Genomic DNA, 70737 nt, shown 5'->3' with positions numbered 1-70737 from the left:
AGACACACCCACTCAGCAGACACGCAACTCTGTGGTGCTTCTGCAGCTTAATAACAATGCAGAAAACAAGTGAGCTAAAAATGCATTTAGAGTCTTCGCTGAACAGGATATTTCAGGCCACCGTGGATGACATCCTGGACTCGGTGGAGCGGACCCTCTCTGAGTACCAGGGGGCGATCCAGACGATCCAGACGGAGAATGAAGGTCTGAGGCTGCTGCTGCTGCAGAGGAGCCCAGAGTCCGACCACAGAGGTCTGCGGTCTCCAGGTTGGGACAGTTTGTTTAATACCTGTGTAATAGCTGGTGCCCTGTTCTCTGTTCATTCTGCACACCATCTAATGAGCCCCTGCAGGCTGGCCAACAGGAGGAGGGTATGTCGGTATCATGCCCAGGTGGTTTTCCCTAACAGACCCCGGCGAAGCTCTTCTTCGCTCCGGAAACTTCTTCTTTGCTCCGGGCACACTGCGGTCGGAGAAAGCCTCTCCAACATTTCAACTGCACTCGTACTATAGAACACGGAGAGAGAAAACGGCCACAGTTTACGATTTCCTGTTTCCAAAATAAAAGTATTGGATTTTGAAGCCGATGAGCTATAAAGCTAGAATATTGATATTTATCCTATATACAAAATGATAAATATTGAGAGATTTCATGTGCAACACTAAAAGGCATATCTGATTAAACCAGTGCAATACCATCATCCCTTATAGATAAATAAAGAAGTCTTTTATGTTAATCAATTACAAAACCTGGAACTATTAAGCAAAACTGCTAATATTTACGCATAAATATTATTTAAAAACTATTAAGAGACTTAAAATGCAGAAATAAAAAAGGCTTTAAGAGTTACGACTTTTATTTTCATATCTTTAATATCTGTTTTTATAATTATTTATATGAAAATCTTAACAATTTTGTTCAGTAATTACCAGGTCATGCGATGAATTTACTTAAAACGAGTGTTGAATATTAGTTTTCCATTGGCTTCAAGAGTAAGGCCTTTTTTATTTTTGCATTTCAAGTCCCTTTATATGTAAATTTTTGCAAGTTTGCTTAATATTTCCCAGGTTTTATATATATATATATATATATATATATATATATATATATATATATATATATATATATATATATATATATATACACACATAATTGACACAAATAATATTTCATGAGATATACCTTTTACTTTTGCATATTACATCTCTACATGTTTATTTATTTTATTTATTTATTTTTTCTTGTATATAGCAGGGCTCCATGTTAACCATTGCCCGATCGCCCGGGGCAAGTAGTTTTTATTATCAGGAGAGTACAAATTTCATTGCATTTGCCCACCGGGCTAAAAAACAAGAAAGCAAAAAAATGTAAGTACAGTAACACAACCACCACCTATTTTACCCTCCACCCATTTCACCCACCACCCACCTAGCATCCATTTCACCTTCTACTACTACCTTCATCCATTTCTCTCATCACCTACCACCCATCCTCCACCTAAAATCCATTTCACCCACCCTCCAGCAGTAACCCACATTTCTGATATTATATAACATAATTTTAACAAATTTTATTCACAAAAAAATGTATCCCTTACTAAGGCATCATTGCATTGAAATGAATAAATTTAATTGAACATTATTATTTTAATCTGGTCATATTAATTCATTTCTATTTAGCCATTGGGGAGAGAATTCTGCAGAGCAGCAGCTGGATGATGAATTTAATCTATACTATAATACAAGCTAGATTAAAAATGATCTGTCAGGGATTAGGAAAAATAATAATAATAATTGTATGCGCACAGTGTGAATATTTCTATCATATGGCAGTCTTCTATACAGTGGTCATACATTAAAAAATGTTCATTACATTTCTTTTCTCTTAGACATTGGAGTGGTGCATTTAAAGGTCATAGAGCTAAACATGTTAAATTGGTGAGTAGTAGTAGTGTAAGTTTTTAACCTGTCAAGTTTTTTTTAGGTTTTTAACATTACAATTTATATTTTTCCAAGCACACAACAGTTTAAAGCAAAGTTTAGTTTGAAAAAAATGTGAAGGAAGGATTGAAAAGCATGTTAACACGGTAATGTAGGCTTGAGTTCATTATCTGACGCATGCATATACACACCAGGAACCTGTAAACTTACTGAATTACAAAAAAACATTTAAAAAACATGTTTCATTGATATATATACAAAAATGAATATTAGCAACTATATTTATCAAACATTATACTGGGCAAGTAAAAAATTTTTCTGTGCAAATGAAATGTGAAAGCCACTTGACCGAAGGGCAAGTGGTAAAAATCCTTAAGGTCCACCCCTGTATAGGGATAAATACGGTATCAATATTCAAGCTTGATCGCTTCTCAACTTCAAAAGCTAGGCTTACACTTTTATTTTGAAAACAGGAAGTGGGTATACACTGTAGCTGTTTTCTCTCGCCGTCTTTCTACTGTAAGGTCTCTAATACGGGTGCACATTAAATGGCTTTCTGTGATTGCAGTGTACCCGGACAGAAGACAGTTTTAACATGAGCAAATGTCGATAGCAATCAGAGGCTACTCCCTCCGCCATTAAATACTCACTATGCTGAACTAAGGCCCCCTTTAAAGAATGTCGACAAAGCAGACCTTCAAAAATCTTAACCGTTTTTTTGGGCAAGTGACCACTTTGATCACTTGCCTCACAAATGGAGCCCCCCCCCGTCCCTCAGTGAGGTCTAGAAGCACAAGATCTATATCCAGCCATTCAGCATAGATCCTGCTACATGGCTGTACATCTTATTTTGGTATTTGACCAATTAGATGAGCCCTTGAATGATATATTACCTACTGCTAATAAAGTTGGAGAAAGAATGAAACAAGTCAAGAAAAAAGTTAATTGAAGAGTTAATAAGCCTAGTTAACAATTATAATTAGGTTTATAAACTAAAAGATATAAGTGCCAGTACCTGCGTTAATGCCTCTAAAGTTATGTTGTACCAAAAAAAATAAAAAAATTGTTAATTTCTCTCTCAGAGTGTTTTTCATGAATTTCTTATAGAAGCACTATTGTTTTTTTTTTTTTTCTTAATATATTCGGGCAAGTTGGCGTTTCATTTTTGCCATCAAAATATTCGTATTCTTTTATGTTACATAGGTAATAAGGTCTTGTTCTGGATTCCAATAACACTATTAGCTTGAAATTTGGATTTGGGTTAAATCTTTCATGAATTGCTTCAATTTTCAGTTTTTTCCAACAGTTGTTAGGTTTTTTTTATACGATTGAACCCTGATGATGTTGGGCATAATTATCAGACATTGGATCCTGTTCAATTAGACCAAATATACAAAACAAAGATGCTTTGTTTAGAAAAATACAATAACTCCATAATAATGTGGGTTTTTACAATAGAGTTAAACTGATCTTTTGCTCCTTAAGTAGCTGACTTGTGCTTTCCCCACCAACAGCAGGTATTGTTCTGAACACATTACATCCTTTTGCTCTACATCTTATGGGGCATAAAAATCTAATAATTTACCTACATTAGCATATTTTCTGATTTAATAAATTGGATCTATTACCTTGAATCATTCAATATGCCTAGGTAACTGAAAAAAGAAAAGGTCTTTACAATTGTATCTAAAATCAATTATATATATTATATCATTCAGAACATGTCGTGTTGCTGGTTTTGTTTGTCTTCATTGCAACAATTGACTGCCTTAATTGTATTTTTTTTTAGGGAGTGTAAGCAGGTTTTTTGCTGTTGATCACGTTAATGCACGTCTCCTATGTGGAATAAGATTTTTTTTCTTTCACATTCTACATAGTGCTGATTTCCAGATATGAAACAGATTAATAATCTGGAATATATCAAACCTTTAGCTCAGGAATTCCATTTAAGAGCTTTGACAGTTCAGTGTTTTGGTTACAGCTGCCCCCTAATGGAGAAAATTACAAAAAATACACTTACAACTCTTCAATTGAATTAAAACAAAATGAGATTTTTACTCATTTCATGTGAAATGTGAAAATAATTATTTGTCTACATCAATCTGCTTCTTGTTTCCTTTTATCTTTCAGAAGGATGTGAGGAGGAGGATGCTGAACACTTGTCTGCCTTTAACTGGAAGAGTAATTTGTTCGGCTCCACGTCGAACATGTTAAAGGTGTCAATATGCAGCAGTGACAACAAATGTTTGAGGCAGAGGAATGAGGGAGAGCTGATGGAGAGCGCATCCTCCACTTCATTTTTTTTGCAGACAGAAGAAAGAGAAGAACAGCCATGTGTGAACGACTGCAGTGGAATCTCAGTTCCTAGGAAAACAGAGCCTGACCCGGAGGAAAGTTGCGCCCTCACTCAGTCACCTCTGAATCAGATGGAGGAGCTAGTTAAGAATGAGAGCTCGGAGATTACTGGTGATGCATTCACAGTTGAGCATGAGCTGCATCCTCCAAGCCCTGAACATGAATGCAGCGAGAGTGAGAGCTACAAAAAGGAGGGACATCTCTTCCAAATCAAGGGAGAGGTCGAAAAGCTGCCAGAGGGAGAAGGTTTTAGTTTCACTCAGCCAGTGTTAAAATGTGATCCTAAATATCAGGGTGCTGAGCAGGATCAAAGACGGATGGTAGGAGCAAGCACAACAGAAAAGGAGCAGGAACAAGTAATGCTGGAGCAAAATGATTCACTCGCTGTTGCTGAAGGGGCCCAGGTAACGAGCACCAACATTTTGGACTTAAACGGAGCAGATCTAAGTATTCTCAACCAAACTCACAGCAAAGACAAAGATCACAGCTGCAGCATTTATGGAAAACTTTTCCGGCCGGTCAGCAACACGAGTTTACGTAAGCGTAAGCACAAGGGAGAAAGACAGCACTGCTGCAACATCTGTAGCAAAGCTTTCAGCACTTCATACAGACTCAAGGTGCACATGCGCAGCCACACTGGAGAAAAGCCTTATGCCTGCCCTTTCTGCGAGAAGTGTTTCGGGTACAGGCCTGGGTTTAGGCAACACCTGCAGGTGCACACCGGGGAGAAGTCATACAGTTGCCAACTGTGCGGAAGAACATTTGGAACCATACAAAACCTGCGGCAGCATGACAGGCTCCATACGGACAAGCGGCCCTTTTGCTGCGCTCAGTGCGGCAAGACGTTTCACTACCGGAACGACCTCAAAAAACATAACCGGATCCACACGGGCGAGAAGCCGTATGTCTGCGACGTGTGCAAGAAGTCTTTTACCCAGATAGGGGGCCTCAAAATCCACATGCGGACGCACACCGGAGAACGGCCGTACAGCTGCGACGAGTGCGGCAAGAGATTCACGGTGGGCAGCAGTCTTAGGCTGCACCTCACCACTCACTCGGAGGAGAAGGCGTACGGCTGCACTCACTGCGGAAAAAGATTCAAGAGGTTTAGTCACCTGCAGAGACATGAGATGTTGCACACCGGGGTAAAGAACTTTTCCTGCAGTCAGTGTGGGAAGCATTTCGCTGATGATCAGTATTTGAAAAGACATCTCAAGATCCATGAGTCACGGGAGCAAAAGCTGAAGACCAAAGCTTCAAGAAAACCGACTGGAGTTTGAAATGTGGCAGCGATAGGGATTAACGCTATTGATACAGAATAGAATTGATTTATTTGTTGAATTGATTGATTAATTGACTTTATTGATCTCACGTTGCAGAAATTTAATCGTTTCATCAACTCAGATAGTCAAAAGAGAAGAAGAAGGTGCCAAAGGAAGGAAAAGGTGCATGGGATATATACAGTACGTATATATGGTGCGTCCACATATGCCATTTTTTATTTTTTTTTTGGTTTGTTTTTAGAATAGAACTTTCTTGATTCCACAATGGAGAAATACGCTACCTTATTTAATTGTCTTATGTTCATTAATCTGTTTGAGAAAAGACATCTTGTTTTGTTTTTTTTACTTCATTTTCTGTTGTATCAAAATGATCTTTCAGTAGCTTAAGGCTCCGTGCTGGAAGAGGCTTTGTTCTGCTAGCATCACCTTTAAAAAGGTGATTAAATGGGCCCTATTTAGGTGGTAACTTAAGGAGTTGATGGGGTGTTTATATTTACTAACAGAACCACGTAAATAACATTTTGCATCCTTGCCACCGTGAAGCATAACACTGGACCAAACTCTGAATCGATTCATGTTTCTACTCTGTCCAGAGACTATGCATACGTAGATCCCTCAGGGACTGAAGCAGCTAACTAGAGCCGCCATCTTGGGTGGGGCTTTCACTCCCCCCCATCCCAGTACATTCATTTATACTAAGGAAGCTGTTTGCTCAAATAAAATCACAACTTTTTTACCAATTTTTTTGTGATTTGTTTTGCTATAAAGTGGTGTGGTTATGATGCAGGGCACTGTAAACCTTAGAATTACATGTGTGAGTTAATGTGTGCTGGAGAACTTTTTTTGTCTTCTTTAGCATAGACAAAAGTTATGCTGTGGCAGTGTATATAATATTGATTTAATAAATTTTATAGAATACAAATTTTATCTGAAAAGAGTGACAGAAAATGGTCTTTAACACGAGTCTACCTCAGCCTCAATGCGTTTAGAAAACATTAAAAAGCAATGTAGAAATACACCAAAAATGCATTTAAAAAAACACATATTGATAAAAAAACAAAAATCAATTGCTTCTTATGTTTTTCTAATAATTTTGCCAGCCTGATTCGTTATACGTGAATTTTATTTTGTTTACTGCTGATGAAGTTTTACCAGGATGTTTTACCTAATGGACATTAGTACCCGGGTCCTCACCTAAACAACTAACTGTACTGGACTCACAACAATGAGGCTTTCTACAAGAAGGGTCAGAGCAGACTCTTCCTGCTGAGGAGACTGAGGGCTTTTGAAGTGCAGGAGGTGCTCCTAAAGACCTTCTTTGACTTTGTTGTGGCATCAGCCATCTTCTATGAGAGACAGCGGCTTAATAAGTTGCTCAGGAAAGGCAGCTCTGTGATTGGATGCCCTCCAGTGTCATTGTATAAGGTGGGAAACAAATGGACTAACTAAATAAACATCTCTGTTGGATAATGTCTCCCACCCCATCCATGAAGCTGTTGCAGAACTGGAGAGCTCCATCGGTGACTGATGCTGCATCCTAAATGCACCAGGGAGCGTTATCACAGATCCTTTCTCACAGGAGCTGTAAGATTCGTTAACCATCACTGTTCCCAACAACCTCAATAAGTTGTTGCAAACATGCTGGTTTTTGCACAGTTTATGTTCAAAAACTTAGGTCAATGTAAATTCATAATTCAGGAATATTACATTGTCATACAGAATAACAATAACCAGTTTTGATCAAATCAGAATTCGAACTTCAGTCAAAATGATCAATCAGCCAGCGACAGACTGGCAACCTGTTCATGGTGTACCCTGCCTTTCAATCATGAAGGCACACACCGGCTCCAACGCCACCCTGATGGAATAAGCAGGAGAAAATGGATGATAACACAGCTGTAACAAATTCAAATTTTTTTCAATATAAAATGAAGCAAATGAAAACTCTGATTGTATATTAGTGCGTCTGAAGCCACCACCTTAATTTCAAAATCATAATTAAAATAGAATAAAAATAAGTAGTTGAAACTATCTATTTTCATTCTATTTTAATTCTCTTCAAGGAAATATTATCATTAGTATCTTATTTTAATTTATTTTAGCATTGTGTGTTCAATACAGGTGTTAGGACCAGTTCTACAGGGGAACTGCTTATATCTCCAGTGGCAAATTCCCACAACCGGGATAGAGGAACAAACAGGAAACCTTTAAGGTTATAGTATAATACTGTATCAATATTAAAACATCAATTTGTTTCAAGTTTCTATTTTTTAATAAATGCTTCTCTTCAGTGCTAACTTTTGGCTGCAGACATAAAGAGATTCTAACAATATTTGTAAAAATGTGAATGTCATGGTCTTGGTTCTGCTGTTCTTTACTTTGCACCTTGTTTTCTAGATTTATTGGCCTAATTCCAGTTTTGTTGTATTTCTAGATTTATATTAGTTCTCATGTTTTTCTGTTGTCCTCTTTTGCCCTCTTGTGTGTGTATGTTCCTTTCCCCTTGGCTCCCTCGTTGTCTCCTCTCACACCTGTTCCTTGTCTGCTCGTTAGCCCTCCCTCTGTCTCTCTCTGCTATATATGCTCTCCCTCTGCTCTCACTCTTTGTTGGTTCCCTGTCTTTGCTGTCTTCCCATGCTGTTGCCTATGTTCCTCGTCTCTTCCTGGCTCCTCGTGTTTGGTTTTCCCCAGATGTCTCCTCTGTTCTGGTTTGCCTTTTTATTATTAGTTGCATTTTTGGATCTCTGCCTTTGTTTACTGTTTTGCCCCATTAAAACTCCCAAGAAATCTCCTCAGCCTCTCTGCCTCTGCATTTGGGTCCTCAAAACCACAACCAAACCCTGACAGTGAACAGTATGTTATCTGTTACCATTGTGAAGAGTAGTTATCAGGGTTCAATCCAGTCTTAAAAACCATAAACTTTGCTCTGATTATTTTTAAGGTTTAATGAGAAAATTGTTTGATTATCTCAGCCTAGTATCTACTTTTATATTCTGCAAGAAAAACAATCAAACTTAAAAATGTTCCTTATAGTTATATTGACTCAATGTTGAGTTCTTAATGCTGACCCAGAACTGGTCCATGTTAGACCATTTATTAAACTAGTGACTATTTAAGCTGCTCCCAGGTAGAACAATTGTAAAGCAGTTTAAGAAAGCCATAAATAAAAAAATATAAACTTATTTATTAACTTATTTATTATTTTTATTTTCAAGAAAGACAGCTTTTTATTTTGGCAAACCGTCCGGCGTTTCCATTCCAGACAGGAAAGCAGGGATTTGTTATCACTGTTTTCAGTGGGAGTGAGGAACTGGTGAGGCTGAAAGAGGACGTATTTGGATGGTTGAATGAATACTCTGCAGATCTCCCTTGATCCAGCTGACATGCCCTCTGCGGTGGAAAGTCTGAATAGAGCAAGAGATGGGTTGCTCGGGGCTCTTTTCGTTCATCACTCGGGCTGAATTTACAGAGTTGGTTAAAAAGCCTTCGGGGCATCGTTGGTGGATGAGATGTTGGACGAGCTGTCCGGTTGTTAGAATTAATTATACTGATGACTGTTAACCCTGATTTTACCTGCCTGTTATGTGTCTAAACTTATGTCTTGAGCAGTTATTCTAATTAGGACTGTTATTCTGTCATGATATACAATTATCATGCTCATTATGTAGATAACAGAGATTTGAAAATGAACTGAGAGCATACAGAGAGAGTGGATGACTCTTAAAGGTGAGTTACTATCTCTCACAGGGCATTCGGAATGGCCTTGATCTAACAACATGGTATTATATTGATATGGCTGGAGTGAGGGATGTCTCCACATTTGCAAAGTTGCATAATCTCTGCTTTTTACGTATGACGTGGTTCTGCTGGGTCCTCCCTGCCAAGACCTATAGCATGCACTGTGGAGGTCCACAGCCGAGTGGGTAGCAGCGGGGGGAGAATAAGCTCCTCCAAGTCTGAGGCCATGGTTCTTTAGGGGAAAAATGTCCCCTTCAGGTCGGAGGAGAATTCCTCCAAGTTTAAATGGAGCAGGAGAGTGATAGACGGATCGGTTTGCTGCTGCTATAATGCAGACGCTGCATTAGTCTGTCGTGGTGAAGATAGAGCTGGGAAAAAACGCAAAGCTCTCCATTTATCGGTCAGTCTACGTTCCTACGCTCACCTTTGGTCAGGAAATCTGGATCACGACAGAAAGGGTGAGATTCTGGATACAAGTGGCTGAAATTAACTTTCTCTGCAGGGTGGCTTAGTGAGGAGCTTGGTCATTTGGGAGAGGATCGGAGAAGAGCCGCATCCCCTCTGCATCCAAAGGAGTCAGCTGAGGTGGCTCAGACATCTTTATCTGTTGCCCCCTGGATGCCTCCCTCGGTAGGTGTTCCAGGAATGTCCCATCGGGAGGAGGCCCAGGGGACAACCCAGGAAATGTTGGAGGGATTATGAATCTCGGCTGGCCCTGCAGTGCCCCTGGCTTCCCCCAGCAGAGTTGGAGGAGGTCTGGGAGTCTACTGAGACTGCTGCTCCCAGGACCAACTTCCAGATGAAGTGGGAGAACGACGAGTACTTGTGCTAATTTTTATTTCTAATGGTTTTTAATCTCTCTGCACATGCAGTACTGCACAACATCTCTGTGCTTTTTCCTTTGTGTTTAACTAAATATTTAAAAATACATTACTCTAAGATTTTTTGTTGGCATTATAAGTTAGCATTCTGTTATCGCACATTTAGCAAATGGAGCTTGTTTTAGATTTGCACAAAGAATATATGCAAGATTTTAGCTGGTTATCATTGGCAGTTATACATTCTGATTTTCAAGGTAAATTGACTCTTAAAATATTTTAAAAAGAACTAAAGTGAATTTAAACATAAAATCACTAATTACTTGACCTCACAAAGCATCGGTTGCTTTCATTTATCCAAGTAAAGGGAGCTGAATAAAAAAAATATCTAACGATCCTTTTGAACCATTAAGATTCATTTATCCTTATCATTTAACTGGCAGAGAAAACAGACAAGTACTGTGCCACTGATCCAGCTGATGGAGCATATGGGCTCTGTAATGCAAAAAGTGATCAAACTGGATGTTGCATCCGAGAAAAAAACTCTTCTTAGCATCCAAAACATATTACATAAGCAGTAACCAAGAAATTAAAAATCACAGCTTAAATATCAAGCAGCTAACCATTTTAAAACCTAATTTAGTGATCTGCTTTGGCACGATCTCTGTTGTAGTACTCTCCCTCCAAATATGCAAGATTTTTTTTCCTTCTTTTAATAAGTGTTTTGAAAAATAATTTCAAAAGCAAACATCATAGCTCTAACAAAAATTCTTATCACCAACACGTCACTGTTTGTGATTCCTTGGGTCTTAAAAAAAGTTGAAACAAATAATTCCAATTTTTCCAAACACATAACAAAAAGATTGAGTAATTTCAAAAAGCAACTAGCCTAATTGCTGCTTTTCTAATGTGCTTCCTGAACAAGCTGTCAGCAGAAAAACCGAGTTCTAGCTACAGCATCTTCGTTAGCAGCTTTGCTGAGGAGGAACATAAAATTTTTTCAATGGTGTTTATTACATTTGATCTAAAACAAAAAGGAATATTAAAGGTTTAATGGATGATTTTTGCGAAAATTTGAAAAGACCTGCCCTCTCCACTTAAAAAAAAAAAAAATGCACATGCACAACCCTGTACCTGCTCCCGAGAGGGACCGCCTATTAAACTTGTGCGAGAGCATGCAGGAGCCCATTTCATCTCGTGCACGCTCTGTTTAAAAGTTGCTGTTTGCATCGCTAATACAAGCTTACTTTCAAAAAGAAGATATGCAATTGTTCCACTATGTCAGACTCTCGTAATCTTACGTAAACATATCACCAGAATGAAGAGCACTTATTTTGATGATCCACCCGGAAAAAGAACATCCTATACCTTTAAATGTTTTCTTTCATGCTTTTCAAGTTTTCTGTGTATTTTCATAAAAACAAGACAATAGAAACCACTGAACATTTTTAAGACACGGCATATTGCGCTTCATAAAAAGTTTAGTAATAGTTTTTTGTATTCTTTCAGTAAGAAGGATTTTCTTGATCAGTAGTTTTGGAGGCTTTTTCTTTGGGCTTTGGTTGCTTTTTCAAAAGTTTTCTTAAGGAAAATAAACAAGGGACAAACAAAATCTGAACATAATGTAATTTACAAAATCAGCAAAGTCTAGAAACAGTAACTGAGAGTGGTTATATTTTAGATGATTATTGACTATATCAAATACATTAAGCAGATTTATTGTGTCTATGGTGGACATTTTGTTCATTTTTATAGATTTGGCACAAGAAATAGCAAACAAAATCTGTCTTAGTGATAATTAAAAGAAGCTTAGAGTATGATTTCGGATTATACTAGATTATTAGTTATATTTAAATGTAAAACTGTTTTCTTCAGTTAGTTTAAATGCTTTATTATACCATAATGGTTTATAGAATAAAGTTGGAGTTTTAACTACCGGTATATGTTAAATTCCAAAGAAAAACTCAGGAAATTCAAAAGGGCTGTTAGTTAGACAAACTCTAGGAGTCTCTACGATAAAATATGAAGCAATCATTTACGACTCAAGATGTTTGCAATAGTACAGTAAACTGTCTAGAGATGCATGCTCTCCGTGTGTTCTGCAAGTTTTTGGTGTCCTGTAATGTTCTTCACAATGATTCCATTCTGTGATGGCAGCGGTATACTCCAAACCGTCTGTGAGTCTGAACTGGAAAAAGAAACAAAAAACACATTTATCAAAATTTTTGACCACCGCAAAAAAGCATGAGAAATATTAATATGATACCGTACTTGTTTTGTGTCATGTTTGTCTCGGCTTTGCAGCAGTTGAGTTTCCATATCAACTTTTCCTTGGATAAATAGAGCAGTGGCTGGATGGTGCTGCTAAAATCCATCAATCCAAATGCCACATAGTGTATATAACATTGAAACACGTCGGGAGAGAAGTATTCTTTGAATGGGAACAGTGCGACAGGAGGTAAGTAGTTAAAGACAATAATGGCCAGGATTATCAGAACCGTCTTGAAGGCTCTCTTCTTCACCGGATGCATCTCATCTCGGCCAGGCCCAGACCGCCGCAACGCACAGAGAATGGCTATGTTGCAAAACACCATGAAAACAAAAGCTGTGAGGATCATCACGGTAAAAACCTTGTCAAACTGCACAATGTTGCCCACGCATTTAGCCGAAGCATAGGCCAGGATGATAAGCCAAACCAGAACAGCCAGTGCTGCTCTGTGCTGCCGGTCCTTGAGCTTGGTGAAGGTGATGGGGTGGATCACAGCCATGTACCGGTCCAGGCAGATGCAAGACAGAAAGAGAGGCGAGAAGTCTTTTATGCCATAGAAGAAGCGCAGGACGTACCAGATGCTGCTGCAGTTGATGAAGACGATGCAAGCCAGCTCCAGGGGAGGGATAAGACAGAACAGCACATCTAGAACTGCCAGGTGAATTATGAAGATATCTGAGGTAGAGGAGTCCCCCTTGTTCTTGTGGATGAGCCAAAGCACCATGAGGTTTGTGGGGATGCCCAGGAACATGTTGGTGAACTGCAGACTGAGATACCAGATGAGAACTCCTGGCATATCTTTGCAGCTCTCATAGATGGTTTTTTCACCGCTGAAATTTGTTGACCTGTGAGAGATGTAGAGGGCTGAGATGTTGAAGTCAAAAATCTCCATGTTTGCTGGGAGGATCAGGCAGAAGGACAAAGTTCAGTTAAACAACAAATCAGTCAACATTTTAAAATCAGCACACAACACAACTGCATTAAAGAAGATGAGGAAGAACTAAGATTGGTGTCACATATAAAAAACATGTTAATCTATTTTAACTTTAAAAAGTCCACCTTGGGTAGATGGTTATGCAGGAAGCAAGAAAACTATCTTACACTTTCATTGACTTCACAAAATTTTATAAAAGGAGTCAAATATTTCAATTGTTCTTAGTGCTTTATGCAACATTTCAGGTTTAAATCTCTGACCTACACTGCATGTTTCCATTTTAGTCCATTTGCAGTCATTTTACTAAAGGTCACTACTGCTACAAGAATTAAGAGCAGCAATATTTGTATTTTTCTAAAATCGAATGAAATACAAAATAGTTAAACTTTTTATTCAGTAATTTTAACTTTTTTTAATATACAATTAAAGCATCAGTTACAGTATGGTTCTTCCTGTGAAACAGTCATTCAAAATGAACAGAACCTCAGCATTAATGAACAGCTGTATGCTGATGCTTATTTAGAGTACATGTAAAATAATATAACCCGTGTGAAACTAATGATGAGGTGAAATAACTTCAGGAAATTCATGAATTTAGTAATAAACAAAAGGCCAGCGGAAGAACCACTATATAAAGGGTTTCTATCAATGCAAATTTGGTTCAAATGTGTGATTTCTATGCATCTCGATGCATTAGCTAACACAAAGCATTTTCATAACTTTGGAATAAAATCTAATGACTAAGAATATCAAAAACCTTAGTTTGATTTAAATAGCTCACCACAGTAATTTAATTCACCTGTGATTTTCAATTAATTCAGTTTATTTATATTGCGCCAATTCACAACACATCATTTCAAGGCACTTTATAATTCAACCAGATCATACAGTCAAATTGATTCAATGTTTTTTATGTAAGGAAAACCAGCTGATTACATCGACTCATTGATTTGAAGGCAATCCCTCACACCAAGCATGCTTAAAGTGACAGTGGAGAGGAAAAACTCAAATTTAACAGATAGAAACATAACAAACCAATATTTTAAGTATTTCAGATTTTTTTCAGACAAATGTTTAGCAAACTGGAAGAATGAACTATACATTTTGATTAAATCAGACTAGAAATATATATCTTTGTCTATGTTTCTCAATCTTTAAAAAAGAAAAGGCTCATATAAATGGTGGCGAAATTTTGAGACATTTAAAAAATTTGAAATCCCGGTGTTGTTCAGAACCAGGTTATCTAACCGAGGTGCTTCACGGTTAACCTCACCTACAGACCCACATTCCAACTGGTTCCTCATTTATGAATTTCCTTAAATCCTTCCAAGATTGTCTCAGCCTGTCAATCTCTTTTATTGTTTTTTTCACTTAATGGTCATTTTTATTGCAACAGGAGGAACAGGTTATTAATAGACCACAAAACAAAATTGGAGCAGTTTGTTTTGAATGTGTTCCTCTGTGCCAACATGGGGGCTCAAAGCTTTAATTTGCTTGTATGCAAATATTGCTGTCATCTGTTGGGCTTGCTTGCATTTGCAGTTCTTTGGAATTGGAAGCTATTCCCAGAGTCCTCATAAAGCCTACTGGTACGGTAAGTAAATGTGGTGGAAACATAGAGAACCTTTTGCAAAATCCAAAAACAAATAGAAACTATCGGTGTACTGTACCTGTTACAGTTAATGAAAAGCAAATTGTACATTAATGTATTTTTTCAGCCTTTAATACAAATTTATTTTAATCCTTTTTATAAATGGAATCTTTCTTTTAGTTTTAATACCATTCAGGTCTGTTTGCTGCTTTAGTAATAATGTAAAAAAAAAGGTTGTCATGCAGAATTAATTTAGAGTTATTATCTTTGAAACTGTGTGCCCTTACTTTTACAATATATCTGATATGAGTTTTTTTTCCATGTGACTTTTATATGCTAGTCACGCAGAGCACATAAAATGTTGTAATGAAATTGATCCATTATAGCCTTGTTGTCTCTTTTAATAAGTAAGAAATATATTTTCTCCTTCTGCCTTAATGGTTTATAGAATATCAAACAATATTTTGTAGATGGTTGCTAATTAAATCAAATCTGTTTTTTTTTTCTTGCCTTCATCCTAAACACTTATTAAAGTATTTTTGTTCTAGTCCTGTGAAAGAGTGTGACAAGATTAAAAATAAACACTAGAAAATAGAAGGTTTAAATGAAAACGCACTGAGCTAAAAGCTTGCACCTTTCCTCTTTATGTGCTGGAAGTATATTTTAGGACTTGTAGGTGTTAGAATGACTTGTGAAACCTATTTATATTTTTGAAACTAACACTTCCCTTAAACATCAATGGTTAAAATAATACTTTATTTAGCTTAAAAATATACTTATGCAATGTTTTTTAGAATATAAAATATTTGTTCTAACATTTAAATACAAATTTGGAGATTAAACAATATATGTTACAAATAACTAACATTTTTAGCTATAGCCTCTAATTTTAAAACAAAGCCTCGTACCTCTTTCAATGTGACCCCAGTGTCAACTAATCTTTTTCATAGAGATCAGTTTGATTACAGCTCAGGCGGCCAGCAGAAACAGAAAACTGTTGCAAACAAGCAAATACGTGCCTCAAAACACTATCTCTGTTTCTATGGGCGACATATAAATAAGGAACCTAAAAATACTAGACAGGTAACCTTTTCATGGCAAAGCTAAACTATCACACAGGACACAGATATAATCCAAAACTCACTGACGTCTGATCAAGATTAAAGGTCATGAGTTACGGGTTAAAGCTGAGAGGACTCACTTGTTAATCCAGAGGTGACATATCCATCCACTCTTCACTCTGTCCTTTTTGCTCCTGCATGAGCAAACACTGAGCCCTCACGTCAAAATGAACAGATTACATCTTTTGGAGTGTGAGCAAACACTTCAGGGACGTTTAAGATCATCCAATCAGGGTGTGGGGATGGGGGTGTGTAAGCTGAGGACCTTCCCTAAGGATGCCATGATTGTCTTTGTTTGGCCCCTCCACATTCAACAATTTAGAAGAAACATAAAATAAATCATATAAAATTATTCAGAATAGGTTTAGGGGGAAATTTCTTACAGCTAAAGTTAAAAAGGCCGCCGTTAGCATTCTAAAGACACATGGTCCATTTTCACACCGATTGACACTGATGCAACAAACTGATGGAGGTCGACGGAAAATCGGCGGTAAACAACTGATGCAACAAGCCTGGAAATCATATCTGATTAAAGTTACCGTAAGATGGTGTAATATGTTACAGCATCTTGCAAAAGTATCCACACATTTGATATGGGTTTTTTTTCAGTTTCTTTTTTTTTTTTTGGTACATTATGATCTCCAACCTCAGCGTATTCTGTCAGGATCTTCAATCAATTAAATTCCGTTTATTTATACAGCAATACAATTCAACCAGATCATACTGTCAAATTGATTCAGGATCTTAAAGGTTAGACCAACAGAAAGTATGATGTGAAAGGAACTAATAGGGTTTTTTTTTCTTATTAATTTTACTAATTAAAATCTTTACAACCATGGGTTGAGAAATCATATAATCTGTCATTTAGACTCAGCAATTGAAACCAGACTCAGAACAGAGGGACCCAGTATTCAGGCAAGACAGACAGTAAGATAAATAGATTAATTAAAACATTAAGTAGCATTGGCTAGGGCGTCGGAAACTGTGGAGAGAGGAAACACAGATTAGTGACCACGAAACCTGATGAAGGACCTGGGTTAAAGTACAGTCTGTGCTCAGAGAACAAGGTTGATACCAGCCAGTCAGCTGACAAGAAGCAGTGGTTGCTGCACAGAGAGTTCCAGATGCCAAAGCCTTGAAGGACACAGAACTGACAGGAGATCAGATCCAAGCAGATGACAGAGGAAGGCAGGATGATCCAGAGGGTGAAGTCAGTAGGACAGATCCTGGTACAGTCCACCAGTAGAATCCAGCAAGAATCCGAAGACAGGTCAGGCAAAGATCAGAACCATGACAGGCAGGCTTGAAGGTCTGAAGACAGGCAATCAGAATACAGCAAATAAAGCTAGAATAATTCTCACACCAAAGGCTCAAGAATAAGCAGTTTAAATAGAAGCTGGAACAGGTGGATATGATGAGTGGTAGAGAGAAACTGGGGCGGAATTGGACAGGTGAATGAAATTAATAATTAAGCCAGTCATCAGCGCAAAGATCATGACAGAGGCAGCTACAAAAGTCATGAAAGCCAAGCAACACAGACTGTTTATTAGTATAAATAAGGATTAAAGAGGTTAGGATTTAAGTTATGAGTCAAGCTTTGAAGCTTGACCTACCAAAATGTGGCTCTCTATGCGATCTAAATGGCAACGGGATTATGAATAAGAGAAGCCAACATACATGAGTTATTAAACTCTATTACCTTACTTACCTTTCTCAGCTACATACACAATAACTAAAACTGCACAACTTCCTAAACACACCACACCCACAGCGAAGCATGGTGGTGGCAACATTATACTGCCATGAAGCACTTGTTTTTAGTTCTCACAGCAAAGCTGGTTAAAGTAGAGAGAAAGATTGGGGGCGACCACAGGGTGGTCCGTTAAAAAAGCCTGAGCTAGAAATTCATCAGGTTGACACTTCACTATAACGTATTGCTTGGCTGTAACTTCCCATCAGCTGGTGTGACCTCTAACCTTTTTACTCCTAATTGCCCTAAATCTGAGCCAGCTGTGTGAAGCAGCGACTCCGTAAAGTTAATTAACTTTTAACTCTTTCTTCTGTCAGTATCTATTTTTCTCTCCTGCCACTTGTTCTGTATTTGCAGTGTTTAAATATTAAGGTTGTTTGAACTGTTTTATTGCTCGAGTCTGACTGTGATTTGTTTACCTCTGTGTGCCCTTTGCCTCAACTTGTTTGCGATGGTGTTACGTTAAACACATGATCCCCTCGTCCTCCCACAGGGCAGAAAATTTCCACTGGTTTGGTAAATTCTGCAGAAGTGTGAAAACACACTCCAGTTACTGCAGCAACATCTGTCTAAAGTGGGTTTTTCTGATATCCTATTTAAGATATAAAACATTGTTTTGGCAAAATTGTTTGACAAATCTGTATAGTTGATGTGAGATTTCAACTTTTTAAAGATAAAGTAAATTCCTTTTACGAAGCTACAGAGAAATGCTAATTAAAGTTTAATTATCGGAAAGATAAAACAAATGCATGGGAAAAAATACTTTTTACCTAAATCTGTCAGAAGCAACAGAAGTTATGCAACCTTTTGTGCAGTTTATCACCTCCTAAAAAAACAACTAGAACAGTATAGAAACATATTTTGGGATAGTTAATCTTATTCCTTTAATATTCATCCAGAAAAAAACACTAAATAAGTCCTTTGTGATTTTCTTGCATACCTTTATTTTGTTTTGAAAGGGGAGATTCCTGTAGAAAATAAAAGTAAAATGTTTTGCACATAAACACACAGACACAGCTGCTTTAAGTATAAACTTTTATTTATTCTATCACCTCCTCTGGGGTTTGGTACCCTCAGTGGTAGGAAAAGAGAGTTCACGCATATCGTAGGGTGAGCAGCAAAACCCCTAAACAAGTGGGAAACGTCCTTATCCCAGCAGTACCATTAAAAACTTTACTGCCAGCCACCAACTGAATCCTCCCGTTAACTTGTGGATGGCTTTATGTTTTCATAACATCTATGAGCATCAATTTCCGGATAGATTCTTAGAAAAGGGAACTCATACAGATAACAGAGTTTTTTTTTTTTTCAATGCTAACCTTTTATTCCCACATTTCAAACTAAAATCTCTCTGCGGGAAATATTTCACTTTTTTTTAACAAGATCCAAGCAAAAGAAATATCTGTAATATTATACAGACTAATTTTAGTAATTGCTAAAATGGCTGTATTTAAAAATAAAAACATTTTTTTACATCAGAATTGTTTTGCAACACATGTACCATCTATGTGACTCCACCTCACAGCTTTCTTCCACATTTCTCCAACTCTTCTGCCCTTAAACATCTCAAGGGTTTATAAGATTTCCTTGAGTTATTTCCACACGTTCACAACTGCAAGTAAAGTTTATTACTTAAGCAACCAATGTTATCCTATTCTAAAAAAACAAAAACAAATATGTAGCAGCTTATAGCTGCCCCTCAACAAGGTGGCAATACAGGGAGGTTATGAGGCATCAGAAAACATTTCAAGACAATTCCCTTGTGCTTGTAGTAAACAACACCTTGGATGTGAACTATAACACATTTATATTTTAAACAAACTGATCAGGGAGTGGAGTATTACATTTGCATTATTACTAAAAGCCTGGTTTATGCAAAACTAAGGGGTTAAAACTAAGGTTTCAAAAAGTTGATGATATTTTGTTTATTTTGGAAAACCAGAAAGCTCCTAAATTCTTAGTAATAAATGCTGGTTGTGTCAAGCTCATAACTTAAATCATGTTTTATATAATTGGATGTGGAAGTCTAACCTTCACTCATTGTCGTCTGGTGTGTTAAATGTGAAGCAGTTAGTCCATTTTGTTTGGTTCAGGCTCAAAGTGAAACTTGATACTTGTTTTTGGCTCCTGATCACTTTTAGGTTTTATAGGTTGTGTTGGTTTTAAATGAATGAATCCTGTAGAGCGTACAGAAATGTTCTTGTGGTTACTTTTGGCATTTATATGCTCCCCGTTTACGTTACTGGTTAAATTAGGAGTTATTGATGTCATCCTGACATCCATAACCTCAATCATTTAAGAAAAAGATGAGACTCTGAATCCTGCTGCACCTTTGATCCATCCAGGCGTAATTCTGGAACATTTTGGGTTATAAATACATTTGGGGGGAGATGCTACAAATGGTGAAATGTACTGCCATGGCTTTCTTTAAAATAACATCCCATGTGTTGAAGAAGATTCATGTAACTTTGAACACACTGTTATAAAATACATGTTTTAGGGGGAAAAATACACTGCAAAAAATCATATAGAAATATAATTTGACATCAAAAGGAAGAAAATACCAAAAGCAAAAATTTCTCTCCTATATTGATTTTTTTTTTTATATGAAACTAAAAAGGTATAACTAAGGTCACAGCAATGGGTTGCAGCTTATATCATCCACTGCAATATGGCGTTTTATTCCTAAAATATCCCCACTGTCCAAACAATCTTCTGTACCATTTTATTTGAGCTTTGCTCACAGTTAGGTTCATGTTTTGTTCCTTGTGAAGCTGAGCAGCAGAAACATAAATAGGTCTTTAAGGAGAGGGAGTGCTGATCTTCCAGATGCTGATCTTTGGATAACTGGAGTGACTGAGATCATGAGACATGTCTGGTTTGAAGAGTGCTCTGTTTTTGTTTTGTTTTTTCTGTAGTGTAATAAACGTTAACCATCTAATCCCCAGGTCAGGAGTGCTTACATTCAGGTAGCGTTTGCTTTGATTTGTAGTGGATTGGTCTCATGTTGTAGTCGGGGATGTTTTGTGTCCCTAAAAAGGTGCATTACTGCCATTAATGTTCAATCAGGTAAACTAAAATCTCTCAGCTCTCCTTCAGATGTTCTGACTGAATCACACGATGAAGCTAATCAAATAAAGGTGGAATCCATGGTGCTGGTGTCCTGCGCACTGCGAGCTCGCGCCTCAAAAAGCTGCTTTATCAGAGCCGACTTTTCCTGTTCGAGCTGAGCAATCCGCTCACTCTTCTCCGTCACCTCCTGGAAGAGCAGAGGGAAGAGACAGTCAGTGGGGAGAGGATTTAGGTGGGAGATTTGCTAGATAACAGCTGAAGCAGGTTGGGTTGAACCTGGGTTAGAAGCCTGTTCTGGTCCTTTAGTCTCTGAATGGCTTGTGGAGGAGCTGGGGCTGGCGGCTGAGAGCCTGCTGAGAGCACTGCTGTCTGAGCACCGCCGTTGGGAAATGGTGGCTAGGAAACAAACAGGAAGCAGAGGAAAGACAAATCTCAACATACTTTTGCATAAAACATAAATTACTCACAATCAGCTTACCTATTCTTTACCTAAGCACACATGATTGCATTATTACCAACATTATTTCTTCTCTGTCTAAGCCAGCTTTACGTGTCCTGAATGATGAATTGGAAATCTAACTAGATGGAAATAAAAAAGTCTGATTTGCATCTTAAACTACATATGTAGGTTAACAACCACAAAGCTTCATCACTGTAGAGTGGTAAATGCATCACAAGTAAAATGATGACTAAATATGTGTACAAAAATACTTTCAGCTGCTTTTATCAACTACTGCTGAGTTGAATCATTACAAAGAGGATATTTTAGTTATTGAATTTTTATAAATCCTGATACAATAATAAACTAATTTAGTTACATTGGGCTTTTTCTTCTCCTTAAATGTTATGCATTGATGCAGTTAGTTTGCCATTTTGTTAATAACCTCTCTCTCTGTGGACTGTCACCAGTGCCTTTGGCTAAAGTATTTGATGTGTTTTGCTATTTATACACATTTTCTAACATTTTCAGCATTACTCAAGTTTGTAAGTAATAAACCTGAATATAATAAATAAAGACTAAGACTACTCCAATTGTACAAGATATCTTTCAAAACACTGCTTTAAGAAATATCTTAATCAATCCTTTTTAGTCTATTTCTTAAAATATTTCAGAGGGTATGAAGGGGAATTATACTTAAGTGTGAATGTTTAGTAGCTAATATTTAAATGAGTCTCAGTAACTGAACAGATTTCTATATATAAAGATGGCTTGCTTGGATTTGTGACGAATATACAGAAGGCCGTATTTCACGTGATATTTCTGTGGGAAAAAAAGCATTCAGCCAATTTCAAACCACATGAAAACAATCATGAGCCGAGACGACCTAAATTCCCCAAAGCCTTTTTCACAGACAGCAGAGGTTGGTTTTGGATCTAAACTAAACCAAGAATAAAACTGTTAAAATATCTCTAAATCCACATTATATAGCCCTTAAGAAGATACTAGTTTCTAATATGTGTAATTACAATATATATAACCAGCTTGTATAATCTGACATTATTGGACCTTTAGTGAAGAAACTAGACCGCTGCAGTTTTTTCCAATATTAGCAAAGGAATAAATATTGTAACCCACATTAAAAAGAAGAGCAGAGCAAAAAAAGATGTATAGATTTGATTTTATCCTAAAACAAAAGTAAAATATATTTTAACCCCTACCATTCCAGTGCAGGAGATCAGGTCATTAAGGCAGCGATTGACCTCTTGTAGTTTGGGAATCAGAACATTCATGCGACTTGGACTGGCATCCGTAATGAATTCCTGGAATAAAAGAGCAAATCGACAGTTATTGAAAAACCTAACTAATGTCAGAATGAGGGACGAAAAACGTCTGTCTGAAAAGCGCCTCTTTGAAAACATTGGAAGTTCTTTTAAGTAAAACTAGCATAACGTTTTAGTTATTGTAACTCCTAATTATACAGCATAAAACTTCATATGAGTTGTTTCAAAGCTTATTAGTACATGTTGCTGTATAATTATATGGAAAGAAACAAAGAATTGGATGTTAAAGAAGTCCAACTTAAACTGTTTAACCCAAACTGCATACTAAACGGATTTTGTAGAATCTGTGCCAGAAAAAAAGCAACTGTCCTACCATCACAAACATAAATATGCAGTATTTGCTATATACTGACGGGGCTTTAAGTATCTCAGTGGGCTTCAGTCAAATGAGAATAATATAGAATTTTTAGGTAGGAAACAGTTCAGGGGAGTGTAAAACAAAGGTAGAATATGTGGAAAAGCTTTATTATTCAATTATTGTGAAGTTGTGTTTTACACAGATGAGGAATTTGCTTTGGTGATAAGATGCTACACACTGATAAATGTGCATCTTACTTCTGCAACAAAAAATTGCTAAAATCTAAACAAATCAATTGTTGGAAACAAATATCATTAATCGATGTGCTGTGCTGCATAATTACTGTTTCACCTTCCATGTTGTAGAGCTGTATACTTCCCTCCCCTGCAGAGCGCTTTAAGTGCAGACTGACTGCAAAGTTAGAGCAACCCAGGCAAAGACAGAGCAAAGGTGGTATTACCAAAGGAAATAAAGTTTATTTTTAGGTAACCATAATAAAATTTTGTTGATAAAAATCTGACCAAGGTGCTTCTGAACAGATAAAAATGTCCTGTTCTTGACTTCAACTACATAAGTCAACATTGAAAAACTCTACTAAAAAAAACCACTGACTAAAGACAGTCGTATTTTCTGGGGAAATTTTTTTAAAAACAGCATTGTACACAAAGCGTCATAGATATAATTATCATGTTTTATGTAATTTTAGGTGAAATTATGCATTATTCGAGTTTTTTGACTGAAGCTAGAGACTCTAGTCTTCTGTTCAAATCTTTGTTTTTGCAAATCTGTAAATAGATTAACAATTCACGATACAGATATAAGGGTTAACTGAAGGATTGCAAAGCTTTTAAAAGCCTGACATAGCGATTCTGATTTTTATCGATACAGATTGTTTGTAATAACCGACATTGTCACTTGTTATGAGATCCAAAACCTCTTAAATATATCAATCTTATCTAACTGAAAAGGCTTTACTCGGTACGTAAGAAACGATAAAAAATTCTGAAATTACCGCTCTCATATATAAATTAAAGTTTAGAACATTTATTTTTTAGACCTTTGTAGAGTTAGATAAGATCAGTGGAAAAGATCGGTTTCACTTCTAAGGCTACGTTCACACTGCAGGCCTAGATGCTCAGTTCCGATTTTTTGTAAAATCCAGTAGTTGTTTTTTTTTTTTTGCGTTGCCGTTCACATTTCCAAATATATGCGACTTGTATGTGATCTCCTGTGTCCCGCATGCACAGTAGAGGACACAATGATGTCCCAAGCCAGTGTGCTTCGTGTTTACAGAAGTAAACATGGATGGTAGTGCCGGGGCACATCTAGCGATCTTTCCCAACCATAAAAACACAATCTTTTCAAGATGGTTAAAAAAAATACTACTCTTCGCATCATCGTCCGCCATGGTGTTTGTTTTTCTTGCCACTTCTGTGTAGCAAGACCTGGAATAATTACCTTTTTCGAGTATTATTGACATTCAGGTCGAATTAATGCGACCTGGTCGTTCAGACACAGGTCATATTTGAAAAGATCAGATTCGTATCAGATTCAGGACCACATAGCCAAGTGGCCTGGGTCGCTGTGTTGTTCAGACTGCCATGAGAATATCAGATACAGGTCGCATATAAGCAAAAAAATCTACATAAAGCAAAGCGCAACTACATTAAGAAAAACAAAACTACATAAAGTTGCTTTATGTAGTTATGATTTCCTTAATGTAGTTGCGCTTTGCTTTATGTAGTTTTGATTTTCTTAATGTAGTTGCGCTTTTAGATTTGTAGTTGCAGTTTGCACCTCAGGGCCACCGTAGGGAAGAATCAATTTAACTTAAGAGTTTAAGGTGCCTCTATTACAGATTATGAATATATAACATCCCAGTGCAGTGTTGTCTTTTTCAAGCATTGACCCGTCACTTGGTAGGTCAAGTGTACCCTAATGTCTGAGACAACATAAGCAGCTAATGAATACCAGCATTCAAGGAGCTATTATCGCACTCAGGACTTCATCATGTTATTGCTTCGTATAAAAAAACATTAGGTAGTGAAACAAGGACATAACCTACATGCTTCCAGTGTCAAAGGAGCCTTTTAGTGACGAGTTCAAACAGAATAGCAGCTTTACTCCTTTGGGCTTTGATTGATTTGCAGCAGGCTCTACGCCTGGGTCCTTTCACAGCCACTCAGCATATCTATCTTTGGCAAGCTGCAATGTATATTTTCTTCAATTTACAATATACATTCACCAAGACCACATTTGACTTCACACCTTAACAGATACATATGCTGGTGAAGATTCTCAGTCATGCAGGTCATGGTCATTCCGTAAAAGTTTAAAAACAATCCACTGGACTTTGTTTCCCAAGGTTTGAAGACATTTCGCTTCCCCTCCAGGAAGACATCTCAAAGATACAACATTGTTTTGTTTTTATATGGATAGTACAAAATATCAAATCATTAACTAATCATCTAATCAACAAAGGTTTTTATCCTAAGAACAATCATAACTTTTTACTATGCTTGTTTTTGCTCTCTGAGAATGGTCTTTTTTTAGAACAAAGCGGTGGGAATTATATCTCTTTGGTGAGATATAATTCTCACAACAAAAACACTCAACAGATTAATTGATTTTTAAAATAATCTATGGTTGTAGCCCTAATACAATTGAAAATAAATACAATATGTGAAAATAAAAGATGTTAATAGTCTTTGAATGTTATGAGAATAGAGAAAAAAGAGCATTGTTTGTGTCAGACGCATAGCACCATGGCTTATTTTAGGGGTCACAATCCCAATTTACATTATGACTAAAAGTTAAACTTGTCTATTTTACCCATAAAGGAACAATTAATTAGTGAGGAGTTCTTCTTCTTCATGAATGTGCACATTCAATGACTCTGCTCATCAGGATCAATTCTTTCCTGGTCTGGAGTTACACATGAACTTACCGCGCAGTGGGAGCTCTGTCCGAGGTGTCTCTGCCTCTCTGTGACATTGTGGATTTGGCCCTGGTACCATTCGCGGGCCCGCTCTACAACTTCCAGGCCTGACAGCAGCGAATCCTTTTCCTGCTCCAACTCCTTCATTTGCTTCAGCTGTGTGAGATGGAGTATAAAACAAGGCAGTGTTGTCGGATGAGGAAAGAGAATCACAAAGAAGATGCTGAAACTGCATACTTACAGTGTTTATACACTTTATCACACTAACAGAAAATCAGACCAAATGTTTACTGTTATAGATGCATTAGCAGAATCATTTAAAATTTTACACAGTTAAACCATATTGTGTCTGTTTTTCTCACAATATAACCAGGATCAAACATTTTGGGTTTCCTTCTATTACTTTTTCACAATAGCTTTCTGGAAAATTGTCCTATTTCCTCAAGACTAAACCATCATAATTCAATGTCCTCTCTTTATGCCCTCCAAAATTGTGAAGTAAACAATACCCCCGGATCATGAATCTGCCACCTCTGTACTTCCAAGGCTTTCAAGCCTGCAATCCACCCCTTTCTCCTTAAAAAGCAATAATTATTAGGGCTAAACACATTCATTTAGCTTTTACCAGACAAGAGGAAAAAATCAGTATCCACGGGAGCATTTGAAACTGCAATTGATCTTCTATAAGATGCATATAGTCAGCAGGGGTCTTCAACGTTTTTCAGGCAAGGACCCCAAATTGATGGTGAGATGGAGCAGGGACCCCCTAATCATATATATATTGTATGAAATTCTGTTATTTTAGACTGGTCCTATAGTGACTCTATTACAGATGGAGTCATGTAACGAAAGTAATTTCTCCCTGGGATTATTAAATATTTCTAATTCGGATTCATAGTTGATGGGACAGGTGTTGTGAATGAAACGGTGCCCAGCTTGAAAGAGCTCCTGTATGTCTCTGAATGTGTGCATTGATGAATGAAAGACGTCTTCGGCCTCCATTTATCTGTTTACTAGAGTGTGTTGAATTCATGTTAAAGACATTTCAATTAGTTGAAAAATTGTAGGGGAGAATATAAAAAAAAAGTCTAATCAATCAAAAATTTTGCGACCCCCATGCATTACCTCCGTGGATCCCCTAGGGGTTTAGAGAAATGGCTTCTTCAACGCTGAGCGGCCTTTCAGCCCATGTCATTTAATTGTTGAATATGGACTCTACCTTCAGTTTCAGCAGCATTTTCCACCTAAAAAAATTATTTAACCTTCTTCCCTAAAAGCTATGGTAGTCTCACTTTTTCTGTTGCCTTTACGCCTGCATATAAATGTTGACTAGAGGAGGATTTAACCTTCAGGCGTCTGGAAATGACATTGAGGATCGCTCTGAAATCTTGTCTGATTTCTTCATTGTCTGTGTTGTCATTAAAGAGAGAAGTTTGTTTTTGATGTGCTTAAAACACATCTATAGAAGAATTTAACCAACCCATGAGACTATCTTCTGGGTGCCGCTTCTTGTTTATCTGCAACCCTCATTGAGAACCATTGCCAAGAATAAAGCCAATCACAGATTTGAGTCCGCCAGCAGTTTTATGGCAGACAAGCTTCCATCTTTTCACCCCGGTACCTACAACACGCTCTTTTGTGCTGGACAGAACAATGGCGCCACATCAATTGTACTAAACTCTCTCCCATCCTGTGCAATGTTTTAGAGAGGAAAAATCAGTCCAACGTCATGGCAACCCCACAGCAACCTGAGAATAGGGAGGACGGTGGGTCCACTTCAACTATGGCCACCCTAGTGTGGGCCTTTTAAAGAGAACGGAGGGGAAATGCACATGTTTGTGTGAGTTTGCAGCAAATCAAGGCTGCATTGAGTTGTGCTGACCAGGCTGTCCATGCAGCATGCTGCTGCTGTCCAGGCCTCATAGCTGGCATTCAGCCACTGGTGGGTCTACTTTCAGTCCTCTCAGAGCTGCTCACTACATTCCAATAACAATCACTCTTTTGCAAAAAAAAAAACGCAACAAAGACGGCCTGACTCTGAGCATAAATAAAACTATGAAACCGCTTTTAGCTCTAGAGGAGTTGTTTATAGAAAAAGAATGAGATGGAGTCGGGGGGCCCCTGAGTTGAATGAAACACGACCCAAACCCAGATCTGCTCTGGGCCACAAGCAGGGAAACAGATGAAGAAGCTCAGGGAAGGGATGAAAGGGTTTGAAAGCAGTTGATGCTCCTGCTGTCATCCAAGTGACTGAGCAAACACAAGCACAGTCAACAAAGCATGAAGAATAACATCCCACCAAACCGCAAACGCTGATTGGCCTCGACGCCACACAAAGCACAGCAGCTCTACACCTGAACTGTACAGCCGGAGTTTCTAAACAAAACTTTTCTAAAAATAAAAAAGTGTAATCATATTGAACAAATTGCCTTGTTAAATACGTATTTCTAAAGAATTTATAGAATAACTTTGAGCAAAAAGTCTCCAGAGTAACTGCAGATAAATTATCTTAAATATCTTGTCCAACAAAAACACTATCATCTTAATATGATCCCAACAAGTTTCTTTATCTACTGTCATAACGCACCAACAAAAATACCGATAAGCTCCACAAAAACAAGCTTAAGATCCATCAACCTTCTCCAAGCACCCCCAACCTACTCACCCAGAGGAAAAACTGCAGAGCCTTGCTGCTATAAAGGCTATTGCTGAGGGGGATGAAGACTGTAGTGTAGGCGGCCCACACAGCAGTCCAGGCTGGTCCAGGCGACCCGAGCGAATCCTCTACTTCTACCAGGCCCCCTGGCCCGACCCGGTTCACTACCATCAGGGCAGTGGCGGGCCAAGAAGGCCTGGGAAGGAGGGGTGGAGGTAAGGGGAAGGGGGTGGAGAAGGGGGCAGGGGTGGAGGGAGAAGAGGGGGGAGTTGATCAGTCAGCCTCTATCTAGACAAAAGTGGCCAAAGGGAGAAGAGAGACGGAGACGGCGACACAAACACAGGAAGAAAGAAAGAGAAGAGGTGAGCAGGAAAGGGTGAGAAATTATGAAGCAAGGGGGGAGCAAAAAGAGAGAGAGGAGGCCTGAGCTCAGCTGGATGGTGGGAGGGGCAGAGTGAGGGGACAGGCAGGGGATAGAGGGATGGGAGGAGAATCCATGGGCCAATAGGAAGCGCTAAAGGCTACACTGGGACCTCTCTTCATTTGCACTCGGTCAACTCTGGTTCATATAAACTAAATATTTTAAAATTTGGTTTCAGCACACACATTTTTCTAAATAAAAGAGGAAATTTGAGGCAAACACTTGGATCATTTAGCTTAGAATTAGTTTTAAATAGATGGATATGTTTTCTTTTTATCTAGTACATATCAAAAGTTGTCCATATTTTCTTAATACTCTTACTTTGGTTAAAACCAATTTCATAGAAACAGCACCAACCACTTTGTTCAAAATCCTCAGAAAGCATAATTTCCCCCTTATCGCCTCAGATCTATGATCTCAGGCAGCTCATCTACTGAAAAAACCCTATTTCTTCCACCTAATTCATTAATGAATCATCTAGCAGCATCTGATACACTTTTTAAGTGCATTAATCAGTTTCTGAATAATCTGAGAGGTTTTTTTTTGGCTTCCAAACTGCTATCTGTGGTTCTTTTACATGTTACAGACTAAGATATTTGCTGCTGATCTAAATCAGAGTCTGCAGGCCAAAACACAAAACACCAACATTCTTAATCCAGAACTACCAGACAAATTTATTTTAACATAAAAGAAAACAGATTTTGAATAATTAGCCATATCAAAAACGTCACCATCCTATTTTTGTTCCTCTTTAAATAACATAACTTAACACAATCAAACTATTAGATTTTTTCTCCCATATAGTATTAGCTTGTCTGAGCTATAATGATTGGCTGCTCAAACTACAGAAACAGTGTATTATCTATTTTTAGTGATGTCATTAAATCGGTTTTCAACCATCAAACCTATTTTCTCTACAGGATTTTTAAGAACTCTTTTAATTACAGTGATGAGATTTCATTTAGCAGCACAAAAAATAAAAAAATATAAATATAATTAAGGCAGAAATTATAATGATGACCAAAATTTGAAGAAGCTCTTGTTGTGCTAAATGGTTTGAGGCTAAGTTAGTTTCTCACCACTTACAGATGTGAAAGCAGAGACTTAACAGCAAAATCAGCAAAAATGAGGGTGTGCACCAACCATTCCATAATCCACTCCATTGGTAATGGTATGCCTCCTATGCTCTTCCCGGCTCCGCCCATGTCGCCTGGACCCACCAGTTAATCCTGTAGCTGATTCACTCTGCGATCTTGGCAAACCTGATTTCATCACACCTTGACAAAATGAGAGAAAAAGCAACGTTTAGCACAACACAGAAGCCTTGGACGGTTCTCACTATTTGCTGAATGTAAACGAGGTGACAATAGAAAAAAAACAACTGTCTTCTCATTAACTGTTTTAATTTCTTGATTAATAGTTGATCAACATCACAAAAGTCAATTATAGAATGATTGTGTGAAATTAGTAATAGTTTCTGTCTGTCGGGTGGATTCCCAACTCACTAGATGCCCACAAATCACACAAATGACAGTGACCAGGAAATGTTGGGAGTATCATACAGACAGACAGGAGGGAGAAAAATCTGGATTTATTGAAACATATGATTTATTATAAACCAATTCTAATAAACTAATTATTTAGAGGAATGTGTTAGGCTTCCAAACATTAACATATTTTCACGAACTGGAGAAACATAACACTTTATCTTAGTGAGATTATGCTCCTACAATCCCATATGATCAAATACAAGCATGAAATTGTGCAGAAATGTTGTTTTGTGTTTTCTTCTTGCCACTTTATACCACAAGGGGGAGCTCTAACCCATGAGCTTCAATCAATAGGAGGGGGAGTCTCTTTTACATTTGTGTCCACTAAGGCATAAAAAGAGTTAATTCAATCTTAATTCTAGTTAAATCTATTCACTGAGAGAAGCCCAAGGAAGAAGATAAAGATATGTGAAGCACCTGCAGCTGAACTCTGGGGTTTGTCTTTGCTTCTTCATTTGGTTCAGAACCAAAACCTTCATCTTCTTCTGCAATCAAGCATGTAAAGTTTTCTAACTCATCCACATATTTTTTCTGAGAGGTACTTTATTGCTATCGGATATAAAGATTTCAATGATGAGCTTCTATGCACTTTTCTCTTTCTAACACTAAAGCGTGGAGAAAAAAATGGAGGTGAATGTTAGGAATTCGGGGAGGATTTTACTGCAGCAGCAAATCACTGAGCTCTGCTCTGTTTGCTGTAATCTGGACTAAATCATCAGGCTTTGGCCGCACGCGAGAGATTAGATCACAATCACTGGTGTCTATGGGGCTCAGTCTGTAATTTGGCAATGCATATTTGACATGCAGCACTGTGCAAAGTCTGTTAAGGGATTCATTTGCAGCATTGCAACAAATATTAGAGAGCTATGACATTAATTAGGGGTAATAATTAAGCCCGGTTAAAGTCAACGTATGTTCACGTCAGAGAGAGATGCAGTAAAAAGATACTAACGGTTGCCTACAGTTGGAACATTTCCCTAAACATAATCTCAGATGCTTAACTCAAAATACAAACACTGGCTTACTAAAACAAGGATTTGTTTATGTCTAACCTAAGCATGCCAAATATATTTCAGAAGAAAAAAATGACAAGATTAGATCAGACAAAGCTGGCTTGTTAAAATGTAATTACATAGATATGCTCAATTAATTACTCAGATATTGGAATAAGCTTGTTCTTCCTCATATCAGATCAGTTATCAGCAAGCCGAGTATTCAAAACTCAGAATAAAACTGGGAATTCAAAGTATTTTTAGCCTCAAGCATAGGCAGTTACCTCAATTTTGCAGCTGCATAAAAAATAAATAAAGGTTGAGAAAATATGCTTGCACAGATCCAAATAAATTAAAAACTGGTAAAGTAGGTTATAGTTAAAAAAAGAAAGAAAATTTTAACAGCCAACAAGTCATGATTGGTGCATCCCTTGATGCTTTATATGACAAATAAGACTACTGGAAGAAAATGTTGTGATTTAGAAGCTGCATGTCATTGTAAAATACTTTAAAAAGTTGAACTGAGTGAATAGGGCAAAGTTTGCAATCTTATCATATCAATCCATCTTTCTGAATGAAAACCAACACTGTCCTTTGTAGTAAGGGTTTAAGCTGTAAAAGCCCTGAGGGTTGGACAGAGAGAGTGAGCGGCTATCTATTAATACAGCTCTGGACAGGCCTGAGAGCACAAAGACGAGACAAGCTATGAGAGATATCATGAAGGAAATGGTGTGCAGATTTGTTAAGGAGATATAAAACCAGAAACAAAGATAAGGATTGAGCAAGAGATGTGGACATTTCTCAGGTTATTTGACCTGCATTTGCAACAAAGGTGTAAAAAAGCCTGGGTGATGGTCAGGCTGCACAGGGGAAACTCCTTAACCTCATCTTTGTTTATAGTCAATCCCCCAGGAGTTGTTGAAAAAAAAAAACAAGAGTATTTCTAACAGAGGGCTGAATAGAAAAATAAACTGATATGCAATATTATGAATCCCATATGTAATCTATTCTTCCACTCTGCAGAATATGTTAGTTCAATCTCTAACGTTATGCTCTCTGTTTTTTCTCATAGTAGCTTCGCCTCGTCTGTTCCTGTTTGGCTGTGACTCCACCCTGGAGAGAAATATCAGATGGGCTGCTGCCATCAACAGCTTTGTTTATAAATGTTGGAGATCGGCCTGTTTTTCAGTGTAGTCCTGTTTCTCTGACTGTGACTGGCTGGATGTGCTCTCTTCATCCTCTGACATGAGAGTTGGCTCGGAGTTCGTCTGCCTGGCTGGGTGTTTCCTGGAAGGGGCCGCCTTTTACCGCTGCTTTTTGTATCTCTGCTTCTGTCTCCTTGAACCCCAGTCGGCCTTGGCAGATGGCCATTCACACTGAGCCTGGTTCTGCTGGAGGTTTCTTCCTGTTAAAAGAGAGTTTTTCCTCTCCACTGTCACTACAAGCATCCTTAGTGTGAGGGATTGCATCCCAGTCAATGAATGATGCAATCAACTGCTTTTCCTTAAATAGAAAACTTTGAATGTATAAAATAGTTTGCTTACTGTGTGAAATCAAAGATATGAAACAGACAAAATATTAGTGCAGAGTTAGGATATAAGTGTGCGATGGGGTGAACTGTCTATTTACATTGTTAGAGTATTTTTATAACGTTTCTCTAAGGTGTCATGTCTTAAACACAAAGTTAATCGTCCACTGAGTTTAGAAGATGAACAAACCTGATTTTTATCCACTTACATGCTTCGTGGATCTGTGGAGACTCCAGCGCCAGTGAGTCGATGTTCCTGAGCCTGCTCTGCTGCGGCTGTGTGGGTTTGGGAGCATGGCCCGGGTCGGCGGGGTAACACCCGTCCTCCGGAGCGATGGGAACCCGCTCCAAACTCCGCCCGGACCTCTGGAAGCCCGCGCCGTACCGAGCGGACTCCTCCGGGCGGTTTCGGCTCTGCAGGGAGGACGCCCGCTGGGTGTTCGTCAGGTTGCCCAGCGGACGGACTTTGTTCTCCAGTCGGGGTCCCACACTGCATGTCTTCTGGGGATACCTCTGACCTTGCTGAGCCTTAAAGTGGGAATTATTCTCAGGGTTCAGCATGGAGTGTCGCAGCCCGGCCACGAAGCGCTCAAAGGTGAGGCAGCCATGCGGAGGGGTGACCCTCCTCAGGCAGCTCAGCGCTCCACCGGGAAGCTCCCTAGTATCCGCGCCCTGCCAACGGCTCTCTATCTCCGAGATGTGGACATATCCCCGCCTGTCGTCGTCTAAAATGTCAAAAAGAGTTCTCAGGCTGTGCAGGAAGGCTTTCGGTAAGCCCTCTGTGGTGTACTCCGCCTCCTTAGGTTGCATTTTATTCGTTAAATAGCCGTCCACAGGGACGTGAACCACGTCTCTTCTTGAGCCAACTCTCCCGTAAATCACCGCGGTTCCGTTTAACTCACTCGCTATCAACGCCATGAAGGTATTGATAACTTATACAGGATAACCATTCAATACAATCAAACCAACATATACGAGCTGGCTCACTTTATAAAACTAAACTACATACAAAATAGTAAGCTATCTTTAAACTCAAAGTAACAGTACGGTGTCTTTATCAAGTTATAAAAACAAACTCGGTAAGTTGGAGCCTGCGGCACTCAACGCTCCTCTGCAGCAGCATTCTGATCCATACTTTCCTTTCTCTGCCCGGTACCGCCCCCCAAACTCTTTCTCTCCAGCCTTCTCTGATCAGCCATTGGTCGAGGGGTGCGCGAGCTGAACGTTGATTGGTTAAGATCTGAAACGGGCTTAAGTTTGAGTTCAGCTTTTGTCATTATATTCTGCAGAGACGTTATTCATAAAGCTTCAGTGATATAATATCCCTCCCTTTAATTAGAATAAGCTGCTGTCTAAAAAACGAAAAAAAAAAACCTTTACTTTTTCAAATTTACATTTATTTATTATAATAATAATGTTGGATGCATTTTATCAAAAACAACAAAACTAATAACTCAGATTTGTTTTTATTTGTACAATTTCCTTAAGAAAATGCATGGCAGAACAACTGGTATATTTGTATTAAATCGTAAAAAAAATGATGATGATGATGATGATGATGATGATGATGATGATGATGATGATGATGATAGATAGATAGATAGATAGATAGATAGATAGATAGATAGATAGATAGATAGATAGATAGATAGATAGATAGATAGATAGATAGATAGATAGACAGAGAGAATAGAAAAACATGGCTAGAGCACATCATTATATCAATAATGTTCTTTTTCTGGGTGGGTCATCGAAATAAGTGGTCCTCCTAATTGTCAATCATTCTAGCTATATGTTAAGGCTGTCCTACGTGCTCAACCCAATTTCCACTTACTGGTGGTGAGTCTGACAAAATGGAAAATTGCAAATCTTCTTTTGGAAAGTAAGCTTGTATGAGCGATGCAAACAGCAACTTCTAAACAGAGCGTGCACGAGGAGAAATGTGCTCGTGCATGCTCTCGCACACATTTAATAGGCGTTCCCTCTTGGCAGCGGGTACAGGGTTGTGCATGTGCCCGTGTCATTTATTTTTTTTAAAGTGGAGAGGACAAGTCTTTTTAAAACTTCGCAAAAATCCTCCTCTATGTGTGCCAAAAAGCCAAGGTTGCAGAGTCCTGATCTAATAGATAACAACTGTGATCCCAAACGTACCTGCAAATCAAGGGAAATATAGTCATGTCAAGAAAAGTGTACTTAATTATTTTTTACACTTTGTAGCAGGCTCGGACTGGTACTCTGTGGTACCAGGCATTTGCCTGTGGGGTGTGCGAGGGCTGGAGGCCCCAACACTTACTCTGAAGCTGAAGCTCCTACCTGTGACAGTAAATAACTCAAAGAGGTTAAGAAGTAATACAATGTTAACTACCTACATGATGCATGCAGTATATATAGCCCTTACTTGTCATGCATCCTTGTAACGGTTGGCATATGGTGTCATTTTCTATTTCTTCAAACTGTAAAATCCTTGCAACAAACTAAATTATGATAAAGCTAAAATGCTTTCTTTAAACAAAACTATGATGTTCCTCTTATATTTAGCAAATTTATGTTTGAATATTTTGCAAAAATATGTTGCGGTGCATGATGGGGTTTTGCATCTAAAGGCTAACGTTTCCCGTCTTACATGCATTGTTGCCAGGTTGGGATGTTTCCCAAACTGGCAGTTTAGGATGCAAGTGTGGACGTTACGCAGCAGCATACACTGTAAAACCGCACTATAGAAGTCTTGGTGATGGTTGGCATGTGATGCTTGAAGATAGATGGGTTAAACCACAATGTGTATTTGTATTGTGTTTCACATTTGAGACGCACACGTTTCCATAAGTGGGCCGGTGTAGTTAGAAAAATGCCAGGGCCGAAAATCGTTCCCATTCCAAGCCTGCTTTGAAATGTATGTTTTCAGTACAGGGGACCAGTTCTCCAGGGGCCCTGGACCTTCTTGGCCCCTGTCTACAACCGCCCAAGATTTCTTTTAACTATAATATGTATGGATACAACATAGCCCATCTATTTAATACTAATAGCATCTTGTCTTCATATAAGAGCCTTAAAATGACACTAGCAGTACAGCTGAGATGTCTCTGGCTTAATGTATTATTCAAGATGAATGTTTTTAGAACACAAAGTAGAGTTTGAAATAATCACATTATCTGGTCTCATGAATTAAAAGAAGCCAGTTTATGTTGAAAGAATGGATTAATGTTATACATCAGAAAGTGAACCTCTAAATATTCTGACGAATTTCTCAAACTCAAAGAGGATACCGTTCCACTAATGCATGTAAAACAATTTAGGTTTTTCACATACACCTTCTTTTTACAGTGTGTACCTCTTTTCTTTTTCTACCATCTCTAGCCTATCGTATCAAAGGCTTGATTACTCTCACTTTGTCCCTGTTTGACTGTTTAATTTTTTTTCTTTAATTGTTATAGCATAAGAAACATATGACTATCAGTGTATTTACATTAATTTTAAATATATGTGAGTAATGTTGCTTTCCTTCTATGCTTGGAACTTCCAAGTTAAAAAACAAACTATCCTAAACTTTACTTAAAGCCCAACTTGAAATATAGGAGGTTTCTCATCAGCCCTGGTCTAAAATGAGAAGTTGCCACTCTACAGAATGTGTGCTAAAGATTACAGTCAATAGGTGGTTGATTTCACAATACCCACTGCTACTTAGTTTCTGTGCTAATGATAATAATCTGATTACTAAGCACTGCATTTAGAAACTGCCTCTGGTTTTCACAGCTCAAATGTTAAGCTGATTTTAGAAACACTTAAAGAACTAAATTCCCACATTTTTGAGAAAAATTGGCTGCAGCTTTATCAGCAATGCTTATATTCTTCAACAAACGACAGCTGGGGTGTGAGAAAGGGAAAAGACAGGAGTAGTTCATTTTGTCCTTATAACACCCTTAGTTTTATTAGTTTAAAGCAGCGGAGAAACATTTGGTGTTCAGTCCAAATTAATGTGATCATAACAATGGAAAAAATCTAAATCTAGATAAGTCATTTTTTTTTTTAAATAAGTGTATTTGTTCTTGGATTGGGGAGGTAAAAGAGAAATTTTGCCAATGGAACAAGACAATTTACACTTAAAATAAGAAAACACAATTGCATTGTCTTATTTCAAGTGCATATAATCTAATTATATTAGTTTGAGAGTAAAAATACTCATTCCATTGACAAACTATCTCATTTACCTGGTCAAATTAAGGGGAATTACACTTAATTTAAGAAAATGTTTACTTAATTCTTGATCGTTTTTCCAGTGAACGGATAGCTTGCGCAACTTGGAAATGGAAATGAACAACATATAATAAAGATAATAATTAAAATATAAGCAATAATGACTATAGTAATGTAGTAAAACATATAGTATAATAAAACAAATATATATCAGAACTAAAATCCATAATATTTAGTTCACAAATATATAACAGTATAACTGTTATAGCTGTACAGTCTAAAATAACTATCAAGTAATTCCTCCTATTTATTTTTTATATCTAAAATATTCCCTCTTTATAATAATTATTCAGTGAACCATGTAATTGTAGATATTTAAATGATAAATAATTGGTTAACGGTTTCACCATTTACCATTGGTGTAGATGTTCTCTTTAAGGATATGCATATATTGCTGTTGATCTTTCAGTAAATTAACTATTTAAACCTATGTTATGAATAATCCCTATTTGATGGTTACAGAAACACCAGCTTTTTTGCTTTAAAAAACAGTCGCTGTTAATATCTGCCGGGGAGACATTTTTTTTTTCCGCTCACCTGTTTGCTAACCAATTGCAGAGCATTTGATTGTTCAGCAGTAGACAGTCGACTTATATTTTACTGATGCACAGCTTTAATCTTCTTGCTCTCAGCTTGCATTTTTCTTTGATAAGATAACATTTCGGTGAGCATTTCTCATTCACCACAAAGGCCCTTAAGTACAAACTGTCTGTGTGCATGCGGTTGGACTGCAATTACAATCAGTTTGATTTTCTCAACGGCAGACTTTTTTTTTTTTTTTTTTACTTATTCAGTCAAAAGTGTTATCGAGGTGAAGCTGCAGCCTCTCAGGGTGTTGGGGTATAAAAGCATGAAACTGTGATCAGATCCCAACAGAAGATCTCTTAAGACCTCCAGCTGACAGACATCACAGATTGCATCCCTGCAGCACAACTTTCATCATGAAGGTAAGGACAGGATTGTAAAGTCTGAATCTTCAGCAGTTTTGATCCTAAGAGTTTCAGTAAGCTTATCTTAAGCATTCTACAGATACATGGGGCATCCTTTCTGAAATGTAACTCTTTTAGGTTCCTTCTCTGGTTTTCAGAAAGAAATCTTGAGTAAAAACTGTGAAACTAAGATGTAATCTCTTCCTCTGCTGCAGTTGTTGTCCGCTCTTCTCCTCCTGGTCCCTCAGCTGAACAGCTGCACAGCTTATCTCTTTCCTATGGACTGCAGTGATATCTTTAAACAGAACCGTGAGCTATCCAGTGGAGTTTACTTCATCTGTCCCTGTGGACCCACGTCTTGTGTCCAGGTATTCTAAGAAAGGGCAATCACAGTTCCCTAAAATATAATTAAGCTTTTATTTGATTTATTTTAGCAACACAGACATCTTCTCCTCATGTGAAAAAGAGGACGTTTTTTTAGCTTTGCTTGGGTTTTTATATAAAACCAGAAAACCTTGGGGAGTAAACAAGCCTGTTATGAATAGATTTTGCATCTTAACCTTGTAGTTTTAGGGACTATAATCTCAGGGTTATTATTTAATTATGGAAAAATTCTTAGAGTAAAATCTGTACAGCTTATTAATGATGATGATGCCGAAGACATAAGAAACAAAAGATTCAACCAAATTTTCAATATATTATATTAAATTGTAATTGTCAGCTTAAGGCACAATGAACAAAGACAGGATAAACAACTCTATATGTTTGGTTATATTTAATAGACATTGATAAAATATCTGGTGTTGAGGTGAACCACACATAAGCAGGTGGTTTGAAACGGGTCGAAAGTAAAGTCTTCCATCTGATGGAGGTCAGCAGAGAGCAAACAGCATCAGTTTGTCTGCAGCAAACAGGAGGGTCATCAGAGCAGCATGTCTGACAGTGGCGGCCGGCCCATAGGGGGCGCTGGGGCACCGCCCTCCCTGATAAGAAGAGAGAAACGTAAAATATATTTTTAGAAATTAACTCATAAATGTCAGTTTTACTCTCTAGACTGTGTACCTATAAGCAAAACAAATTATATAAACTACATTTCCCTATCTACTGTCATTAATTTGTGGATTTCCACAGACAGACTCCTACCGTCTCTGTTCTGGGGGCGCTGATCAGACTGACCCACATTTGCAGAGAATCTGTCAATCATGTACTATTGCTAGGTGAATTTAATGGCCAATCAGCGTCTCGGAACTTTATGGTATTGGGGCGCTGAAAATACTGCGCTTTAACAGGCTTCTGAACCCAAGCGCAGGTGCAGACAGTTAGAGGGAAGATGGCGAATGTAGCGAACGAGATGCAGCTTCCACCAAATTCGGTGAGATCCTTATTTATCTACCCGTTTGCCAGAAGAACATCCCTGTTGTAGGATATGAACATTTCATGTCATGGTTATTGTGACTGTGACGAATCCACCTCGTCGCTTAAAACAACCTCTCTAACTTTGCGCGCCACACACACGTTCCTGTTATACTGTGTTTGTGAGGACCAATACACTCGCGCTGAGACCAGTAGCTCCATGAACTTAAAACACACAAGCTGTTCCTGGTTACCTGCTGGCATATTGAGGGTGCACACTTAATATTTCAGTGGGGTTAGCCGTGTGTGTGTGTGGGGGGGGGGGGGGGGGGGGGGGGGGGTGTACGTGTTTATGCTACGGGGACTTGTCATCTTCAGTCTGGCTGCGTCTTTGCTGGGTTCAAACCCACTTTGGTGTAATTGAATAAGTCAATGAATCTGTGTAAAAGAATTAAGTTGTAAAAATGATTTGTTTTTGTACATCAATTGTTTGTGGAGGTAATATATGGACAAAACTGATTAATGAGAAGAAATCAGAAATAAGAGAGCCTGATGTGAGGGGCTTAAACTATTTATTGAGGGCTGTGGGAAGAAAAGCGGCAATTTTTGTTTTCTGTTTCTTTGTTACATTGCTGGTAACTGGAGGGAGGCTGAGGCCCAGAGTATCTTGTACATGTTTAGTTTCTTTTGCACCCTGTTTTGAGTTTTTGAGCTCAATAAATCACCAACACCGGTAATCCGACTGAGACTGGATTCTTGGAGGCCAAAGAACCCCGTCACAGTGACCCAAATCATCACTGTTACTGTTATTATATAGTAAATTAAATCATTACTGTTAAATTGTATGTATTGTCCAATTGTTTATTTGAATTCTTATTCCGGATTAGTTGGAGACATACACTAGGCTATATCAGCCCCACCAAAAATATTTTTCACCAGCCGCCACTGATGTCTGACCTGTTGCTTGTGTCTCTGCAGGTCTACTGTGACATGAAATCTTTTGGAGGAGGATGGACAGTGAGTGTCCGAACCTATCACTTGGAGTTTAGACTGACTGCTCTGCTATCAGAGAATGACTGTGCTACCAACAATCATTCTCTTTTAAACATCTGATTCCTGCTTTATTCACCCAGGTGTTCCAAAGAAGGATGGATGGCTCAGTGAACTTCTACAGGCCCTGGATGTATTACAAGTCGGGTTTTGGGTACGCGGCTGGAGAGTACTGGCTGGGTGAGATATGAAGCTAAAATCAACTCTCAGACAGATTACAAAGAGCTAGAAATTGAGCCTCTGAGACATTGCTTTATCTTTTTCTGATTCTAGGTCTGGAGAACCTTTTCAACTTATGTCACAGAAGGAAGTTTGAGCTGGTGGTAGTCATGGAGGATTTTGAAGGACATCAAGCTTATGCTCGTTACTGCTTGTTCAGTGTTGGTCCAGAGTCTTTGGGTTACCCTCTGCATGTGTCTGGATTCTCTGATGGAGAAGCAGGTGGGTACCAGGGGGAGCAACGCAACTTTAGGATAAACAAAGAGAAATACATTTCCCTGACTTTCTCAAGGTAATGTAAATACTTTAAAGTAATTTTACAGATTCTCTTTGTTACTGTGGTCGTTGTGCTTGAGACCCGTAACATAATTCTAATTATTTATAAGAGCATTAAAATTAATCTTAACAAGCCTGACGCTATGCTAAGCTCTGAAACTGAACTCTGCTCCTCTGTTGCTCAGTTTCAACAAGTTTATGAAAGAGACAGCATAATCCAATCCAATTTTATTTGTAGAGCACTTAAAAAAACACCAGCTGACCAGAGTGCTGTGCAGAATAAATAAATAAATGATTGAAACATGAAACAGAACAGATAGAAAACAAAACAGCTAATACTAAAAATAACATTCACACAATCAAATCAATAAAGTTGGATAAAAGATAGAAGGAATAAATGATAAAAAAGTAAAACAAAAAATAAAATAAAACAAAGCCCACTGTCTTGCGAGGTGTTTAAAGCCTATGAGAAAAGGTGGGTTTTGACAAGAGATTTAAAAATAGTCAGAGAAGAGGCCTGTCCGATGTGCTGAGGATGGTCATTCCAGAGCTTTGAAGCTGCAACAGCAAAAAAGTCTGAGCTTCCCCTTGAGAGAGCAAGTAGGTCTATAAGGATGTGGAAGCTCTGAGAAGCACGGTGTGTTATGCCCATTCAGGGATTTAAAAGCAAATGAAATACTTTTAAAATGAATTCCAAAATGCATGGGGTAAAATGGAGGAGATGTGCTCCTACTTGCATGTACCAGTTAAAAGGCAGGCTGCAGCATTTTGAACCATCTGTAGATGGGAGATGGAGGAGGCACTAACCCCCACATAGAGGGCATTGCAATAATCCAGCCGAGTGGTAACAAAGGTGTTGACTACAATTTCAAACTGTTGCCTTGAAAGAATTTGCTTACCGGTATTTTGGCTAGCTGTCTCAAATGATAAAAACTTGATTTAACATCTTCCCTGATCTGGCTGTCCATCTACAAATCTGCATCCACTTTTACCACCTGGCCAAAGAGCCCAGAGCAAAAGTTCAGAGACATCCATGCCTTTATGTCATCAAGACAGTTGATTAAGGCAGTGGTAGAGTGGGCATCTTTCTTTTTAAGAGCGACATAAATTTGACAGTCATCTGCATAGTAATGGTAAAAAATCCCATGCTTTTTAAGAATGGATCTGAGTGGGAGCAAATGGAGAGAGAACAAGATAGGACCCAGGACTGAGCCCTGGGGAGCCCCACATGAGAGAGGAGCAGAGGAGGAAAGGGAGTTACCAAGGCTAACACAGAATAAGGACAGAATTATCCGACTAAATTTAATTCTTATTTACAAATCACCTCTGAAGTTTAGCTGCACTTAAAATGCACTTAAAATTGTAGTTTAGTTTTAATTCTGGTGATATTTCTACCCTGTGATTTAATTCATTATGTTTCTGTTCTGAAATCTTTTTGCAGGAGACTCCCTGAGTTATAACAGCGGACAGAAATTCTCCACCTTCGACAACCGCCAGGACTGTAATGACGTCAGCTGTCCCAGATTATTCCTGGGGGCTTGGTGGTATAAAAAGTGTCATAAGTCAAACCCAAATGGGGTGTATCGTTGGGGATTTGATGATACACTCCACGGAGTTGGAGTGGAGTGGTCCACATTTAAAGGCGATAACTACTCACTGAAGTATATTGCTTTTATGATCCGTCCTGTTCATCATTGAGAACCTTAGATATTAATGTTTCAAGTGATCAAACTGAATATGTAACCTCCTGGAATTAAATTAATTTGATTATAGGGAGTTTTTTTCAGTTTTCTTACTGATATTGTTTGTTTGTTTTTTCTGATCTACTATGTTCTGACAATAAATGAGAAACAAAGCAATGTTCTTCTTTCGTGTCTGGATATCCTTCAAACAAAAATCTGAAATAGTTTTTTCAAACAGAGGTTATCACGTCTTGTAAAATCATATTTGTATTTACAGATGAGAGTTAAAGAAAAAAGCACAGAATCTTTAAACTAAAGACCTTCAAGAGATACCAAGAGGCCAGGATTATCTTTAATTGTATTTTGAGATAAACAAAAAAAAAATATTCAATGCTTTCCCCTTAAATCATTCATTTTCACCATTTATTTATTTTAGGATTATCTTCCTCCAACTGACTGACTTGTAATATGATCACTGTTACGGCTGCAGTGGGTCTCTGCTTTTTCTTTTAGGGTCCTGGAGGCAGGCCTTCTGCAGGTGTTATGTTTTTTCCCTGATTGGTGCTCTGCTGCTTTAAAAGCTGTCATGCTGCAGCAGTCAGGAGGCTTTTTTCCTCCTCTCCCTCTTCAGAACCCAGTTGGTTTGGTTTGGACCTTATGATTGAGTTTTGTTAGGTTTGTTTTGCGTTTGTTTATTTCTAATTGGTTATGGGTTTTTGTATTAATCTGTTTTGGCTTCTTATTTCAGGTAATCCTTTTTCAGGTTTTACTTAATATAATTTAATAAATTTCCTTTTACATTAACTCTAAAATCCTTGTGTGGTCTCCATTAATGTTACCCCACCTAACAAGCCAGGTGGACGTAACATTGTGGGGGCTTGTCCGATTCATGTGGACTAATTATGTTTAATTGGCCTCATTGTTTGTCTTCAGGTTGCAGTTACATGCCCCTGATTTTGGTTTTCCTGCGTTGCAGGATGTTTGTGGGTTTTTGGGCTACTTTAAGGTCTTTGGAACCTTACTAGATTTTGGACATTTTTGGTGTTCCATATGTCTGTTGTTGGAGGTCCATGAGGATTTTTGCTCTTTTGTTAGAGGGGGGGAGAGAGAAGTCTCTTTGTTTTGTGTCAGGTAAGTGCTATCTGGTGTTTGTTGTTTTGGCAACTCCATTTTAGTCGACCCTGTTTATTATTTTAGTTTGTTATTTTTGGGCTGGATTCTGGGCTGAGGGCACCGCCGTGGTTTGCTGCCTGAGAGGTTTTGGCCTGGAGGGATTTGCTGCCAGCGGTATCTTGGTGCTTAAAGTGCCTTGGCTCTTGGAGGAAAGCCTGAAGACTAGGCTAAGATTAGTCAGGGCTTTGATCGGTTAGTTAGTGGTAGGATAATGGAGTTTTGCCATTTGTTTGTACCAGTTATACACTTCCTGATTGTTGGTTTAAAAAAAAACAGAAACAAAAAAAAAAATTGGTGTTTTCTGATTAGGTTGGTTTGTTGGATTATTTTTTCTTGAAAATGGATACTGTGGGTTCTTTTTTGGCTTCCCCAACTTTAGAACTGTTGGAAAAGCTTACTAAGGAGCAGATGCATCAAGTAGCTGAACACTTTGAAATTGACCTTGGAGTTGCAAAAGGATTTAAAAAACCTCAATTAAGGAGTTTCTTAAGACAAACTTGTACAACTAAATGTCTTTGCTATTTCTTTTTCAGATGCTGATGTGTCAGATGTAACTTCCCGGGGCATAGATTCTTTAACTGGTGCTTCAAAGTTGGATGATGACTCGCCAGGTCCAACGGTATCTCAAGAGTTTCAATTAAAGTTTCAGTCTATGAGAACTGAGATGGAAATGCGGTTTGAGGTGGAAAAATTGCGGCTAGCACATGAGCTTGAGGAGAGAAAACTAGCTTTACAAGAAAAGAGGCTAGCGCATGAACACGAAGAAAAGAGGCTAGCGCATGAACACGAAGAAAAGAGGCTAGCGCATGAACAAGAAGAAAAGAGGCTAGCGCATGAACACGAAGAAAAGAGGCTAGCGCATGAACACGAAGAAAAGAGGCTAGCGCATGAACAAGAAGAAAAGAGGCTAGCGCATGAACAAGAAGAAAAGAGGCTAGCGCATGAACACGAAGAAAAGAGGCTAGCGCATGAACACGAAGAAAAGAGGCTAGCGCATGAACACGAAGAAAAGAGGCTAGCGCATGAACAAGAAGAAAAGAGGCTAGCGCATGAACAAGAAGAAAAGAGGCTAGCGCATGAACACGAAGAAAAGAGGCTAGCGCATGAACATGAGTTGGAGGTTAAGAAATTATCGTTGGAAGCTGAGCGCTTGAAGTTGATGTCTGAGGGCAGGTTAAGTGGTGGATCTTTCAATCTGTCTCAAGGTGGTGATAGGTTTTCTGGACATAACTTGGTTAACATGTTGAAGCTGGTACCCAAGTTTAATGAACAAGATCCTGATGTGTTTTTTTCTTTGTTTGAGGACATGGCAGAGGACAATGAGTGGGGTGATCGTGATTGTTCCATTCTGCTGCAAAGTGTGCTGGTGGGTAAGGCCCAAGAAGCTTATGTTTCATTAACATCAGCTGAAAGAAAGGTACAAATCTGTTAAAGAAGCTGTTTTGAAGGCTTGTGAACTGGTTCCTGAACATTACAGGCAACAATTTAGGAACTGCAGGAAGGCTGAAAAACAGACAAATACAGATCTAGTCAGACAACTAAACACCCAGTTTTATCGTTGGTTATCAGCTGAAGGTGTGAAGGACTTTGAATCCCTTTGTGATTTGATGGTGTTGGAACAGTTCAAGACCATTATTCCAGATCGGGTTGCCACATATGTTAACGAGCAAAAGGTAAAAACTGCTGCTAAAGCTGCTGTCTTGGCAGATGAGTATGTTCTGACCCATAAAACTGTGAGGGATTACAATTCGAAAGGCAGCTATAGTTTTCAGGAATCTCATCATGACTGGTTCTCTGGTAAGACTGGAGTGGAAGCTAAAGCAGACTCTATTTGTAACTATTGTCGCCAGAAAGGACACTGGAAAAACACTCATCATGATTGGTTCTCTGGTAAGACTGGGTGGAATCTAAAGCAGACTCTATTTGTAACTATTGTCGCCAGAAAGGAAATCAGCTAGGAGTAAACGAGATGATCAAAAACCTGTTGCTTTAGCCAGCGTTTTTACAGTTGCATTCAGTGGAGTCTACACGTCCAGCTAAAGTTGAAAGTGTAGGACCAACTGTTTTAGCTGTACCTGTTGACTATAAGTTTTTTTCAGAACTGACTGTTACAGATCCCCAGATCTGTGAGAAGGATGTCGGACAGGACTATACACCTTTCATCACAAATGGGTTTGTTTCTTTGAGTGGCAGTTCAAATAAAGTGGCTGTGAAGATTCTACGTGACACCGGAGCATCTGAATCTTTCATATTGGAATCTGTTTTGCCATTTTCTCCTTTATCTGATACTGGTTGTAGTGTCTTAATTAGAGGTATTGGGTTGGAAACTTTCTCTGTGCCTCTTCATAAGATCCACTTGCAGTCGGAACTTGTACAAGGAGAGGTAACTATAGCTGTTCATCCTTCTTTGCCTGTGGAAGGTGTATCTCTCATTCTAGGAAACAATCTGGCAGGTGGACGTGTGTGGCGAGATGTTGCACCCCCTCCAGTGGTCCGAGCTTGTCCATCCGTTTCTTCGTCAGACGTATGTGCTCGAGACTTTCCTGAGGCTTTTCCAGCTTGTGCAGTAACTTGTGCCATCACTCGTTCTTTGGCTGATAAGGAGGTCGAGTTTGGTAAGCCTAGTTCTATTCTTGAGAAGACTGCCTGTTTGCCAACTCTTCCTGTTCCTTTGTCACTCAGTGAGTTGATTAAAGTCCAGCAGGAGGACACAACCTTAGCTGCTCTGTTTGACCAAGTCCAGGCAGCTGAACAGGACACAAAAGTGTCAAGTGGATATTTTCTACAAAAAGATCTGTTGGTACGTAAATGGTTGCCGTATAGTGACAGGGAAATTGTTGGCCCACTGATTCCTTCAAAGTCAGGATCTGTGTATTTGCTGACAGTTATGTGTAGAAGCACTTGTTATCCTGCAGCCTATGCTCTGAACTTGGCTGGCAAACTAGCCTCTGAGAATCTTCAAAAGGCTCAGAGAAAAATTAAACTATGGTTTGACCAAAAAGCTGAGATGGTTACAGAGGTCCCTGTTGGGATCCTCTGTTTTAAGGGGGGAGGTGTTACGGCTGCAGTGGGTCTCTGTTTTTTCTTTTAGGGTCCTGGAGGCAGGCCTTCTGCAGGTGTTATGATTTTTCCCCTGATTGGTGCTCTGCTGCTTTAAAAGCTGTCATGCTGCAGCAGTCAGCAGGCTTTTTTCCTCCTCTCCCTCTTCAGAACCCAGTTGGTTTGGTTTGGACCTTATGATTGAGTTTCGTTAGGTTTGTTTTGCGTTTGTTTATTTCTAATTGGTTATGGGTTTTTGTATTAATCTGTTTTGGCTTCTTATTTCAGGTAATCCTTTTTCAGGTTTTACTTAATATAATTTAATAAATTTCCTTTTACATTAACTCTAAAATCCTTGTGTGGTCTCCATTAATGTTACCCCACCTAACAAGCCAGGTGGATGTAACATCACTGAAAAATTGTACAAATCTTAGTAATCAATTAAAAGTATAGTTAACGCTTCACAGCTTACTGTTAGAAAAAAACGAAAACAAAAATGGAAATACTATTATCATGAAATTTTCATTGTTTTTTTATAATACATCTAGACCCAGATGTGTTTAGCTGAGTTGATGTAAACCCATTTATAATATGGAAGGAAATTTGCTGTATGTATCATGGTTCATGTTAAAAAGGCTTTTATCACAAAATACTATCAGTTCTTGTTTGCTATTGTCAGCAATAAAAGGAAATCATTATATGAAATGTTTCCACTTTGAGTGGTCAGCCTGATTGCAAATCGCAAATAGTTATTAAACTCAGTCTGCAGATCGCTGCAGTCAGCTGCCATCAAGCTTCTATGAACCAAACAAAGAAATTAGGCTAATGCACAGACGTCCTGCCTGACCTGCCTGGGCTTGAACTCGCCTCCTGTCGCCATCTGTAAAAACTGTACTGTGATTAATCCTAAACTCACTGTCCCGTTGTCACAAAAGGATTGCATAAGCATTGAATAATGCAAACCTCTTTTCTGTTAATTTTCTTGTCTGACTAAATTTTGAATGCTTACATATGTGTTTTAAAAGTTTCAATGAGTGTGATAGTTTAACTACTTTTCAGACTGCTTGCTACCCTTTTTCTTTACGGCCTTGTTATTGCCAATGCAAAAATAACTCCAGCTTGCCAAGCATTCCAAAGACCCTTCCATCTGTCCATTCCTTAGATTATGCAAGCTGATCCTCTGTATTGTTTCGCAGCTTTACTCCATCATCTCTTCTTGGCAGTTTGCTGTCCGTTTCTCTGCCTTTATATGGCTGTATCAGAGCATTTGTGACACTGAGTCTTTGTTAGGAGGCTTAAAAATCTTCCAGAGCAATATCAGCATTTTTGCAAGGAATAGGAAGTGGGGGTGGATTCAAGCTGGGAAAAAGATGTGTGGGGAAAAAATAGATCAATAACTTGTTGCTAAAACCTTTCATTTTTAGATTCTCTCGGTATTCAGAAAATTTCATTTCGTTTTTCATCACTTTCCACTCCATATTGTTTCTTCACAGTAGCTATGGTTTGCATTCACTGGAGATTTGAAGTATGTTGGAAGCCTATTTTGTTTAGCACCGCATGTTGTGAAGTCTTTATTTTTAGAAGTCTATTATGGGGGATCTATAAGGAAAGCAAGCCTTTGGTTTGAATCGGTTTTTGGACCCTTCCAGGGCAGCTGCATCACATTATCTGTAACAGTTGTAGGGGTGAGGGTGAGAATAAGTTTGTGACAGCCACATCTCAGTTTTAAAAAAAGTTGTTTATCATTTATGTGTCCAAAGAAATTGAGAAGATAACAGTTACTCTGCATTACACCTCTGTATTTTAAAAGATTACTTATCTTCCTGCAGAAACGGTCAAATAAACTACAATTGCAATGATTTATTTGTCTTATTGAGAACTGTTCGGTCTCTAGACACAATATAATCATTCCATGAAAACTTTCAAATGTTCAACAGAAAAATGTCCTCCAGATTTTTTTTTTTCCTGCATAATAGATTTTGTTAGTGCAGATTTTGTTTTCAAAAGAATATTTTCTGTTTTACATTGATAGAAATTAAAATCCTTTCGATAAGCTAAAGTTTATCTTTTTCCTTGAGTTGATATTTAGATTTTAATCAGTGTAGACATAAATATCAAAAAGCTGAATAATGCTCTCTATGCAATGTTTTTAAAACACAGATTTTATTCCCCTGCTTATACTTTTTCCCTTGTTAGACTATAATTCCGGCACTGAACAAATTATTCTGCTTTAAAAAGATCATATCTGGATAAAAGCCAGGGTTTTTTTCAACCTTATTTTGACATGATGAATATCAAAATCCTACAGGTTAAATAACATTCATTCTGGAAGGTACCGTATTTTCACGACTATAAGGCGCACTTAAACGTCTTTTTTCCCCTCAAAATGTGCAGTGCGCCCTATGTGGGTTGTAACTGCGACTTTTGAGACCACCTCATTGAGGAGATGATGAAAGAGTGGCTGAATGTAAGGAGACCAGGTGTTTTTTTTTTTCCACTCATCACCATCGCTGTTAATATGTAACTCCATGCGTGCCCATCTCACAGCTGATGTGAAAAACATGGGGAAACAAATTAACCCTGTGCTCGCTGTTCAACCGCTCGACATCGGTGTGAACCGGACCCAGCAGGTGCAGCAGAAGCAGCGAGTTTACATGCAAAGTAAATGGTTGACGCGCGTATAGGTGCAGCAAAATATGGAAAGCCAATGCGAGCGGCGTGGGAGCGATGGATGGCCGACAGAGACCACAGTTTCAGGATAAGTGGAACGCAGCGCCTGGCAAGTTACGCCACCGTTTGCGGATGGATTGTTGATGCTTGGACTAACGTGTCTGCTGGCACTGTTGTTCAAGCTTTCGCAAAAGCCGGCATAATTTCCAAGGAGCCGCCCGGCACGGAAAGTGACTGACAGCGAAGAAGAAGGGGAAACTGGCATGTCGGATTTAGCGCAGCTGTTTAATTCAGAAACAGAGGATGAGGACTTTGAGGGGTTTGATTAATACTCTGTAATAAATACTTGAATAAAGCACAATCATACTCAGTTTTGCTCCAGCTCTATTTTTCTACCTGAAAACTTAATTCAACAGCAGCCTCTGGGCCGCTGCGCATCCGGGCTCACCTCCGCAGGTGTTTTTTCATCTAAATAATCTTAATCTTTTTAAGTGAGAAAGTCCACCTGAAAATTTAATCATTGCAGTCAGTTCATCCAGATTATTATCCTGCCTATGTTTTAAGTTAATTTATGCATCAATAAACGAAGAAGAAGGGGAAACTGGCATGTCGGATTTAGCGCAGCTGTTTAATTCAGAAACAGAGGATGAGGACTTTGAGGGGTTTGATTAATACTCTGTAATAAATACTTGAATAAAGCACAATCATACTCAGTTTTGCTCCCGCTCTATTTTTCTACCTGAAAACTTAATTCAACAGCAGCCTCTGGGCCGCGGCGCATCCGGGCTCACCTCCGCAGGTGTTTTTTCATCTAAATAATCTAAATCTTTTTAAGTGAGAAAGTCCACCTGAAAATTTAATCATTGCAGTCAGTTCATCCAGATTATTATCCTGCCTATGTTTTAAGTTAATTTATGCGTCAATAAACTGTATCAGAGGAGTAATCACAGCCCTGTGTCATCAGCGATGTGTCTCTCACGGCCGGTTCCCAGGTTTGAATAATACTTTGTAATAAATACACCTTGCAGCTTTATTTGCTGTGATCAGTGGGAATAAAGTAGTTTTAATATGTTTTTAAGTGGGAAAATCCACCTGAGAGGACATGTACCTGTATATAAAAAACGCGCCCTATAGTCCGGTGCGCCTTATGTGTGTGTTAAATACAGAAATGGCACACATAACTGAGACTGCGCCTTTTAGTCCGTAGCGCCTTATGGTCGTGAAAATACGGTATTTAAACTACTTTAGCTCCACCACCTTCAACAGTGACTTGCTCAATTTTTCCTTCATTTTTACAATTGGAAACACTGGAGTGTGGGTGTATTTATTTAACAAGGCTTAGAGCAGGTTGACTCACCATATTACGTCACTAGGTTTTAGGTTGACATATTTTATTTTTTTAATCTAATCACATCCATATATGGCAATATGTTTTCCAAAGCTTCATATGGGTAAAAGTTTCCTTTGATCTTCATTCTGACCTGAAAATGTTTCTAAAGTAAATTCCTTGTTTGAATCATTCAAGTTTTTTTCTGCCTCAATGTTTTGCATCTCCTCTGCGATTCTGTTTGTGGTGTTCACTCTAAAAACTAGAATATGTATCCTGATGATTCTTGATTTTGAACTAGTAAAAGGTACATTTTCAAAAAGTCAACTTCTAAGGAGGTATTGCTGATATTTGTTAAGCCAACTTTTTTGTATTCAAAATATTTTTACTGATCTGATGTGGTTCTTATTTTACATGTTTGTTTCCTTTAGCCAGACAAAAAAAAATACTTAATGGAAATAAAGACATCAAAATAAAACATCAATCTCTGTTTTACCTGAATGTGTTTCACTTTGTAAACTAAGTTATCAAAATGAAGTAACTATTCATTTATTGAATGAGATTGTAGGCCACCACTAAATGGCACTAAAGTAGTTTATTTTCCAAATTATTGAGGTCCTAAAAATGTGTGTAATCTTGCACACAAATTAATAAATGACAGTTTTCTTGAGACACACAGTTTATTTAACCTTTTCTGAACTGACAGCTAGACAGTTTTTTTTGTTTTGTTTATTGCAGCTGATAGCATCAGAAGAAACTGTTGGATTTCAGCTTTTACTGGACGTTCATGTCCTTAAAAGCTAAATCTGATCAGTAGCTGGTTTAAATCCTCCGAGAAAACAGGAGCACCAACATACTGTTGGATGCATCCCACAGTGGCTGCTGGTGGATCACATTCTGTTGCATGACAAACAAACATGTCCACACAATATAATACCAGATCAACAGGCTTAACACCAGATTTCTACTACAGACCCAAATTAATTCCTGACCTGCTGTTTAGTGCATCTAGTTCTTTTCTAATCCACTTTAACTCTTTAATAAAATTCAAAAGCCCAATAAAGTCTGAAACCAAACAATACAATTTATTTCTTGAAGCACATGAGAAAGATGGAAACCATGTAAAATAAATACAAAGTGCAGGTTTTTGCACTGATCTCTGCATATTTTCTGAAAAACAGGCAGCACAGATGAAGGACTAGGTTTATTCCAATACATCGCCATATTTTGTCTTCTCAGCTGCTTTAGATTCCTCTGGATGAGAAACTGTAGGACAAAAGAAAAGTCCACATTAAGGACACATCTCAGTAGGCTTTATCTATTAGAACATATGAACATAACTTCCATAAAAATAAAGTTTCATCTAAATTTAGACAATATAAACAGTGATCGACAACTGCCACAAGCACAAAACACATTATTCGTACTGGTTGGTGGCGGAGGTGATCTGTCTGGGACTTTCCCTGTCTCAAGAAGCAGCCACAGGTCTGAGCATTTCTGTGTTTCCCAGCGAGTCACTGCATAACTACAAAACGAGGACGCCACTGAAATAAAACAGAAACAGGGTTTAAAATAAGATTTAAAAGAGTCAAGATGTTTGTTATCCACCTGGAATTATTAAATCTAATTCACATAGTGGTCACCTATTGAAATAAGCAGATTCCACTGAAGGGGATAAGGGAGCTTCTTCTGTAGAGTCTTCTGGATGGCAAATAAACCTGCAGCACCTGCAACAGCATTTAGAGAAGTCGGACAAGCAAGAAGGGAATAATAAGTAAAATATTGAAAACTCAAAGGGTTATTCAATTTTGAATGTAATAATAAGAAGGAATTCTACCAGTAAAACAGGCAGTTTCCCAAAATAAATATATAAAATCTGTACATTTGTTATATGCTAGGGCTGCAACTAACAATTATTTTGCTAATCAATTAATCTGTTGATTATTTTTTTTATGAATCAATAATCGGATAGCAAAAGGTTCCTTTTGAAAAGAAGGCTTTTTGTGAAATTAAACCAAGTGAAAATGAATCTTATCCACTTGAGGATTGCTGGATAGAGCATACTGACAGATGAGAAAGATTTAATCTTAAATGCAAAATGTTTACATTTACAAAAATGTTATAAAAAAAAAAATCCACTGACTTTGTTTCCAAGTTTGAAGATGTTTAGCTTTCCACCCATGAACCTTTTTCAATTCAAAATGTCAGGTGTTCGAGGCTTTATAGAGTGGACGAAAAACAAAGTCTTGTTTTGGCTTAGAAACCATGCAAATTGAACAGGAAGAATTTCTCCAAAAGGAGGGGGTCATTAGAGACCTGTCTATGTTAGATACCTGTCTACGCCAGAGACGTAGACATGTGTCGGGTATTGTGGGCTAACAAAGATCCCGAACGACCCCTATTCCTAAGGGGTGGACCCATCCATCTGGTTCAGTTTGCATGTTTTCTAAGCCAAAAGAAGGCTTTGTTTTTGGTCCACTCTAAAAAGCCTCAAACTCAAGACTATTTCTGACATTTGATTTGAAAAAGCTTCCTGGATGGGAAGCAAACTCTTCAAACTTGGAAACAAAGTCCAGTGGATTGTCTTGTAACTTTTTTTGGACTGACTATACCCTGGATGACTGAGAATCTCTACCAGAAAATTTTTTACACATTTTTTTTTTTTTTTTACAATTTGGTATAATTGCTGCTCAAGGTGGGTTTCTCTGTCAGCTAAAGTGTCTGCACATTTAAGAGCCTCTACACTCCAGTTAATGATTAACGAATTACTAAATTAGTGGACAATTATTTAAAATCGATTAATCATTATTAATTCTTTCAGCTCTAATGTGTACATTATAACTTCGGCTTAAAACGCAAATCCAAATGTTTCACCTCTAAATTTAAATCGGCCTGGTTTAACATCTGAGAGCAGCAAAAGGCACATCCTTTAAGGAGACTGAATGGATGGCACAGTCAAATCCTTTAACCAGCTAACAGATCAAAATGACATCCCCTCCAGACATTTATTTAGGTATTGGCAGGTACGTATTTTCATATCTTCAAAAGCAAGGTTATGTCCTGTGGCTTCTCTCACTCTTCTATAGAAGTGCTACAAGACCCTGAGCCCCGAAAACCGATAATCAGGTTATATGGTGCTCTGTTCCCCCCAGCTGAGGGCACCAGTCATCTTAGATTGCACCTGGGAGGCTGATTTGGGGACATCAATCCCAGATGAACAACAATTCAAAATCACCCATAGGCTGCAGATAACACCAATATTAAGGAACAAATTTAACCCCACACTTTCAAAATACTGTAATAAATGCAAGATCTCAGAGGGAACATACTACCATTGCATTTTTGACTGCGCCCTCATCAAAAAATTCTGGATAAAGGTCTGTAAAGAAATATCTGACATATTTGGTAAGGATCTGGACCTAACCCCACTGTCTTGTATCCTTGGTTTACATCCTGCATTGAACTTAAATTCTTATATGTGGGGAGACTGCTAGACGGTGTGTTTTTCTTCAATGGATCTCTGACAAACCTCCTACGCTTTCACAACTAATTCCCTTGGAGGCAATGACCCACTGGCTAAAGGACAAACCTCTGTTATTTCACAAAACATGGGATCCATTCTTAGATTACATTGGCATAGAGAGTGCACGGAGTATACAGAAAGGACTCTATGGACTTATCTGGTCTGAGATTCCTGGAGAACACCATACTTGAGTGTGTATTCAACCAATTATTATAGCGACACTGTAATGCCTGGATATCTGCTTATGTATCCTTTTAATTGATTAACTAATCTGAGCTTTAATGTTACATTTTTTGTGTTTTTTTGTTTTGTTTTTTCTTTCTGTACTGTCTGTACTCTATATTATTCTTTTTTGAGATATTGTTACAGATTTCCTGATTTAGTTTTATTTATTGACTTACTTATCTTTATTTATTTTATTTTTCCTCTCTGTCACTGCATGGTTTTTTGTTGCCTGTATAAGCTGAAAAATGTAATAAAGATATGTTAAAAAAAAAGGAGAATTAGTGAAGTCCCAGAGTTAGTTTAAGATTAATTCAGAGATTACAGCTCCACCATGTGGTTTAAATGCTTCTTAATGAAGTTTCACTAACAATGTTGCATTTATGTGAAAACACAATTATACTGCATTTAGCATAATGACATCTGTAACCCCATTAACAAGTAATTACATAGGATTCAAAGTCAAAGAACAAGAAAGGTCAAAAAGAAAGGACAGGGCTCTATAGCATGAAACACGAAAATGTTCATTAAAACCAATTGCAATCTAAATAAGACATTTCTGAGGTGATAAAATCATTACCCAACACAAAGCTCCCAGTTCCCTTCATAAAGGCGTGAGACTGACAGGCAGCATAACTCTGCAACCCCTGAAAGACAAACACAACCATATCAAAGAAGCAGCTTCTACCTCCAAAAAAAAAAAAAAAAAAAAAAAAAAAAAAAAATGAGTCTCTTTGTTGCTCTGGTATTTGACGTTTAAACATGTCTGTAATCAATTCATGCTAAATGTCCTCCAGAGATTCTGGGTCTTTAGGCAAAAAGCAAAGTAAACAGCAGTATTTCTTACAGGGTGTTTTGCTGCTATTGCGTCGTCCACTTTCGTCAGACCAAGGTTCACCATAGTGGCAAGTAGGTTCAATTTAAAAGTTTAAATTTAGAGTATAAATTGAAATGTAAGTTATATCAAACAGTACACATACTTCTCTTATGTGTACTGTTATATAACTTCCGCGTTCTTCTTCTTCGTCTTGTTTCTTTTATTTTATGGCGGTTGGTAAAACCGTTTGGTGAGCATTACCGCCACCAACTGGTCAGGAGTGTAGACCACATGGCAAAAGAAAACTATCCTGTTATACAATTTAATCTGTTTCAAACACCCAAATATAACCTTATATCCACGGTTTCCTGTTGCAGTAAACCAACATTGTCAAGTTTTCTAGTTAACTTGTTTCTCTGAATCAAATATTTCCTACAACTCAAAATAACATGTTCCACTGTCTCATCTTCCCCACATTCTCCTGTCTGACGTTTCCCTATTAAAAATAATGACTTATTCAATCCTGTGTGTCCTATTCTAAGTCGAACTTCATTAATAAATAGAAAATCTATTTTTAAAACTGACTGGTATAAAAGAGGTATTGTATTTGTAATTGCCTTAATGGACAGTCACTGTGTTTTCCTAAATCATGGTTTATTAATAAATTTAATCTGTGCTGTACTTTTAATTAATACTTAAAAGTATGCAAAGCTATTCCTGAAGCTCTGATCCATCTCATCCAAAACACCTTAAGACATTCAAATGTTACTCCATCTTTACCCAAATTGAAAATTGGAGAATATTTTGTGACTGATAAAAAATGTAATAATGGTATACGTGTGACTGCCTTCAAATCCCAATTATTTAATTATTATTATAATAGTTTTTTGACAACAACTAATTTGCCCTTAATTGAGAAGGCATTCGCTAAATTTGTTAAATGACCGGTTTCACCAATGGCTAAAGAGACTCAGATTAAAATCTCGCACAAAATTTACCCAGTGGCAGAATTTTTGCATAAAAGATTTAAATTTGATTTAACATGCTGTGCCTTTTGTGAACGTCTGGATTGAATCCCTTAATCATCTTCTTTTTTTTTTTCCTGTCCCTTTTCTTTTAAACCATGGAGAGACATAACAAAAATGGGTTGTCCCTTCAAATTGAGGACATCCAAGAAACAACAATCACCCACGTGTTGTATTATGTTGATTACCTTGATAGTAAGATTTCAGATATGGTTAATATTGTTTTTTTTTTTGCTTGTCAATTATATACATTGCTGTAAATGGAGAGGTTCTACTCCTTGTTTTGATTTTTTTTTTCTTAATCAATTTAAATTGTATTACTCCTCATTGAAAAATTTGAAATCTGTTTCTGCCAAAAAAAAGTAACTCTCAGTATTTCTACTTTTCTTTAGTTTTAAATCTTGCTCTATGTTTATTCATTGGCCTTATTGTTTATGTATCTGTTCTTGTTTTTAGCCCCATATTTATGTCATTTTTTTCTACCAACGTTGAAATGTCTGTACTTCAACGAGACTTTGTACACTATTGGTTTATTTATAAATATATATATATATATATATATATATATATATATATATATATATATATATATATATATATATATATATATATATATATATATATATATATAAAATAATAATAAAAAAAAATAAAGAAAGAAAAAATAAGTTGAACTTCCGCGTTGAAGAACGAGAGAAATAAACGAGGTACGAGTAGAAAACCACAGCGACACCTAATGGCCAGAAAGCGCTACAACGCTATACTCTGCTTAGGAAAACAAAGAGCAGCTTTAAAACCTTCCCCTTCCTCAGTTTAATTTAAACAAGGATAATAGCAAATCCTCTAATCAGGAAGATTTTTACATATATATTCTCAACAAAAAATAAATTAATGCTCATAGCAGCATTGGTATAAGGATGTCATGCTATGATGACAGCTTCTTTGACTTACCATCTGACCTCTGACCTCTGACCCAGCAAGGCGCCCTGAAACAACTGATGTATTCTCCTGGAAATGCTAGGAAAAGTAAGCAGAGGACGCAGATGGAGAAAACCCACCTACTGCTGAGACAACAGTAACAACATGGAAGATAAAGTTACCAAAGTGCCACAGAAAGCAGCTGCACATCTGTTTCTGGTTACACAGAGCAAAGACTAAGGAGATGAGAGCAGGTTTAACAAAGGGGCCTTGTTTGGTTCAATATAGCCCTAAACTTGAAGATTTGGTTTAATAATTATAGACCAAGTTATAGCTCAATTAAATGTAAAAAAAAAAAATGTTCTGAACACATTCACTCAAACCCTGCTTGGCAATTTAGGTGTTATTTAACAAGTCTCCAGTTAAATATTAAACCTCCATAGTTACAGAGCGTCTCTTGGCTGATTTAAACTTCTCTGCAGCTGCATATTTGGAAACCTGTTCCTTTATTTTAATCATGCTTCTAGTTTTTTAATGGTCTCCTTTCTCTTCAACCGTCCAAGGCCTTCATGAAACAACTTGATTTATTCTGAGGAATTGATTTCAATTTATCCCTTTTGTATAATTAGGTATTTTTTTACGGCAATTATTTATCCTACGTTTCTTGGGGGTGCTTTAATAGTTACAATTTTACAATAATCAATTTCTTACTTAACTGACTGCACTTTTAAAATACATTTTAAATTAGGAAACAAAAAATGCTCTGAAAAGCCACTATTTTTTCATCTTTCATGCCAAATATATAGTTTTGGCTCAACTGTTTTGAGTGGGTTGTTTTTAGTAAATATCATTTTAAGTCTGTATATTCCAGGTAGGGATTAGTAAATGGCTCAATTAGTTATCTAGTCCGATAATCGATTAATTAGATTCTTTTTCAGATCTACTCCAGAATTCATATACACATCACTTTTCAGATTTGTAGTCTATATTTTAACATGCACATTTTCACTCCACATCCTTGTTGACTGCTTTATGTTGATGCAAAATACACTGCAGTTTCTGGCTGCAACATGAGAACATTTGAGGTGGCACTGATCAGTGTTATTTTTGTGAGTTAAGTTTATATTCTTTGTTTTAAAAAAAGTATCCAAACCATCTAGAAAATGGTCATATTAAAAAGAACTAAAGACAGCATGAGAATTATATTGCTATATTTACTTTCTACTAGCTCTAGTTTTGAGATTGCAAACCGATTCCAATGGGGAATAACGAAGTGCTTCTGGTGACTCAAAATGTTGCTTAATGCGTTCAAATGTAAAACAAAATATGAGCTAAAACTAAGATTTCTTTACGCCAGTGTAGACCCCCCCCCCTCCATTAAAGAAACATGCCTGTTAGAACAGAGTCAAGGTTTATTTGACTTTTATCATCTTACAATGGAAAAGCAACTGGCAATTATCTCCAACTCTACTTCCTTTCACATAGTGTAGCTCTTTATCTCTAGGTGATTAATGCAGAATTTTCTTTAAAAAAAAAAATCTTCAATGAAATCTGTACAATGGGAAGAAAAACAAAAACAAAATTACCTTAATGCATTAATGTAATGAAAGCAAACAGCAGGAACCAAATTTTAGTGCAGTATTGAAAACCTGTTCAGATCCCGACACACAAAAAATAAATGTAAATGAGCGAAACACATGCTCAAGTGTTCGGACTCCTGGTCTAAGACACAAAAGGACACATTTAAGAGGTGTGCATTGCAGGAAACACAAGAAGGCAGGCGATTGAGAATAAAATCCACCAGTTCACTTTTTGTTCTGTAGGAAACAAAAGGCAGACGATAACCAGTCTTCAAAATTTACTGTCGAAGGAAATTCAACTCAAACCTCTCCTAAAGCATCCCCCCTTTATGGAAGATTTTAGTGAGTATGACATTGTGCAATGTTTTCACTGGAAAAATGGAAGGGCAACACTGAGGAGGACTCATAAGGAAATCACACAAATCGTATAAAGGGAAGAACTCAACCCAACCCAAGCACAACCAGCTGAAAAGGTCCCATTTCTTAATTACCTTCAAATATTAACAGGTTTCACAATCAAGTCATTTAATAAATATACCTCCATAAATTTCTTCAAAAAAATAAACACAAAAAAAAAAGAGCACCCTCGCCAATTAAACCATACAAAGCATAAAACTGTAAAAGAACGGCTGGAGATGGGCCTAAAACCAGCAAACAGACATACTGGAAGGATTTGAACCAGTTAGGAGTGTTGAGCTACAGAAGCCAAGGGCAGACTTTGGTCAAGATATTTCCTGCAAATTGTGAGAACATGAAAAATGTGTTTTCTCCTTCCATCAGTGCTTTTCTTCAAAGAGGGAAAAACGGGGAGAAAAAAAGGACTGTGTGAGCAAAAGCAAGTTTCCAAAGACAGGAAAGTTTAGATAAATAACACTAACATCCAGCATTGGGTGGGATAAGTAAGGAAAAACAAGCCAAATCCAACCAATTAAAAACAAAAATGAACAGGAAAAGTTTTAATAGAAAACTAAGCCTTTATTTTGGCAGCTAATTTGTCTTTTTACTAGAACAGTGAAAATATTTTTCAAACCACCAATTTCTGATTAAATAGGACATTTAAAATTGGGTAATATGGCCCCTTTCAGACCAAAAAAAAATAAAAAAAATCCCAACATACATGAACCTGACCGACGAGCCACCATTTTTAATGTCCTTCAGCACACGTTGGCAGTACAGACGCAAACAACCACTTGCATTCAGACACACAAATACACTCAATACTGGTAGTGTGATCCAATTGGTGAAATCTGCATGAGGGGAAGGACAGGACAAGGTGTTTAGGGTGTGGACGATCACAAACGCAGCAGCTGTTTAATTGCATGAGGGCGGGTGGAGAGGGAGCGATACAGTGAGAAGGTCCATGTCCCGTTGTACCAGCCGAGCGACGGGTCCTTTAGCCCCATGGTCCCGCCGAGCGGGAGCGGCAGGAAGGAGGAACGAAAGGATGACGGGAACGCTCCGTTTGACTGTTATCCCAAGAAGCTTGCCGAGTTCTTCACAGAGAACTTTCACCCCTTCCATCACTTAGAAAACCATAGCAGCAGGTTGAGCTCAAAGTTCTCCCTCCATGAGAACTATAGAGACAAAAATAACAAAACAAAAATACAATTCCCTGCAATCCACATGAAAAGCAAGCTATGGAGAATTGAGTGTTCTGGGAAGCGTCAGATGTCTTTTCTGTGTTCTTCTTCCCCGTCCTCCATGTCAATAGCCCATAAACTTTCAGTCAAACATTGTCTTCTGTCATTAAGTCTCTTATCAGCGAGTTCACGTTTACCCCCCACCTCCCACAAATCTAACCCCCCCTCGTTGACCCTCCTCTCGCAGTCGAGGGTGACGATTGATCACCGCTCTGGCTCCGACTCCAGCGCCAGAACCCGCTTGCGCTCGCGACACTGCTTCTTGTGGGCAGGCCAGTCCCTCTGCTGACACTGGGAGCCGCAGTATCGAGCCACCTGGCAGCGCCCGCAGATGTTAAACTCTCGCAACTGCGGAAAGAAGGGGATAAAAATCAATATTTTATCTGCAGATCCTTTTAATCTCTCCTATAATATTTAACTTCCTCACAGAACGTGCAGTACTTTGCAAAATTACAACCTGAAACGTATTAAACAAATTCAGATCTAGAGCAATCAGTCAATAACTTTGTGCAAGCTTAGGGTGTTCTTAGCATACCCCAGCTTTAATCAACTCGATATATTTAACTCTGACCCCTTTAGGACTTCCAGTAGCCTCTCCATTTCTTTTTCAAAGTGTATTTTATAAAATGAGGGTTTTTGGTGTCAAAACACAAATAGTGAATAATTCTGCAAAATCCTATACATTCCACAAAGCAAAACAATACAGACCAAATACAAAACTTAGCCTTTAACACATACCCTCCTCTCAATGAGTGAACAAGGGGGATAATGACACTCATAGTATGTACAGGAACACTCCTCTTCCTCCACTAGCTCCCCATTAGCATTATAGTAGCGTGTGCGGCTCAGCTCCAGGTACTGCTCCTCCACAGGATCAGCAGGGACCTGCTGGATGGCCAGCCAGTACAGGGACTGCTCCCTGGACACCAGAACATCAGATGTTATAGTTAAAACAGCAACACGGTTGTTTGATGCATTGTTGTACCAGCTATTGAGTGAAGCATGCTTTACCTCTGCTTGCTGGAAATCTCTTCTGGCTTGGGGCTCCAGCCCACCGGTACCAGTCGTAGGTTGTCTAGCCGGTTGTCCACAGTCACAGAGTTGATATGGATAACTTGAAAAGTAGGAGCAATGCCTCCTCTGTGCTTCTCCCTGGAAAAAGACCAACAGATTGACGTTTCCACCAGTACAAAAGCAGCAAAAATCCTCCTGTTTATCAAGAAGAGAATCAATAAAAATATCTTAATTCCAAGTTTTAAATACAGTGGGGGGAAATAAGTATTTGGTCAGCCATTGATTGAGGAAATTAAGCTATGTATGGTTAGATTTAAAGCCAAAACCTCTTTCCATCAAAGCAATGAAGATGGAACATGGCTGGGTGTGCCAGCGTGATAATGATCCCAAACACAGACTCAAGACCCTAGAGCCTTAAGGGCTCATTATGCTCGACACAAGGACATTCCAGCGGAAAACGAGCAGCATTTATACTCTGTGCGGCTTTCCCTCTGTTCTGGCGGACTCCAGGGGGTGTGTTCAACACAAGCTTTAAGCTGAGAATACCACACTACACAAGGAAGTAGAAAACACAGCCATTCACAACATTATCAAAGCCTCTTAATGCCGTTAGAGAGCGACAGTCATTTCTTTACTGGAGTTTTTCCACAATGTGTTGATAGTGGTGATATTTATGAACTGAACCATGGGATGTCTTGGGATGTTTAAATTTGCGAACCGCAAATTAGGATTTTCAACCGCACACAAAGGCCGTTATACGTCCCTTAAAACAGGTGATCCTAAAGGATGCGGCCACAGAGGACTTTTAATAACAATTTTGGTAATGGTACGTCCATGAACGGATGTTATATTACTGATGATTTTAATGTCCGGCGCATCAGGGCCTACAAATATTTCTCCACTGCATGACCATTATTCATACTTGGCCAGGTGGCGTTAAAAATGAATTTCATTGGAAGTTCTGCTTTCCCCTTCACACTTTAGGTTTGTATTTGTTATTCATGATCCCTGATGTTGTTCCACGAGTCATTCCCAATAGGAAGTCATGGTTGTTTTGAAGGACTGATAGGCACACATTGACAAAAAAAAAAAAAACATTTGTTTTAACACGCTGCAAAAAATCCTAAAAAATGTGTAAAGAACATTTCTTTAAATAAGCGTATTTACCCTTAATTTACCCCTACCTGCACAGTGGTAGTACCCTCTGTACTATAAATAACCAGATATGAATACATTGCTTAAAAAAAAAGGTGTAAAGATCTAATTTATGGTATTGGTATTCTTTACTATCAGGAAGTCCACAAACTGTAGTTAAAAGCCTTCAGCTGATCCAAAATGCTGCAGCCAGAGTTCTAATGAACATTAAAAAGAGAGATCATATCTCGCCTATCCTGGCTTCTCTTCATTGGCTTCCTGTTAAATCAAGAATAGAATTTAAAATCCTCCTTCTCACATATAATCAGAGATCTGATTGTTCCTTATGTTCCTAACAGAGCACTTCGCTCTAAATCTGCAGGTTTACTAATGGTTCCTAGAATTTCTAAATGGTTCCTAGAATTTCTAAAAGTAGAATGGGAGGCAGATCTTTTAGTTATCAGGCTCCTCTCCTGTGGAACCAACTACCAGTTTTAGTCCGTGAGGCAGACGCCCTGTCTACTTTTAAGGCTAGGCTTAAAACTTTCTTTTTTGATAAAGCTTATAGTTAGGGTGGCTCAGGTTATCCTGAGCTATCTCTATAGTTATGCTGCTATAGGCTTAGACTTTTGGAGGACATAGGGACCCCCATTTCATCATTCTGCTTCATTCTCTCTCTGTTCTCCTATTCTGCAGAATCTGTTAGTTCAATCTCTAACCTTCTGCTCTCTCTGCTTTTCCTCAGAGTAGCTTTGCCTCATCTGTTCCTGTTTGGCTGTGACGTCATCCTGGAAAGAAACATCAGCTGTGCTGCTTCTATCAACACCCTTGTTTATAGATGTTGGAGATCGGCCTGTTTTCCAGTGTGGTCCTGTTTCTCTGACCGTGACTGAGTGGATGTGCTCTCTTCGTCCTCTGGCATGGGAGCTGCCTTGGAGCTCGTCTGCCTGGCTGCGTGTTTCCTGGACGGGGCCGCCTTTTACAGCTGCTTTTTGTATCTCTGCTTCTGTCTCCTTGAACCCCAGTCGGCCTCGGCAGATGGCCGCTCACACTGAGCCTGGTTCTGCTGGAGGTTTCTTCCTGTTAAAAGGGAGTTTTTCCTCTCCACTGTCGCTACAAGCATGCTTAGTGTGGGGGATTGTATTTGAGTCAATGAGTCAATGCAATCAACTGGTTTTCCTTAGATAGAAAACTTTGTATCAATTTGACTGTATGATCTGGTTGAACTGTAAAGTGCCTTGAGATGACATGTGTTGTGAATTTGGCGCTATATAAATAAACTGAATTGAATTGAAATTGAATTAATTTGACTTTCAGCGAACCTCTAATGCAGTAAATGTTGATTTTTGTTTTTCAGTAGTAGTGGAATCGGGGATCAGTATGAGGTTGATTCAAGCATTATATGACACAGAGGCCGAAACAATAAAATCTGTACCAAAGTGCACATATCAGCCAGTTGTTTTAGACTGAAACTCAAAAAACAGATTTTATTTTACAATACCTAGATAAGAGTAGTTTCTATCGATGCAGCACAAAATAAAGGTCATCATCCAGACATAACTAAATATTGGAAGGACAGATTATTTAGAAATTCACATTTTGTTCTTTTAGATAATGGACTCAGATATGAAGTCTGCATACAATTCAAGACTGGCTTCAAAATGTTAAAACTAGTGATTCAAAGAATCTCAAATAGAACATTCAAAGGCCATATTATCTGGATAAATTTGGAAAATGACTGTTTTATGGGAAAGTTTAGTTGTTTTAATTGGAAAACAGATGATCCTGGAAATTCCATCTATCCATTTTTCGTCATGCTTTTAAGTGTGGTTGCAAGGGGTGCTAGTGTCTATCTCCAACTGTCTACTGGTGAGAGCCGTGGTACACCCTGGACGGGTCGCCAGTCCATCGCAGGGCAACGCAGAGACAAACAGGACAAGCAACCATTCACACACACACACCCTAAGGAGAATTTAGAGAGGCTAATTAACCTAACAGTCGTGTTTTTTGAGTGTGGGAGGAAGCCAGGGTACCCAGAGAGAACCCAGGCATGCTCAGGGAGAACATGCAAACCCCATGCAGAAAGACCGAGGAGGGAACCCAGAACCGTCTTGCTGCAAGGCATGCTGTAAATTAACGTGTACAATTTACAAGAGGAGATTAAAGACACTGATCCTGGAAATTAATGTCTGCAATTCCCTGTTGTAAATTGTGACATTAATTACAAAGCCAATTTCACTGCTGCATAGCAACATGGATAGACTCATTGAACAAACAACATAGATGGGGCAGAGATTTGTAGTGTTTAAACTCCATAGAAAAAAAATAAAAATAAATCCCCCAATTTTCTTAACGTTTCAATACTTCCTCCACGTATTATTTTAGTTGCTGCTTTGGTCGTAATAGAGTCTGATCTGTCCGATTCCATTAACAACACTTTATCTTTTGGAAGGACTGGCATATTTACAAATAATTGCAGATTTTTTTAAATCATTGTTTCAACTTCTGATTTCTTAAAGTTGTTAAAGAAATAAAAAGAACTCACAGAAATTAACAGCATAATTGCATAAACAGGAAAGTGCTGCCGAGAATTCATGGAGCTCACATCCAACCACTGACTAAGAGAGTCTTAGTCACAGCAGTTAAAGGTATCACATTAGGGATATGTTTAAAGACTCCTAACAGAGTCGCTTTTCCTCTTTCTTTACCAAGTCAAAGGAAAGGATACAACTTTATCAAAACTTCTTAATTTTATAATATTTCATATAATTTATTTCTTACCACCTTCCGATTACTTTTTTCCATAAACGGTCAAGGCAAAATAATATCTCAAACTAGGGCTGGAACTCACAATTATATTGCAAAACGATTAGAAATTTTTTTCGGATAATAAATTAATAATCAGACAGCAAAAGGTTCCTCAAATAAGACTTTTTGCTAAATTAAAACAGGTTAAATAAAAACTTTTCTTAAATTAAAATTTTTTTACCTATTATTCTTTTTACAATTTTGGTATAACTGCTGCTCAATGTGGATTGCTCTGTCAGCTAAAGGAACATTTAGTCTCCAATTACTTAATTTGCTGATTATTTCAGTAATTCCTAAATGATTTAATATCAGTAATTCAATCAGCCTGATTTCAAACACCAGAATCAATTAACTATCTAGAAAGTAGATCATACAAATCAACTCACCACAGCAGCTCATGCAGGGGCCTTCCAGCCCAGCGGCCTTTGCCGATATCAAAAGCGTAAGCAAAGATTTTTGCACCGTTGCCATCAGCATCTACCTCCATACGAGCCTGAAAAACAAATGAAACAAAGCGGTTTAGACTGGCTCTTCCTGGTGTGCTGTATAGATGAGGTAAAGGTGAAAGCCTTCAGACAATATACCTCAAAGGCATAGTTTTCCACTAGGGGTATGTCCTGCTCATCAATCAAGGTGTATTTCGTCTGAAATGAGAAATGCAGAGGCTTACGTTGTAGCTTGCAACAAGCCGACAGCTCTAACCTTTACTCCGCCGTGCAGCAAGACAATTCATGACAAACAGTTACATTCCTGAAGTTTCTCTATAGTTATGCTGCTATAGGCCATGACTTCTGGGGGACATAGTGACACCTATTTCATCACACTATCTCTATACTACCACTCTGCAGAATCTGTTAGTTCAATCTCTAATGTTATGCTCGCTCTGCTTTTTCTCATAGTAGATTCATCTAGTCTGTTCCTGTTTGGTTGTGACACCATCCTGGAGAGAAATATCAGCTGTGCTGCTGCCATCAACACCCTTGTTTATAGCTGTGGAGTCTTTCCTCTCCACTGTCACTACAAGCATCCTTAGTGTGAGGGATTGCATTCGAGTCAACGAGTTGATGCAATCAACTGGTTTTCCCTAGATAGAAAACTTTGAATCAATTTGATCTGATGACCTCTGAAGTGCCTTGAGATGACATGTGTTGTGAATTGGCACTATATAAATATAGTATTTTTGCTTTCATTTTTTTATGAAAGCAAATACCTGCCAAATACCAAATGCAAAGAATTATATCTACCTTCAACTGCATGTCTGTTTATTGCGATTTAAATAAGAGGAAAACATGCAGATACTGCAAGATTCAACTGTAGGTAATGGAATGTAGGTTATACTGCGGAGTAGTTTACATTCTGGGAATAAACCCTATAATATTTACATTGAAGCTTCTCAGATCGTCCACTGATCACGAGTCCTGACTAGCCTTTCATGAAGGAGACCAAACAGTCAGTGACCAAACAGCATGGCAATACGTGGGGTCACCCCAAACCAGCCCTAGAAACATCCACAGAACGCGGGTGGCTGTGCCTTCACACCAAACGTCTTATTATGTAACGTGACACCCAGTTTCCACGGTGAGACTGCGTGGTGAGGGTCTTTCAGCTGTACAAAGATCATGGCTAACTGGAACCAACCAGCTGTGGGTCGGCACGCGGGATGCTGAACTGTTCAGTTCCAGCAGCAGCTCTTTAACCGTTGACGTCTTGTGACACTGACAACGATACAGTCAGCTACGGCTTAACGTCATCATTTTGTTCGGGAAAAAAATAAAAATAACACTCCGTACAAAATAGAAGCTGCAACATTGAAAAAAAGCGAAAATTTTTGGATAAAACTGTGATAATTTTCTCATTTAACCGACGCTCCAATGTGGTTCAAATATCGCGGCTAACGTGGTGATGCTAACAGCACCGCTACAGAATTTAAGCAGACTGCCGTTAAAATACTGGTAATAAAAGTATGCAGCAACAAGAGACAACAAAACTGACAGCGAAACGGATATAAACGGGATATTTGTGTTCATAGTTAAGGGTATTAGCGTTAGAGCTGTCTAACAGAGAGGGGCTATATGCTAGTGTTAGCTTGAATCTGTGATAGCGACAGTTGTGGGCAGCAGCAGTCTGTTTCGGCCGGCTTTTCTAATCCGCTCAAACGCGCCTTAAAACGCTAAAGCTAGATTTTTAACGAACACACGGTCGCATTGTTCCAGACAAAGCCGTTCACTCTGATCGACTGATTACATTAAAACCGGTTCATAACCCGTCTACCTAGATCCCCCCGACGGGCCCTCCCCCGGCCGCACATGGCAGCAGTGGGATCCGGCTCACCTTCCCGGCCACACGGCCGAGCCGCACAATCCCGAGCTTGAAATCCGACATCAGGGGAACTGTGCGGTGTTGACACAGAGGGCAGTGGGAATCAAACTATTAGGTCTAAACAGGCGTGAAGCTGGACGGGCCGGTCCCTCAGCCCCGCTGCGATACCACCTTTCAGCTAAGTAGCGCTTTCCAGCCCTCCGTCTGGCCGCTGCCCAGCCTCGGTGACACCCGGACGCTGGAGAGCAAGAAGCCAGAGTAGACGTCGAGGGAGAGGGGCGGGGCTTAAACAGGAACCAGAACTACTCACCATAACTTCTTCTTCTTCTTCTATTGAGTTTTCTGGCAGTTTGCATCCTGTGTGCATTACCGCCATCAACTGGACGGAGATGTAATTCAGAAATATAATGTCTGTATATCTTTATATCTTCATGAAACTAAATTCTATCTATACTTACACACACGCACATACACACACTAAATTCTCCCAGCTAATTCTGTATCTTTTAAATATTTAATAAGTGCTTTAATTATCTTATCTGATTGATGCTTCCCTAATAAATCTGCCATCTTTACTGAACTCCCCATTACCCTTTCCAGTTCTTTCCTCTCTTTTGTATATTTGCTACAATAGATCAACACATGTTCTACTCCTTCGATTTCTCCGCAATAACAACAATTACCCGTTGGATGTTTCCCTATTATTTTTAGACCTGCATTTAAACTAGTATGCCCAATCCTTAACCTGTTTATCCATATTTCCTCTCTTCTACTCATTATACTGTTATATCCTATGCTAATATCTTTATGTATTTTATATAAATGTCTTCCTTTTTTTTTCTAAATTCCATCTCTTCTGCCATACCTTATTTATTTTATCTTTAATAATTACTTTTATTTCTGTTCTACTTAGCGGGACATCATATTCAATTTCTCCTACTTTAACTGCTTCTTTAGCTAACTTATCTACTTTTTCATTACCTAAGATTCCTTTGTGTGCTGGAACCCATGTGAATTGAATACTTATATTTTGTTGCCTTATACCATACATTAAATAACTGACTTCATCTAAAAGATCTTGACGGCTTTCAGATTTTCCACTTTTAAAACTAGTCAGGCAAGACATTGAATCTGAACAGATAACTACATTTCTAGGCTTCACCTCCAGCACCCATTGCAATGCTAAAATAATTGCCAACATCTCTGCTGAAAAAATTGATAAATTATCTGTTGTTCTTCTCTTGATAGAAATATTTTCTTTTGGAATATATACTGCTACTCCTGTTTTACCATTTTCCTCTTTTGATGCATCTGTATATATTTGTGTCATATTTTCATACCTTACTTCTAAATGCTGCTGAATAATTTGATACAAACCTCCACAAGACTCTTCTATTTTTTTAGTTTCTAAATTTACTATTGGCATTTCGAAAAACCATGGAGCAATTTTAGATGTACTTACAGTTTTACAGTATGTTATATTACTTATCCCAGAATACTCTGCATAAATATTTCCTTCCCATCCAAAACTCCTTATATTATGGCCATATTCCCAACATTCTCTGAATATCTGTTTAGTAGGGTGATTTTCCTCATGCCCTTGTAAATTTAACCAGTAATTTATTGACAGTTTCATCCTCCTTAAGTCCAGTGGCATTTCTCCAGTAATCACTTGAAGAGCAGGAACTGGAGATGTTCGAAAAGCACCACTACATATCTTAAGCGCTTTGGCTTGGATTCTATCTAAATCTAACAACAAAGAATTTGCAGCTGATTTATAAACAATACATCCATAGTCCAACACAGATCGAATTAAAACATCATATATTCTTTTCAAGGATGAGCTAGTTGCCCCCCAGTCATTCCCTGACAAACATTTCAATATATTAATACCTTTTTTACATTTATCAATAATCTTCTGCATATGTATCTTAAATGAAAGTTTTTCATCAAACCATACACCAAGGTACCTTATCATATTTACCTGTTTCAATTCATGCCCATATAATCTAAGATCTACTGTTGGATTATCCCTTTTCCTTGAAAAACATAATACTTGTGTCTTCTCAACAGACAAACGAAACCCCCATTCGTGTGACCATCTTTCTACCGTTTTAATTGCTGATTGCATTCTATTTTTTAAATAACTAAGATTTCCTCCTCTCACCCATAATGCCCCATCATCTGCATATAATGCTTTATTAATTCTAAAATCTATATTATCAAAAATATCATTAATCATTATATTAAAAAGCACTGGACTACATACACTACCTTGTGGAGTTCCATTTTGTATATCATAAATGTTTGAATAATTTACCCCAACTCTTACTTCTATTTTTCTATTCTTTAAAAAATCCTTAATCCAATTAAACATTTTTCCTTTGATTCCCATTTTATTCATCTTAATTAATAAACCCTCCTTCCAAAGCATATCATATGCTTTTTCAATATCAAAAAATGTAGCCAAGAGAATTTCTTTATTTACCTGAGCCTTTCTTATTTCATTTTCTAAACAAGCAATTGGATCTACTGTTGTCCGTCCACTTCTAAAACCACTCTGATAAGGGGATAAAAGATCTCTTTTTTCTATTTCATACATTAATCTCCTAGTTATCATTCTCTCCATCAATTTACATAAATTAGAAGTAAGAGCTATAGGCCTATAACTTTTAACCTCTCCTTTATCCTTACCTGGCTTTAATATTGGTACAATGATTGAATGCTTCCAG

The 70737-nt window shown here is 38.1% G+C and overlaps 6 protein-coding genes across 6 annotated transcripts in view; 2 read left to right on the top strand and 4 right to left on the bottom strand.

Annotated features, from left to right (window-relative positions):
* LOC119794769 (zinc finger protein 391-like) overlaps positions 1–6318 on the top strand; it is a 6335-nt gene extending 17 nt beyond the window's left edge. The window contains exons 1-2 of the mRNA XM_038302479.1: positions 1–267; positions 4071–6318. The exon at positions 1–267 is cut by the window's left edge and continues 17 nt beyond it. Coding sequence (XP_038158407.1) covers positions 57–267; positions 4071–5575 — 1716 coding nt within the window. The 5' untranslated portion in view covers positions 1–56 and the 3' untranslated portion in view covers positions 5576–6318. The remainder of the gene's footprint in view (positions 268–4070) is intronic.
* Positions 6319–12197: 5879 nt separating this feature from the next.
* Positions 12198–16227, bottom strand: LOC119794383 (proteinase-activated receptor 3-like). The gene is made up of 3 exons (XM_038301919.1): positions 16130–16227; positions 12406–13300; positions 12198–12322 (listed from the first exon to the last, which is right to left on the bottom strand). Exons 2-3 carry the CDS (start codon positions 13293–13295, stop codon positions 12208–12210), a joined length of 1005 nt encoding a protein of 334 aa, XP_038157847.1. The 5' UTR covers positions 13296–13300; positions 16130–16227; the 3' UTR covers positions 12198–12207.
* Positions 16228–19709: 3482 nt separating this feature from the next.
* Positions 19710–34182, bottom strand: sapcd2 (suppressor APC domain containing 2). The gene is made up of 6 exons (XM_038302457.1): positions 33246–34182; positions 30110–30243; positions 25899–26045; positions 22531–22632; positions 21148–21267; positions 19710–21058 (listed from the first exon to the last, which is right to left on the bottom strand). The coding sequence occupies exons 1-6, from the start codon at positions 33952–33954 to the stop codon at positions 20930–20932; spliced, it is 1341 nt and encodes a 446-aa protein (XP_038158385.1). The 5' UTR covers positions 33955–34182; the 3' UTR covers positions 19710–20929.
* Positions 34183–38085: 3903 nt separating this feature from the next.
* On the top strand, positions 38086–42963 carry LOC119794759 (microfibril-associated glycoprotein 4-like). The gene is made up of 6 exons (XM_038302467.1): positions 38086–38234; positions 38432–38584; positions 40548–40586; positions 40703–40799; positions 40893–41060; positions 42556–42963. Exons 1-6 carry the CDS (start codon positions 38229–38231, stop codon positions 42810–42812), a joined length of 720 nt encoding a protein of 239 aa, XP_038158395.1. The 5' UTR covers positions 38086–38228; the 3' UTR covers positions 42813–42963.
* Positions 42964–51710: 8747 nt separating this feature from the next.
* tmem141 (transmembrane protein 141) lies at positions 51711–55772 on the bottom strand. The gene is made up of 5 exons (XM_038301884.1): positions 55598–55772; positions 55331–55397; positions 52649–52732; positions 52433–52549; positions 51711–52271 (listed from the first exon to the last, which is right to left on the bottom strand). Exons 1-5 carry the CDS (start codon positions 55649–55651, stop codon positions 52210–52212), a joined length of 384 nt encoding a protein of 127 aa, XP_038157812.1. The 5' UTR covers positions 55652–55772; the 3' UTR covers positions 51711–52209.
* A 3132-nt stretch (positions 55773–58904) lies between these two features.
* Positions 58905–68269, bottom strand: zmynd19 (zinc finger, MYND-type containing 19). The gene is made up of 6 exons (XM_038302444.1): positions 68018–68269; positions 66271–66330; positions 66073–66179; positions 61742–61882; positions 61469–61649; positions 58905–61078 (listed from the first exon to the last, which is right to left on the bottom strand). The coding sequence occupies exons 1-6, from the start codon at positions 68066–68068 to the stop codon at positions 60935–60937; spliced, it is 684 nt and encodes a 227-aa protein (XP_038158372.1). The 5' UTR covers positions 68069–68269; the 3' UTR covers positions 58905–60934.
* Between the last annotated feature and the right edge of the window lie 2468 nt (positions 68270–70737).

The sequence above is a fragment of the Cyprinodon tularosa genome, unplaced genomic scaffold (assembly GCF_016077235.1).
Source record: "Cyprinodon tularosa strain WSP-4 unplaced genomic scaffold, ASM1607723v1 ctg113, whole genome shotgun sequence".
NCBI lineage: Eukaryota > Metazoa > Chordata > Actinopteri > Cyprinodontiformes > Cyprinodontidae > Cyprinodon > Cyprinodon tularosa.
The sequence above is the reverse complement of the archived record's forward strand: the minus strand, read 5'-3'. Positions and strand labels throughout refer to the sequence as shown.

What these genes read in the sequence shown, in the direction of transcription:
- zmynd19 (XM_038302444.1), bottom strand. Translation starts at nt 68,068, where the DNA reads ATGTCGGATTTCAAGCTCGGGATTGTGCGGCTCGGCCGTGTGGCCGGG. An exon ending in TCGGCCGTGTGGCCGGGAAG is followed by an intron (nt 66,331 to 68,017) that starts GTGAGCCGGATC and finishes TTCTCATTTCAG; the next exon opens with ACGAAATACACCTTGATTGA. An exon ending in GAGATTTCCAGCAAGCAGAG is followed by an intron (nt 61,650 to 61,741) that starts GTAAAGCATGCT and finishes TCTGGTGTCCAG; the next exon opens with GGAGCAGTCCCTGTACTGGC.
- LOC119794759 (XM_038302467.1), top strand. An exon ending in CTTTTGGAGGAGGATGGACA is followed by an intron (nt 40,587 to 40,702) that starts GTGAGTGTCCGA and finishes TTATTCACCCAG; the next exon opens with GTGTTCCAAAGAAGGATGGA. An exon ending in ATTCTCTGATGGAGAAGCAG is followed by an intron (nt 41,061 to 42,555) that starts GTGGGTACCAGG and finishes ATCTTTTTGCAG; the next exon opens with GAGACTCCCTGAGTTATAAC.
- LOC119794383 (XM_038301919.1), bottom strand. Translation starts at nt 13,295, where the DNA reads ATGGAGATTTTTGACTTCAACATCTCAGCCCTCTACATCTCTCACAGG. An exon ending in ACAAACATGACACAAAACAA is followed by an intron (nt 12,323 to 12,405) that starts GTACGGTATCAT and finishes TTCTTTTTCCAG; the next exon opens with TTCAGACTCACAGACGGTTT.
- sapcd2 (XM_038302457.1), bottom strand. Translation starts at nt 33,954, where the DNA reads ATGGCGTTGATAGCGAGTGAGTTAAACGGAACCGCGGTGATTTACGGG. An exon ending in TCCACAGATCCACGAAGCAT is followed by an intron (nt 30,244 to 33,245) that starts GTAAGTGGATAA and finishes CATTTTGTCAAG; the next exon opens with GTGTGATGAAATCAGGTTTG. An exon ending in AGAACAGGCTTCTAACCCAG is followed by an intron (nt 21,059 to 21,147) that starts GTTCAACCCAAC and finishes CTGCTCTTCCAG; the next exon opens with GAGGTGACGGAGAAGAGTGA.
- tmem141 (XM_038301884.1), bottom strand. Translation starts at nt 55,651, where the DNA reads ATGGTGAACCTTGGTCTGACGAAAGTGGACGACGCAATAGCAGCAAAA. An exon ending in GAATCTGCTTATTTCAATAG is followed by an intron (nt 52,550 to 52,648) that starts GTGACCACTATG and finishes GTTTTATTTCAG; the next exon opens with TGGCGTCCTCGTTTTGTAGT. An exon ending in ATCACCTCCGCCACCAACCA is followed by an intron (nt 52,272 to 52,432) that starts GTACGAATAATG and finishes TTTGTCCTACAG; the next exon opens with TTTCTCATCCAGAGGAATCT.